Below are 72,089 nucleotides of genomic sequence, written 5' to 3'. Positions count from 1 at the left end.
ACCACTTTATATATGTTAAAGCAAGAAAAATCGTGTTTTTCACAATAGGTCCCCTTTAATCAGTTATATTGTATATTTAGCCCTTGTTTGGAATGTTGAATGTGATCATTATTTCAGCTATTCTCAAGCACTTTTATTACTGCTATTTCAAGGCAGGATATATTTTCAGGTTCTAAAATACTTTATTACAAAAACGTGCGGTTCCTGGTGGCTGTTATACCTCTTTCTTTAAGTTTTATTGAACTACTTTTTTTTTGTTCAGTTTTTGCATTGACGCACTTTCTGACTCAGAGGCAAATAAATGAGGCATATAAAAAAGTTTTTGCGTTGTAATTCAGCTATTCACAGTAACCACTAATTGTAAGATGTAAGACCTCATTGGACTTTAATGTTGCACCCAGCTGAAATAAATTTCCGTTGAGAAAAGTTGGAAGTGCTAAGAAATGTCATCAGCCAATGAAATGGCTAACAGCTCAGAAGAGATGTTAAACACACATGAGGAGAAGTTAATTCTAGAGTTGAAAAGCAAATGGTATAATCCCCGTAAATGACACTTTCAGAAACTGCAAATTGTGAAAAAAATTGTTTTAAAATGATCAGATTATGGAGAACCCACATATTCTCAAAACTTTTGCTGGAGTCTATCCCAGCCCCTGGACAGGTCTATCACAGGGCCACATATATAGACAGATAACATGCACGCTCACATTAACACCTACGACCATTTAGAATCATCAATCAACCTAGCATGCATGTTTTTGGACTGTGGAAAGAAGCCGGAGTACCCGGAGGGAACCCATGCAAGCACAGGGGGAACATGCAAACTCCACACAGAAAGACCCCCGCAGGGCCGGGGAGTCAAACTGGGGACCTTCTCGCTGTGAGGCAACAGTGCTAACCACCAAGCCACCAGCTGTTAAAACATGGTTGAAAAGGGCAATGTTGTACCATGGAGCTAGAACATTCTCAAAAGTGACAAATGCACACGCCAATCCACAAATGCACAGGACAAGATTCACAAATGCACGGACCGAAAGATATCACAGGTATTTCTTCAAGTCCTCTTCTTCATGGGATTGCCACTGCAGGAGTAGAAACATTAAACCAGCGGCAGTTATGGTTCTGTTAAAGCATGTTCAGCATGTTGTTACACTTTTGCTGTATAAAAACATGTTTTCTAGGTGAGAAAATGGTGTCAGTGGCTCATCATGCTCACAGTGATCATGAGCGTCATATTTGATCTTAAATAGAGAACACACAATGACTCATCGCTGCTTAATTACAAAGCACTCATTCGCTTCTATAAGTGGCAATGTTTAAGGACAATGAAGCATGTCGTTTATATTCATGTGTGAGGAACACAACAGCCCTACTGAGAAGGCTTTCATCATTATTAGCAGCCTACAAGCTGTTTGCATGAATGATGTAGTCACTAATGAACTCTTTCTATTACACACACATGCACATATGCACTCACACACTTTTTGATGACATGATACACATGGGTTTGCTTGCTCCTGAAGTGTGGTGCACCAATTAAGCTTGGTTGATAATAAACCTGACCAGTTCCACCTTAGGAGCATCCATTTGACTATTTTCTGAAGTTCATGAAACGAGTCATCTTTATTTCCGGACAACCCTTTCCCTTGGTTCGGCAGCCTGGTTTTGCAGTGGGTTCTATTTTTCAGCTGCACGTGGCTTAGTGGTTAGGACTGTTGCCTGACAGCAGGAAGGTTCCAGGTTTCAACGCCCGGGCCTGATAGGAGTCTAAAAGTGACTCTATTATGCCAGTGTCAAGCCATCACATTGTCATCTTTGGCAAGTCAAGAGTAGCCCTGCACCCAGTTTACCTCGAAATGTCTGTAATTATTTCAAAATGAGAAAGATTGACAATTACAAGAAGAGATACTTCTGGAGAACGAGTGAATTCTGCTTTATTTGGCACTAGCAGTGTCTTTTGACTTCCTGTAGACCTCCAAGTTAAGGATGTGTAATCATAAATGTACGCTCACAGCCAGATATAAGCGATATGCAAACTCTGTGTGGTAGCACTCCAGTGCCTGTAGCTGAGTGACACTAATTACACAAGGATGGGATTTTAAGATGAATAAAATTTCATTCATTTAAAGTTTTTCTGTGTGCTGCATCAGGACATGTCAAATGATAACAGAATGAGACACAGGCCACAGGCAAACAGATGCAGAAATAAATAATTGTACTTGATTCATAAACTTCTGAGAAATAATTACATTAAAAATGGGCATATTTTGCATTTCAATGTTTTCTGAGTCATCTTAAGAGTTGTGCCGATTTACCATTTTAGACGTGACAGAAGCTCAAAAATTAATGTGCAATGAAATACGTAATACTTAATAAATTACTCAGAACACATCTGGAGAGGGTTTTTTTCCAACACCGTCTCTCTATGATATCATCTTTAACTATGTTTCTTTGCCCAGACACAAAACAGCCTCTTCCGTGGATCTTTGTAGTTGAAGAAAAAGGTGGTTTGGTCTGGCCGGTCAGCGTTCCTTGGTGAACAGCTGGGTGGTTACGCTCCGCAGGTGATCCTGATAAAGAGCGTCTCTCTCTCTCTCCTGCTCTCCTCATCTCACTGTGGATGAGGGGAATGCATGGGCACAGCAGCTGGGCCTCCTTCAGCTCCAGGTCGGTCCAAAGGCGTTCACGTCGGGGCATGCAAGGGTCCCCCGTTCGGCTCATCTGGGTCTCAGAACGTTTGCAAGTCACTTGTTGCAGCGCTGTAGACTGTGGCTGCCATTTAAAGGCAACCAGACGCTTGTTCAGGTATGATAATGGAGAAGGCCGGCCCATAGTTAATTGCTTTTAGTGGTAAAATAGGAACTGTGGCTCTTTATAGCCGGGCCTGGGCTGCCATAAATCGACAGCGGCCCTTCCTGCGTTTTTGGGGTCCATGCCCAATGAGGGTGCTATTCCTTATCACCAAATGGCAGTAAATGCAAAGCCTGCTGGGGCTTTGATTCATTATGGAGGTTCCTTTGTCTCAAACCATGCAGTCAGCTGTAAGAAATCGAGGCTGGCCTCAGAGTTAGGCCTCAGAATTGAATGTGCGAGAAGACAATCGATTATTGAGTGAAGTGCGATGCTATATAGCGCCTCACGCACTTTTGAGCTCTTCCGGTAAGTTCTTTGTTCGTCTTCTTCTTCTCCTCCTGTGTTGATATTCTGGGTTTTACTGCCCTGGCGGAGTCCCGGGGCAGTCACTACCTCGGCTAAGCGTGGGTTACGTATACATGCCGAAATAACTTGAATTAGGACTGCATTATCTGGCACTAATGACTCGATCTCAAGAGCTTCAGTTCGGTTCGACTACAGCCCAGCTAAGTTGTACACATGGCTCTTAAAAATTCCATATCGGTCGGATTAAGGCAACAATTCGACTTTCTGTTGGTGCATGTAAACATACTCACTGAAATATCTCACGGCAGCACAGGATTCTCTACTATTGTCATTACTGTTACTGAATAGTATGTGTGTAGCAGGTGGTAAAAAGTATAGCTGTAATACATAGTCCTGCTCCACATGTCAGAGCTCAAAATGGACAGTTCCAAAACGGATTACTGTTGTGAAGCCAGATATTCAGTCTTTTTGTATATGCAAGTGTTTCCTCCATCATGTCAAACCAGAAATGTGCCTAGACCACAGTACAACAATAGTTTGGCAGAGATTCTTGTAGGTCATGCTTGTAGTAACAGCTGGAGCTTGTAGCCTGAAGCCTTTATGATAAAGTGAGCTCTCCAGACCTTCATAGCTCATCTGAGGGCATTTATCAAACTGGAGTCACCAAAAACGGTGTAAATGTAATTTATTAATTTCCATTCCACGTACCCAACAGAACTCCTCAAGACTTGAAAAGAAGCTCTGATGTTCAAAATTGGTTGAAGCTCAGCTTTAAGGCCGAATGGACTTGGCGAAAAAACAAAAACAGTAAAGCGTGGAGATGTGTGGAGATACGGCACAGAAGAGGAAAGAGGAGGAGATTCATCAGAGCTCCTATTGTGCTGCAGAACAAGCAGACAGACGGCCTGATTGTGTTGTTGTGAAGTGTCTCACCTGGGAATACTAATCCCCATGGCCTGATTAAAAGAGAAGAGCCACATAAATTAAAAAAATTACAGAGGAAGACTATAAAAGCATAATATAAACACGTTGTATGATTTAGAATAGTTTTTATTTCTATGAAAACTATAATAGTTTGTAAGTTTATAAAAACAGTGGGCTATGACTGACGGTTATGACTGTGATCACCGTTTAAACGCTCTGCAGAGTCTACCTATTTAGTGCCATAATGCTGATCAAATGAGGCATGAAAGGGTGTTCCACAACTGAGTGGAAACCGAAACTGAACAAATATTGCAACAACAAACAATGTGTGAGTTTAATGAGGCAGAGTCACCTGAGTGGGTGAGTAGTGTGTGAATGAGAGGCAAGACTCCCTCATGACTGAGCAACAGGCCTCGCAGGGATGGATGGATGGATGGATGGATGGATGGATGGATGGATGGATGGATGGATGGATGGATGGATGGATGGATGGATGGATGGATGGATGGATGGATGGATGGATGGATGGATGGATGGATGGATGGATGGATAGATGATGCTATCAATATTTGAACTATGTAACATTGTATAACATTGTTTTAACATATCATTTGTAAAGATGAAAACTGTTTAAATAAATCACATCAAATAGATATACAGGACTGTCTCAGAAAATTTGAATATTGTGATAAAGTTCTTTATTTTCTGTAATGCAATTTTAAAAAACTAAAATGTAATACATTCTGGATTCATTACAAATCAACTGAAATATTGCAATCCTTTTATTATTTTAATATTGCTGATTATGGTTTACAGTTTAAGATTAAGATTCCCAGAATATTCTAATTTTTTGAGATAGGATATTTGAGTTTTCTTAAACTGTAAGCCATGATCAGCAATATTAAAATAATAAAAGGCTTGCAATATTTCAGTTGATTTGTAATGAATCCAGAATGTATGACATTTTTGCATTACAGAAAATAAAGGACTTTATCACAATATTCTAATTTTCTGAGACAGTCCTGTATAGATATAAATCTAAAAATAGATTTGTACAGATGGTAAAAATGTAAATTTCACCCTGATCTACAGAAAACGTTCAACCTTTTTTCTTCCTTCTTCACCCAATACTCCTTCACGTGGAAATTCAGGCATCTGAATATCCCTGAGATTATAATCTATGAACTCCTTGCTCAACTCACCACAATCATGCTTTTGGTGCCTGTTTCTTGTGATAAGATGAGGAGGAAGGGGCCCCATATTGATACCAGAAAGCAATCATAACCTCGGTTTTGGAAAGAAACACAATTAGACCAAGAAATTGAAATCAGCAGTGAAACCAGCAGTTTTCACACTGTGTGGTATATACGTACACTCCCCACCACCCTCCTCTGTTTTACTTCCCTGTGTTGCTCCCTCATCTTCCAATATTTTGGGTTGGATTGTTGTATTTTTTGATAATGAAAGACTAAAAATCTGTAAAAGTTTGATATCCTTGTCTCCTGATCTTCTGCATGTGGGTTTTTAAAGCACACCACCTCGCTACATCTCTTTCAGCCTGGACTTCCTGGACGATGTTTCCTCTCCTGTTGAATGCACCCCCCCCACTGTGACTGACATGATGCTTATTAATGACTGCAGTGAAATGTGCTGAACTAATCCTTTATCTCGTCTTGTTTCATAACTCGTTTTATAACAGAATAATAAAAGACAGTTTGATGAAGAAATCTCATGATAATTGTTAAGTTAGGTGGGCTTGTTTTTTCTCTCTCACTTTTTAGCACCATTGTCATATTTTTTTTTCTTTGAATCAAAAAAGAATACGACTATCTGTGTTTGACAACAGCTATTTTGTGTTATTTTATAACTTTGTTGTAGTTTTGTTTTAGTTTTTAGTTTTGTTTTTTGTTTGTTTTGTGTTTATTCGAAAATGTTTTTTTTTTAATTGCGTAATTTGTCATTTGTTTTTGTTTTTTTTATTATTACATTCATTGAAATTGGATTTCTTAGGAAAAAGGGACAGATAATAGAAGTTTAGTCTTTTTCTGTTCTCTTTCATTCAAGGAAAGAGATTTGTTGTCTGTTTTGTTTTCTTTTAATGAATGAAATAAAGAATAAAAATGAAAAAAATAAATAAATAACAGATGCCCCATATAGAGGAATATGTTGGTTTCATGTGTTTTACATTTGCTTATTGGGTTTGGGAAATAATCAGGAATAATGAATAGTCTCAGAGATGTTACGCTGCATGTTTCCAGAACACAAACCTACCGGTGGGCTAAGTCAGCCAGTCAACCAACATGTCTGTGACAAAGAGTTCACGCACCAGCCCGCACAATTCCCTGAGTGGGCCGTCATGGGAACAGGGAGACTCGGTGCATCATAGCGTAATGTGACGACGCCAAAATAACAAGCTGACAAGAGCTGGGAAAGGTAAGAGTTTGTCTTTCAGTGAGCACCGAAACACCTGAGCAGTTTTGTTACACGTCGAGGGAACGTGTCAAGATCTGCATGCCAGCTGATGTAGTTGGTCTGCTCCCCTTTTAGCATTTCAGCACTTTTTAGTGTTTAGTCCAGGTATACAGATAAGGGGCCTCATTTATAAAAGAGTGCGCAGGATTCATACTAAAAGTGCATGTAAAGCCAAAAGCCGAAAATGGCGGGCGCCAAAAAAAATCCGGATTTATAAAACCCTGTGCATGCACACTTGCACGCAATGTTCGCTTTATAAATCACAGTCCAGCTGGAAGGTTGCGCAGCTGAATTCGGCTCATATCCCGCCCTCTACACGCCCACTTCATACCATAAATGGGCAATGCAAAGTAGTATTTGAGATGTGTCGAGCCACCGTGCCACTAAATTTCACGGAGACTGAGATGGAGATGTTGTGGATGAGGTGGAGGACAGGAAAATGACATTATTTGGTGGTCACAGTAAAAGTAGAAAAAGTATATAAAGAGTATAAAATAAAGCGAGTGAGTGGCAGCACGCCGTTGCTGCCCATGAGTGCCACGGCGCACTGGGAACAGGGGAGACATGTCCCCCCCACTTTTCAAAATCATGTATTTGTCCCCCCCGCTTTTTACAGTTTAAAAACTAACGGTAGGCTCAGCCTGTAATTGCAAATCCTCAAGACACTCTGTGCGAAGACGATGCAAAGACGGCCCGGCAGCCCCGCCAAATCGGATCCAAATCGGATTTGGCTCTGTTCAGACTGGGCCACATCATTGACTGATCTGACGTGTTGCCGTAGCAACGACGTCGTAGCGGAGGCGTCACCCAGCGCGTGTATTGTGTGACGTCATGTAATTGCGACAACAAAAACTCTTCTTTCTTCCTCTGTCCAAGGACTGCTGTTTTCGGCATCTTCCGACTGCTTCATACCTGTAACGTAGCTCCACAATTCGAAATGAGTGGGGGGTTTGGCGCATGGGTCTGGTCTGGCGTCGCGTAGAGTGACGTCATGGACAGTCAAAACCGATCTGAGTGTTTGGAGCTGTTCAGACTGAGACGCATCTGCCCAAATGCGATATGAAACTAGGTGGTTTTGATCTGGTTTGCAAAAATCGGATCTCATGCGATTTGGGACTGTTCAGACTTCAAAAGAGTCATCCAGTTTCTGGATGGGCTAAAAATCAGATATTGGCTGGCAGTCTGGCAGTCTAGGAGGTGCCCGACACAGCGTGTCCGTCGCGGCAGCAGCAGCAGAGTCCTGACTGACGCTGTGCTTCAAACACAGAGGGACACGATCAGCGCTATTATATTATAAGTCTGATATGTGATGACATTATTAAGAGTATGACATGAATCTGGCTTCATTTCACCACCTCACCGCCTGCGTCGCCAGTTCCCCATATATCTTAAGAATGTTCCTACGGGAGGGTCAGGGTTGCCATAGGGATACGCAGATTTTTCGGTTAGTTTTTTCTTTTTAAATCCCAACCTTTGAGTAGAAGGTGGCTTGCGCATCTTTCAAGCTCTGTTTTGTGCGCAAGCAAGCTTTATAAATGAGGCCCCAGAACTTGCTCCCAAGTATTGCTGCATATGTCCAAGCTTTCATTATTTGTCTAAACTACCTGTAGAAAATGTGATACTTATTATTAATGATACAGTGAAATATATCTTTAGATTAATTTCTTCAGTCACGTTCAAAAGCACTTCATAACATGCTGATCATATAATCCAAAGCCAATATCCGCCTTCAGCTTTTGTGTTGGGTCATCTAAATCGCTAATACAATCGCTAATGCTCAATCGCTAATGCTCAATCAATAAATAATTTCACAGCCAAAGATGGTTTTGTGCAGATGGTTCGAAGAGCTTTCAAGGATTTAGGAAACAACACAAGAAGGTTTTGGTGTTGGCCAGTAAAAGAATATTCTGGTCTGACCTGCAGTTAGATGTTAACAAAAATACATGATGAGGAATTACATTTTAGTAACAAATAATATTCACAATTTTTTATTGTTTCCTTTGTTTCATTGCTGTGAATAACCTGGTTCTTATACTGGGATGAATTAATGAAAATCACTGTTAATGTTGTCTAATGTTGCCACTGTATGCCAGATGTCAATCATCCCAAACAACTGGCTGATGTCTGTTCCAGTCAAAGCTGCTTTGATAAAGGTTGAGTTTCCATAAATTAATATTTTTCATCCCTCCCACAAATATTCAGTCCCAAATCATTTCCCTACATACTAATTTCTTTCTACTTTTTTATGCGATAAAACATAAAAAAAGTTGTTGGGTAATTGGATGGTAAAATCCAAGGGGACTCACAGTTTTCTTATGAAATCTTGACATACTACCATTTCAAAAAATGTAATTTTAATTGAATGTGCCAAGATGCAGTGAGAGAAAAAAACTCTGGAATTAACTGGTTGTCATTGATTTGTGATCAAACGTGATCTGATCTTCATAAAAGCCATTGATAGATAAACTCAGATAAACTGTTCCTAAGCCAATAACACACAAGCTGCTGTATATTTTTTCTGACCAAATAAAACCATTAAACGTTCACAGTACTGGAGCAAAAAATAAAGTGAACCCAAAGACAAATCACTTCCACGAAAGTTGATTGAAGTCAGTCGTTCATACACATGGAATCAAGTTTATGAAAGTGTTTAATTTTACTGTCCATGAGAAGCATCTGCTGATGTGAAGCATATCACACTAAAAGAAATGGATAATAAATGTCCATCAGTATGTTCCGGCAATCTGTCTATAAATGGAAACAGTTTATTTCTGTGTCTACTAGCCAAGTCCAGCCAAGAAGACACCAAACAAATGACGCTGAATCCTTGACAAAATAAAAAACCATCCTTAAGCTTCATCTGTGAATTTACCAAAGAGCACAATACCAGGGTGCACATGGACAATGAATAGTTTGGGAAGAATACTCAGCTTTATGTGTGCCACAGACAGCACAAGGCTTCGCAAAATTAAAGCGCCATGACAGCGCTGGCGTACGGTGGAGGGAGCATCATGATTTGGAGTCTCCCGGCCTCAGAGTCTGGCCCACGTACCATCATGGAGGGGGAAATGAATCCCCCAGTTTAACAAATTCCTCTCCAGGATACACACCTCAAACACGGGCACGAATGCACCACAGAACGCCTTGAAAAAGAAAATGCACCTCCTGGACTGGTCCAACCAGAGCTCAGAGCTGAACAGAGGTGTCAAAAGTATTCACATTCATTACTCAGGTAGAAGTATAGATACTAGAGTTTAAAAATACTCCTGTAGAAGTTGAAGTATCAACTCAAGTTTTTTTACTCAAGTAAAAATATAAAAGTACTGGTTTCAAAACTACTTAAAGTATAAAAGTAAAAGTAATGTAAGGGGGAAAAAGCCATTAAGGACAAAAGCCATTGAAAATGAATGCATCTTAGTATAATGCAAATATATTAAAGGGAAAGTTCGTTTTTTTACAACCTGGACCTTATTTCTGGCATTTTTTATGGTCGTATACTCACCCAGGCAAGTTTGTTGTCATTTGGAGTCCTTCGGAAGATATTAGGAGTTTTGTGCGAGCCGATTCTCCATATAACGGTAGTGAACGGGGCACAGCGGGACACAGACGATGCAGCGTCTAAATAACACATGATTGCCGCGAAACTCGTTCATTTATTTTATGAATCACTAGATCTGCTTCCAGGACCTGTTGTCTACATGCGGGGCTGTGTGTGTAACAAATAAATCAGTTTGTAAACAAGACCTCTGAACTCATGACGTCATCTCTGTGCGCGCGTCCCAGACCCAGCTCTGTGTACAGCTGGAGTTCGCTACTGTTAGTTTACTGATAGTTATTTGAAACATGTCTGAATATTTGTCAAATTCTGAGGTTGTGGACGACGACTTTGAATATGATGGACGTCCTTACCGTTTTGAGCCAGAGTTTACGGCTGAAGAGCTCACTGAACGGGGGACAGAGTGCGCGCACAGAGATGACGTCATGCAGGTCAGAGGTCTTGTTTACAAACTGATTTATTTGTTACACACACAGCCCCGGATGTAGACAACAGGTCCTGGAAGCAGATCTAGTGATTCATAAAAGAAATGAACGAGTTTCGCGGCAATCATGTGTTATTTAGACGCTGCATCGTCTGTGTCCCGCTGTGCCCCGTTCACTACCGTTATATGGAGAAGCGGCTCGCAAAAAAACCCCTAATATCTTCCGAAGGACTCCAAATGACACCAAACTTGCCTTGCCAAGTATTGTAATGGTGCAAAAAGTCAAACTTCAGAGGCATGTTATCATTTATCCTAACCTTTATTGGAATGTACATCCAAGTTTAGTTGCAGGAATCTGAGGGAACGGATGTAAGAACAAAACTGGACAAGAACATCTGAAACAACCACAACCAAATTCACTCTATCCAGATGGAGCAATTTAACTGGATAGTTTTTTTTAAAGGTCGAAATGAAATAGAGTAACAAGGCTGTTTTTAAAATGTAAGGAGTAAAAAGTACAGATAATTGCGTGAAAATGTAAGGAGTAAAAGTAAAAAGTCGTCTGAAAAATAATTACTCCAGTGAAGTATAGATAACCAAAATTTCTACTTAAGTAAGGTAACAAAGTATTTGTACTTCGTTACTTGACACCTCTGGAGCTGAACCCCACAGATACTGAGGAATTACCTCAACAGACATCCCACAAAATGTTCTGGAACAAGGAATGGTCCAGAACAAGTCAATCCTGCTAAAGTTCAACCAGCTATTAACTCCAATAAGTTCACCTGCTTTTTTCCGTAAGTTCAATAAGTGTGTTCACTATAGACGCAGTAAATCACAGTTGTCTGTGTTTAACCTGCTGAATCATGGGGTGTTTGTTAGTTGTTGTGGTTAAGATGATGATCTGATCACATCGAACAGCAACCTGATGCAAAATATAACAGCACTTCTGAAAGGATTCACATACTTTTTTTTCTTTTTGCTGTATACAGGATGTAAACATTCACTTGTCTTTCCATTTTTCCCATTGTGAATAATTACAATGACATATTGTTTACAAAGGTGTAAGAGGCTTGCATAAGAATGGTTTCTTTCCTTCCTTTTAAAGGATATTACTGTTATTAGATCTCAGGCATGACTCATATCCCGTGTTTGAGTCCATGTTTTATCTGCTTGGGACCAGGCTACATCCTGCTCTGTTTAACATTATTTGTGAAATCCAAGTGGATTTCAGACAGTCTGGCTGTGATCACCCAGCACTGATCGGCTAAAAATGGACGTCTGATTTTGTTGAGTCACTCAGCACAGACAGCACAGGCAAAGCCAAAGGTGGTGTCACGTGACCTGAGATACCACAAGTGTTCCAGCTTGGGAGGTGAAGAGACTCACAGCAGACGGTACACTAGTGTCATAATACCTTCTGCACTGTTACTACTATAACAATAACTTATCTTTGTTGTTCTGGGTCCAACAACACAGCTGCTTGTAAAGAAGTCATAACTGTCTTCTGTGGTAACAATAAAGGCTTTAAGCTGAATACATTTTTTTTTGTGGGGGGGGGGGGGGGTCATGAAAATTAATTTCATCATCAGTGATTAAAAGAGGGTCTACTCATTTATGGCTTTATTATAAATATATCACACAAAGCCAGACACCAGGTGAGCAGTCAGGTCACAAAGTTTCATTTGACAACCAGTGAGTGAAGGTTTTGTTGGTTTGAGAACGCCACCTGGTCGGTGTCAGGTTTGAACGCAGGTTGGGTTCTGGTCTGGCATTTCCTGGCTCTGCCCGCCACAGCTCCCAAATTTCAAATAAAACACAGGTCCATTTGAGTTCTGGATAGTAAAACTCACTGGGTGCTTTCAGACCTGTGGCCCGTTTGATTTGTTCCGATTCAGGGGCTAAATCGATACAGTTGTTTCATTTTTCGTTTGTGGCGTTTGTGTTCACAAAGCAACCGTCTGTAGCGGTTCAAAGCTGTTAACAAATGCCATGCGCCAACTGTTCTCTCATTGGTCAGAAATGAACGCGGAAGGAGTTTCCTCTTCTGTACCCCGGGAAAAACAACAATAGTTATAAAGCCCTTTCGCAAAGAGGGCGCAAATCGCAGACCGCCGCCGATCCCATTCATTGTGTATGTACAACCGGCGCAAGAGCGGACCGCCCTGCCCCCGAGCTCGGCGGCGCGAGAGGGCGCCTGCCGCGGCATTTGCATTTTGCGCCTGCCTGCCCGAAATGAACATTTTTTTAATTTCACCATGCCACGCTGTGACGATATCTCGGCGCGTCCAATAGGAGAGAAGGGAGAAGAGAGAAAGTTGCGTCCAATAGGAAAGAAGGTGGTGGAGGCTGCGCCGACTCCTTGCGCCGCGGTCGCACATACACAATGAATGGAGTTGTGTCGGTTGCTGTGTGGATTATGTTCTCACTGCAAACGAACCGCTCCAGGTCTGGAATGGAATCGGGCCAAGACCCTAACCCTAACCTCTCCTAGGAGATCTCGGCTCGCTTGTTTTGTGCCGCATCCGAGCGCGATTGCTGTGTTCACATATACCAAACCAACCGATCTTTAGGGGGAAACGCTCCCTGTTTCGGAACAACTGCTCCAAACGGGACAGGTGAAACCACCCTGTGTCTTCTTGGGTAATAGTTTTGGGGCCTGTGAGGACTTGCATACTTTTTATAGAAACGAGTCAGCAGCTTCATCCGGAAAGACCAACAGACGCATGAAAGAGACTTTCGCTTCCAAACCTGAGAACATAAAACACCTGAAGTACATGATGCTGAGTTGGTCTTATTCCTTCCTCCTGTGCAAAACTGTTTTTACTCGTTGCCCACCAAATAAAGTAATATCACTTTGTGACAGACCTTCAAAGCTTAATGACTCTTAAAAACAAATATTATCCATAATAATTTAATGAACGCATCACAGGACAGGAAACAATAATTCATTAAGCTTCAAGTGTTTTTAGAGTTTTGTGCGATGGTGATTTTACAATTTTACAGTCTGAAAACTGACTTCATTGGGAGAGTACCTTGATTTCTATCACGGTGTGACTTTTTTTCATTAACGGAGGGGCCGTGGATAGTGATTTAACAACTGATTTACTGTTTCCAGTCGATGGAGATTTGTTTGGGGTCCCTCAAACTGAGGACTTAATTATTGTAGGCAGAATGACTCAATGGTGCAAACAACCATTTGCCATTTATTCCAGTAAGTGGCTGCCATAGTAATGCCACCCTTTCCTGGATCTGTGTAATGGGATTGTGTGCTGGTACAAATGTTATATGTGCCCATGGCTGAACAATGAAGGAGAGAAATTCATCTAATCTGGTTACCCAGGACCTTTTCAGTGAATCATTGTACTACTGCTGCTGCTCTCAGTGGCAATAGCTGCAGTGGAAATAAAATTAATTGTAATTTCTGGATTTCCTGCATTAATTTCCTATAAAATTTCATCTTCGTAAAATAGTATAGACAAACACACGAAACACCTACTGTGCATATGCAAACGTGCAGAAAGCACATTTTTGAAGTCACTGCTGCCAAAGGAGGTTCAACCAATAATGAAATCCAAGGGTTGCTTACTTTATACTCCAGCAATGTGATTGTTTAATGGGTATGTTCAGTAAAGAGACAAGAAATTATAATTATTTGTGTGTTATCAACTTAAGCACATGTGCTTGTCTGTTGTGGTGACTCAGACGAAGATCAGATCACTGTATATAACAGTGTTTGTATGTATGGCGGAGCCATTTGAGACAACCATTCTCCAGCTGTTATGACCAAGTACATATGAGTATCAGTGAATATTAGATTTACAACCCAAGTGAATCATCAGATTTCTGTTGGGTGTATTATCTCAGATCTACTCCTCTGCTGAGTGCTGTGATGATTAGTAAACCACAGCTCTGGGGAGAAGAAAACCACCAAAGAAGGATGACTGCTTAGCATGTGAAGGGTAAAGAGAAGACAGACCAATAAATCCTCATCTATGGAGTGTCAGAGTCTTGCAGTACCAGCTCAGGACACCGGGGGTATGCCATCTCCAAATCCCATGGCAACACAGCTCAGTCAGAGATAAAGTCCCCCTCCTTTAGAAATGCCACCTCAAAGCTCACATGCTTTATGAAAGAAAAACCTCTCTCAGGGGTTGTCGATTAGGGTTGTTGGAAAGTAGTGGTTTGTTGTGATGAAGAACAACAGGAAGCAGAGAGAGTGATGTTCCGAGGACCAGAGACAATTCCTCCTGTCTCTACTACAATGGGTGGGAACGTCAGAGCACATGCTGTCTCACCCTCCCTCACCCTCCTTTTCCGTCATGTTTGTGTTTCTGTTTTTTTTTTCATGCTGGGAGGAAAAAAACTGTTTAAAATAAATAATAGATTAATTGGACATTGGGTCTTGACGAGTTGCTTTTTGCAGCATGTTACTTCCGTTGTCAGAGCAGTTATTAAAATAAGGAAGGGAGCTTTTATCCTAAATATGGTTAAGGAACACAACTGTGTTTGATTTTTTTTCATAATTTGACCTAAAGGCAGCACAGTGCAGCGCTACTGTGGAAGCAACAGTTGGTTTCATGTGAGATGCATTCATAACACAAGTGAAGCGTGGATGTAAATTGCATGCTTTTGGGTTGTTTTTTGGGAGGATGATCTTACCTTTTGCTGCCTCCTGGCCATGTCAGTGGGCTGTTTGGCGTTGAATGGATAAGCGATGCAGCGCATCACGAACACATACAGTTGGAGCCTCTTCTTTTTCTCGTCCTCTTCTCTCTGCATCTTCTCCAGATCCTCCTTCTCCTTGTCGCTGCCCACGGAGGGGCTGGGGCTGCAGGGCCGGCCCCCGGAGCCGCGGCCCCGCGGCTGCAGCCCCGCTCCGCCGCCATGGCAGTCGGCGGCTCGGCCCGGGGACAGCCGCGCTCCCGCCGGGCTCTTCTGGGCCGCCACCTCCTTCCGCTCGAGCATCTCATCCCCTTCCTCCTCGCTGGAAGACGGATCCAACATGCTGCTGTGTAAATGGACCACTGGAACTGACTGGAAAAAACTGCAAAAGTAGAAGGGATCAGCCTGGTAATCACGGGTGAAGCCGCTGGAGACGCAAAAACCACTGAACACACTGTTGCTTCTCCAGAGAGAAAAAGAACAAAAGAAAAAGAAATCTCCACAAAATGAATAATTCAATCAAATAAACTGCTGTAGAGTCTGGCTGCTTGCGTGGTTTCCACCGCTCACAACTGTGACAGTCGGTGACAGATAGGAGGGATTTATGGGAGAGCGGCCGTGGAGACGGGGAGCGACGTGTTGCTGCGCCGCCGCTTCAGCAGGAGGAGGAGCTGTCCGCGGTGCTGAAACCCGACACCTCGCTGATCCCGGATCAGCGCGACCACCTGATGATCCAGCTCAGATCCAGCTGAGTTCAGAGAGAGAGGTTCAGACAGCAGCACCACACCGGAAGCGCTGGTATTTTTAACAATAAAAGCTTTCGCACTGGGTTTAAAACAAAGGAAAAACTAAATGTAAAAAAAATCATGCGCAGAAGTTGGTATCCTCTCATTTGATCATATGTGTGTGTGCATGTATAAAAATCATCCAATCATAGTATTTTATTTTATTTATCCTTTTTTTATCCAGGAAAGTCCCATTGAGATACAATATCTCTTCTGCCAGAGAGTCCTGGTCAAGATGGCAGCAGAAAAATAAATTAAGTTTCATATAAAAAAAACATAGATACAAGGACAAGTAACTTTACAAAAAAAAAAAAAAAACATATCAAAACAAGAAACAAACAAACATAAAACATACACGGATCAAAAAGCTAAAAAGAATTCATGACAAAGAATGACACTTGGTTAAAAACAATGACATTGTTCTGTGAAAAATGATTTTAACATATGTTTGAACATGTTAAGAGAGGGTAAATATTTCAAGTTGAGTATGGGTTGTAGCTCATGCCAAGCTTGCGGTGCATAAAAGGAAAAGGCCAATTTACCAACTCTGTTCGAGTGCTTGAGACCATGAAAAAAAAGAGATTCAACAGTAAGGATTTAAAAAGTGTCTGGAATGGCATGTCAACCATGACAGGCACTAAAAAGTTGAAGAACAGTATGGTCAAAGTGGAGGGTTTTAACTCAGACAAGGAGTTAGCTGATAATTTTAATCATTTTTATCTTAGGTTTGACATGGATGTCTCTGGAGGAAGTGTTGATCAGGCAAGGTCTGGAACCCCCCCACCCCCCCTACTTCCATATTGCCTGTTTTTAATCTTGATTTCACTGTTGAAGATGTTAGGATGTTATTTAGAAAAACCAAAATTAACAAAAGCCCAGGCCCTGATAATATCTCAGGTCACCTCCTTCGACACTGTTCAGATCAGTTGTCTTTTATCTTTCATCACATATTCAAGTGCTCCTTAGAGCAGCAGACTGTCCCTGAACTGTGGAAAAGGTCGATAGTCGTACCTGTGGCCAAAATTAAATCCCCAAAATCCGTCAACGACTACAGACCCATAGCCTTAACTTCTTTGGTTATGAAAGTCTTTGAAAAAATAATCAAAAAAGAGCTGGTAGAGGCTGTGGAGGACTTCCTAGACCCCCTACAATTCGCCTATAGGAGGAAAAAAGGGGTGGATGATGCAGTTCTTACCCTTTTAAATTTTGTTTTTAAACACCTTGAAGGCCCCGCCACCCATGCACATTTATTGTTCTTAGACTTCACCTCTGCTTTTAACACAATCCAGCCCCACATTTTAGCCTCCAAATTGCTATCAAATTTTAATCTGTGCCCCAGTATTGTTGGCTGGATTTTAGATTTTTTAACAAACAGACAACAGTGTGTCAGAGTGAATGGTGCTCTGTCCGACGTCCTCCTCTCCTCTACTGGTTCTCCACAAGGCTGTGTCCTCTCACCTATTCTATACATCCTGTACACCAATGACTGCAGAAGCTCCCACCTGAACAGACATGTCCTTAAATTTGCTGATGACACAGTCATAGTGAGTCTGCTGCAGGGGGAGGGCACAGTTCCTGGACCAGTGGTGGACGATTTTATCCACTGGTGTGAGGATTCCTTTTTAAATTTAAATGTGACAAAGACCAAGGACATGTGCATTGATTTTAGGAGGAACCCAAACCCTCAACCTTTAATTGTAATTAACGGGGAGAGTGTGGAGCGAGTCAAAACTTTTAAGTACTTGGGTGTGGTCATCGACAACAAATTGTCTTTTAATGAGAACACAGATGCTGTGTACAAGAAATCACAACAGCGCTTGCACTTTCTCCGGATGCTTAACCGGTTCGGAGTGTGCAATAAATTAATGACTATATTTTACCACTCTGTGATTGAGTCTGTCCTGACGTTTGCCATTATCTCCTGGTTTGGAAGCCTCTCACTAGGAGATAAAAAGAGGCTGGAACACATTGTCAAAGTTGCCAGCAAAATCATTGGTGTTGCCCTCCCTGATTTGCCTACTGTCTTTGGCAGGAGGGTAACATCCAAGGCTCAGGACATCCTACAGTGTCCTGACCATCCTCTCCATGCCCAATTTGAACTTTTACCCTCTGGCAGGAGATTCAGATTGCCCAGGACCAAATCAAACAGACTTAAAAATTCTTTTTTAACTCACGCCATCACCCAACTTACTTTACAACTCAAAAAATGAACAGCTGTTCCACTCTCCACACTACATCCTCAGTCCCCCCCAGGGTATTTGTGTGTACTTTGTGTGCTGTGTCATAGCTGTGTTTTTGTGCTCTGTGTTTTTGTGCCTTTCATGTTTCATGTTTCTTGGTTTTATTCCCCCCCCTGTGAAGCAAATTTCCCCTCCGCGGGATAATAAAATGAAATTGAATTGAATTGAATTGAAGGATGAGGAGAATTTTCTCTGATGATCTAGTGTTATAGCTACTAGAGTAATATTTTAATAAATTGGATATGTACAGAGGTAGTTTACCGAGTAAAGCTTTTGCAAAAAATATTAACATATGTGATTTTCAACTTAGACTCAGTGAAGTGAATGATGTGTACGTGCACTTGAACCAGTTACAAACCGCAAGGCAGCGACTACATCCAGTTTTTTCAAAAGAAATGAAGATGAATGCATGTAAATTACATCACCATAGTCTAATACTGACAAAAAGGTACTTTGTACCAATCTTTTTCTAGCAGCAAAAGGAAACATTTTTTTTGCACGAAAATAAAAACCTAACTTTGGTCTGAGCTTTTTTAGGAGGCTATCAATATGAACATCAAAGGTCAGCTTATCATCCAGCCAGATGCCAAGGTATTTATACAAGGTAACCACCTCAAGGTAGTAAATCTTAGTCTTAACCAACTCAACCTTTTTTTTTTTTGCATTTAAGAAAATATATAAAGAATCCCTCTTTATGAGGTATAAGGATGATGAATTGCATTAACAATCTACTGTATATGGTCGGTATAGTATGTAGCAGTATGTACTGTATGTGTGTACCGTTACGTAGGTATGCAGGTATGTGAGAATGTAAGTATGTTGTATATGTACAGTATATGTGTATGAGTAGGTGTATGTATGCATGTGTATATGTGTGCATATTATGTACATGTGTATGTATGTGTGTACTTGGGTTTGTATATATATATATATATATATGTGTGTGTATGTTATTGTGTATACAATACATATATGCACAAATGGATGAGTGATATTATAATGATAATGTAGAATATATTTATTTACATAAGAATTAATACTGGAAGTACAGCAATAGTATAATATTTACATTAGAGTTAAAGTACAATATTTTCTATTTTCGTTAAAGTTATTTCACATTGGGGCCGCTCGGTGGCGCAGTGGGTTAAGCAGCGGCTCATATACTGAGGCTACAGTCCTCCTGCAGCGGTCGCAGGTTCGAATACCGGCCTGCGCACCTTTGCTGCATGTCATCCCCGATCTCTCTCTCTACCCCTTTCATATCTGCAGCTTGAATAAAGTTATTTCACATTGGGATAAGATTTTAGAAGATAAAAGTCATGTGCTGATGATGATAATCTAAATAAGGGTTAGGATTACATAAATCTATGATTTCCTCCTAATCCTGAAATTCACCTCTCTGCCTGCACCTCTGACAAACAGAATACATCCAAAAAAGGCAGGTCGACTATGGAACACTATGGCTGGTACTATGGAATAGATAATCTCATGCCGTGATGAAAGTGTTGGCCAGAAGCGTCAGACACGCCCTCCATTGCGTGTTGCCCAACACTGCTGTGTGAAACCAGAATTACAGCCGTTCAAGCTGGAAGGACTTCAGACACAAGAATGGCATAGAGAATGTGTCGTACTTTCAAATTAAAGAATGATCAGCAGACTCCAACTTGTACATCATTGTTGTATCATATCAAGTGTTGGAAGGTACAGTTAAAAAAAAAGTAAGAGGGTTGCCCAAGAGATTTGATGTGTGGTTAAGGAGATGGTCCTTTTACCTAATTAAAACAGCTGCACATTTTATGCTTGATTGGTTGTTAGATTTAAAGGCTTTAGTTATAGAATGGCCTCATGATTCTTTTGCAATTTCAGAACTTCTGGGTGAACTCATAATTTCATGAATCTAACTGAAGAGGCAGCGCAGTGAAAATCTCCGCTAAAAAAAAAATCGGAATTTGAGGCTGTGCCTAGAAATGGACAAAACCGCAGCACAACTGGATTTAAGTGCTTCCACTCAAAGTGGGACCGAGGAGACGACAGCTGGACGGTCTCTAGCTCACTGCATGCTGGCTTTGGCAGCAGCAGGAGCAGCCGGCTCCTACAGCAGAACCACCTTTAACAACGGAGCCTTCCAAGTTGACTTACTGAACATCTAGTCAATGGCATGAGCCAAGCTAACTTAATGTAAATAGCTTTTGGTCGCTTAGGTTAGGTGGACTTGTTCCAACCAGTTACTGTGCTTGTTCATTTCTCTTATTTGCCCATGTTTGGATTAACTAGGCTTGGGCAGTCAGTTCCAGCCAATATGGCATTTCTCAGAGTAACACCATAACAAATGTCTAAAGAAAATGGCTGCAAAACCAAATTCTAGGAAACCTGATTGACATCACAGCAGGTTCATCTAGTTATTTGTTACAGTTGACAGGCTAACGAACCCTCCTGTGTCAGTGGCAACTGAACTTCATTCCACCATGGCCTGCAATGACTTTGCCAGATTCTTCACAGAGCAGATTCAGCACGTGTACCGTGTCCACCAAGGGATGGTTTAAACACCATGACACAATTTCATCCCATTAACAGCAAACACCCGGAAGACATCCTACTCCTCTTCTTGCTCTTCACACATCCTGACAACCCTTTTTTTTCTTTTTTTTAAAAGGTCTCAAAGGTTTTGGAGTCTGTTTCAGATCATGAACTTGTCTTCAATGTCAGCTGTATTTCCAGACCTACTGAAAACAGCTGTGATTAAACTTCTGCTGAAAAAGGACAATCTTGACAGGACACAAATGAACAACTAAAGGCCCATTTCAAACCTCCCATCTTTGAGTGAGATAATTGAAAATGCGTCATATGAACAGTTGCTTTTTAGAGGTGCACAACAAATCAAAACCAGGAACAATCAAGCTTTTAAGGTTCTGCACCTAAATTGTAGAACAGGCTTCCACTGAACATAAGATCTGCTCCCACATTAGGGCTTTTGAAATCTTTAGAGGACGCATCTATTCTCCTCTATTTCATTTGGTTTTATAAGTTTTTTAATTTTATTGGTTCATTTTAAAGGGTGCTGTTACATTATATTTAATCACCATTTAATATTATTATGTATAATATATAATGTTTTATCTTTGTTTTGTGAAGCAATTTGGTGTTAAATGTCCTATTAATAACGTTAACATGACTTGACTTACCAAGCAATGATGTAATGGTGACATGTCTGTAATTTAAATTCCAGGATGTTTACACACTATGGCAGGACAAGAAGAAAGATGTAGCTATCCCAGCTGATTTCACTTTTAACTTAACTTTTTACATGAAACCTCACCTACACATACAATATCAAAAATCATCAAGTCCTCCAGCAAAAAAGGCAAACAGTACTGTGTCGTGTGTTTGTCTGGGAATGCTGTTTTGCATTTTGGTCAGGTCTGTGTTGTGTAGGACATGACAAATACTTCAGTATTACTGTGATGCTCGTAGAATTATGTGACATCAAGAAGAAAATATACTTTGAATTTGCATTTGTTATGAGTGGCCATGACAACAGAGAATTGCTTACATAAGAGAAAGGGCACATTCAATTCCCCAAAACCCGCTAATGATTGGATAAAAGACCCCAAATGCAGATGAGTAGAAGGGGAGAGTTCAAGGATGTAGAGCAGTGATCATCAACTGGCCCGCGGGCTGAATCCGGCCCGTCGAACCGTCCAATCCGGCCCGCGACTGGATTCTTCTCTGACAGGCCTCTGACAGCTCAGGATATGAATCCTTGAAATTTGTATGTTTAGTGTGTTGGTGACGACGCAGATTATATTCTTTTGCAACAGCAACAGTTTCGTTCCAAATGAGGCAAACAGGTGACGCATTTCGGAAGGTTGGCATGATAAATGTGTACTTTTCAGTCCAGTCATCGTTAAAGGATCTGTTTTCCACATCAACTTTTCATTTCATGGCCTTTGAGAGCCATTTTACCTGTTTTTCAAGTGCTTTATAAATAAAGTTGACTTAATTGAGTTGAGGCAAAATATGTATCACTCCTGGTGGATTACTTTGGTATAGGTGATAGGAGACTGACTCACTCACTCACTCACTCACTCATCTTCTCCCGCTTCATCCGTTACCGGGTCGCGGGGGCAGCAGCCTCAGCAGAGATGCCCAGACTTCCCTCACCCCAGACACTTCCTCCAGCTCTTCCGGGGGGAGTCCGAGGCGTTCCCAGGCCAGCCGAGAGACATAGTCTCTCCAGCGTGTCCTGGGTCTTCCCCGGGGTCTCCTCCCGGTGGGACATGCCTGGAACACCTCCCTAGGGAGGCGTCCAGGAGGCATCCGGTACAGATGCCCAAGCCACCTCAGCTGAGTCCTCTCAATGTGGAGGAGTAGCGGCTCGACTCCGAGCTCCTCCCGGGTGACCGAACTCCTCACCCTATCTCTAAGGGAGCGTCCAGCCACCCTGCGGAGGAAACTCATCTCGGCCGCTTGTATCCGCGATCTTGTCCTTTCGGTCACTACCCAAAGTTCATGACCATAGGTGAGGGTAGGGGCGTAGATTGACCGGTAAATCGAGAGCTTCGCCTTTCGACTCAGCTCCCTCTTCACCACGACGGTCCAGTACATCGACCGCATTACTGCGGACGCTGCACCGATCCGTCTGTCAATCTCACGCTCCATTGTTCCCTCACTCGTGAACAAGATCCCGAGATACTTGAACTCCTCCACCTGAGGCAGGACTTCTCCACCCACCCGGAGAAGGCATGCCACCCTTTTCCGGTCGAGAACCATGGCCTCGGTCTTGGAGGTGCTGATTCTCATCCCTGCCGCGTCGCACTCGGCCGCAAACCGCCCCAGCACATGCTGGAGGTCCCGGTCTGATGAAGCCAACAGGACAACATCATCTGCAAAAAGCAGAGATGAAATCCTGAGGTTCCCAAACCGGATCCCCTCCGGCCCCTGGCTGCGCCTAGAAATCCTGTCCATAAAAATTATGAACAGGACCGGTGACAAAGGGCAGCCCTGCCGGAGTCCAACATGCACCGGGAACAAGTCTGACTTACTGCCGGCAATGCGAACCAAACTCCTGCTTCGATCATACAGAGACCGGACAGCCCTTAGTAGAGGGCCCCGGACTCCATACTCACTCAGCACCCCCCACAGAATGGCACGAGGGACACGGTCAAATGCCTTCTCCAGATCCACAAAGCACATGTAGACTGGTTGGGCAAATTCCCATGAACCCTCGAGCACCCTGCGGAGGGTATAGAGCTGGTCCAGTGTTCCACGACCGGGACGAAAACCGCATTGTTCCTCCTGAATCCGAGGTTCGACTATCGGCCGTAATCTCCTCTCCAGTACCCTGGCGTAGACTTTCCCCGGGAGGCTGAGAAGTGTGATCCCCCTGTAGTTGGAACACACTCTCCGGTCCCCCTTTTTAAACAGAGGGACCACCACCCCGGTTTGCCACCCCAGCGGTACTGTCCCCTTCCTCCATGCAATGTCGCAGAGGCGTGTCAGCCAAGACAGCCCTACGACATCCAGAGACTTGAGGTACTCAGGGCGAATCTCATCCACCCCCGGTGCCCGGCCACCGAGGAGCTTACGAACCACCTCGGTGACCTCGGCTTGGGTGATGGATGAGCACGCCTCCGAGCCCCAACCCTCTGCTTCCTCAGTGGAAGGCATGTCAGTCGGGTTAAGGAGATCCTCAAAGTATTCCTTCCACCGTCCGACAATGTCCCCAGTCGAGGTCAACAGCTCCCCACCAGCACCATAAATGGTGCCGGCAGAGTACTGCTTCCCCCTTCTGAGGCGCCGGACGGTCCTCCAGAATTTCCTCGAGGCCGACCGAAAGTCCTCCTCCATGGCCTCCCCGAACTCCTCCCAGACCCGAGTTTTTGCCTCCAAGACTGCCCGAGCCGCGGCCCGCTTGGCCTGCCGGTACCTGTCTACTGCGTCAGGAGTCCCACCGGCCAACATAGCCCGGTAGGACTCCTTCTTCAGTCTGACGGCATCCTGTACTTCCGGTGTCCACCACCGGGTTCTAGGATTGCCGCCACGACAGGCACCGGAGACCTTGCGTCCACAGCTTCGAGCCGCCGCGTTGACAATGGAGGCAGAGAACATGGTCCACTCGGACTCGATGTCCCCCGCCTCCCCCGGGATCCGAGAGAAGCTCTCCCGGAGGTGGGAGTTGAAGATGTCCCTGACAGAGGGCTCAGCCAGACGTTCCCAACAGACCCTCACAATCCGTTTGGGTCTGCCCGGTCTGTCCAACCTCCTCCTCCGCCAGCGCATCCAACTCACCACCAGGTGGTGATCAGTTGACAGCTCAGCCCCTCTCTTCACCCGAGTGTCCAAGACATGCGGCCGAAGGTCAGATGAAACGACAACAAAGTCGATCATTGACCTCCGGCCTAGGGTGTCCTGGTGCCACGTGCACTGATGGACACCCTTATGCTTGAACATGGTGTTCGTGATGGACAAACTGCGACTCGCACAGAAGTCCAACAACAAAACACCACTCGGGTTCAGATCGGGGAGGCCGTTCCTCCCAATCACGCCTCTCCAGGTATCACTGTCATTGCCCACGTGAGCGTTGAAGTCCCCCAGTAGAACAATGGAGTCCCCAGTTGGAGCACTATCAAGTACTCCTCCCAGGGACTCCAAGAAGGCCGGGTACTCCCCACTGCTGTTCGGCCCGTAGGCACAAACAACAGTGAGAGACCTATCCCCGACCCGAAGGCGCAGGGAAGCGACCCTCTCGTTCACCGGGGTGAACTCCAACACATGGCGGCTGAGCTGGGGGGCTATAACCAAGCCCACACCAGCCCGCCGCCTCTCACCCTGGGCAACTCCAGAGTAGTGGAGGGTCCAGCCCCCTTCAAGGAGCTGGGTTCCAGAGCCCAAGCTATGTGTGGAGGTGAGCCCGACTATCTCTAGCCGGTATCTCTCAACCTCACGCACCAGCTCCGGCTCCTTCCCCCCCAGCGAGGTGACATTCCATGTCCCCACTGTGAGGGTTGATGTCCAGGGATTGGGTCGTCGAGGCACCCCGCCACGACTGCTACCCAGCCCACAATGCACCGGCCTGCCATGGTCCTTCCTGCGGGTGGTGGGCCTACTGGAAGGCGGACCCGCGTCGCCGTTTCGGGCTGAGCCCGGCCGGGTCCCACGGGCAAAGACCCGGCCACCAGGCGCTCGCCTACGAGCCCCAACCCCAGGCCTGGCTCCAGGGCGGGGCCCCGGTGACGCCGATCCGGGCGACGTAACGGTCCTTGCTCTTGTTTTATCCATGTTTGGCTTGCGAACCGCTCTTAGTCTGGCCCGTCACCCAGGACCTGTTTGCCATGGGAGTCCCTACCAGGGGCGAAAGTGCCCCCGACAACATAGCTCCTAGGATCACTCGGGCACACAAACCCCTCCACCACAGTAAGGTGGCGGTTCAAGGCGGGGGGAGACTGACTCATAAAGGCAAAAAATGCCTTCAGTTTTGTAATGAAATGGAAAAAAAAATATAAACAATAAACATCAAATAATAATGTTATGCCAAAATTTGATTTTTATTTAATTTTTATTTGAGGGTCCGGCCACCAAGGTGACTGTCCGGTAAAATTCTGGCTCTCTGACAAATATAGTTGGTGACCCCTGATGTAGAGAATAAAAAAAAAACATAACTGGAGTCATATGGAGGAGGTTTTGACCCCCTTGAATGTTATATGGTGTGTGAGATCCCTCGGAGGGGAGCTGGATGAGCTTGTAGCGCCTACAGGAGACAGTAGGAGTATTGAGTTTTTCAAGATGTGGCTGCAGAAGCAGGTTTGGACATCTCTTCACGTGGATTTTGGACAAAAGACTTCAGACAGACCAACAAAAGTGGGATAAGAGTGCTTGTTGTGCTCTTTACCAAGAAATTATGTGATTCTGAAGATGTGACTGTGGAGGAGCACCTCCGGACTCCAGAAGTTTAACTGTTGGTTTTCATGGTGTCGACTCAGGGTTCACTTGTGCTAACTGCAGATGCTGCATGTGTTGAATTTAGTTGCTGCCAGGTGACAACCACAACGCTCCACTGCATTCATGATGATCTCTATGGATTTCAATCATGGCGGCTGCTTGGCTGCATCTTGCTCTCTTGAATCCTATGGACATGGGAACAAGATACTTATTACTGTGCACTTTTTCTCTCACAGAGAAAACAACGTCATGTCTTTGTTCATCAAGTCCATATTCAGGTTATTTTTATTATGCTTTCAGAAAACAGCACACAGAAGAAAGAAGGGGTTAAAAGGGGGCATGTAGATGCTTGCATGTGAGAACAAAACACATCTACTATGCTGTCCTTAGCCAAGATAATGTTCATGTTAAAGGACAGAAAGACCCAGTGACATTTTTTCAAGACAGCTTTGCCATGGAAAATAAAACTGAAACATGTAAAGACTCTGCAAGTGTGAAGCAATATTCATTTGCATCAACTTCAACCTCCTCAGCTCAAACTGTCTTCTTTAATCAAAGAAAACACACGACTGAATGACTGCAGCTGACAGCACCGTGATGATCAGATGGAAATGGGACTACGAAAAGTTCTGCTCAGAAATAATTAATGCACAACAAACCATACAGCTGATGCAAGATCCAATTGCATATAAAATCCAGTTTATTTTTTCGGTCTTGTCACTAACCAACCGTATACACCACAGTGGAGACACACCCCCAGGCTTTTGATTGGTAGTGTAAATGTAGACAGTTGTAAAAAGGAGAACAAATCAAGAAATGATGGATGCAAACTCATCAAATACAGCTAAATCAGACTGCAAAACACTTCTGGGGATAAATACAGAATATTCTATAGCAACCCAAGGAAAGTTTAAGCCTAATCTTAAAGATAGAAAAATTGACCTTCAGTCTGAGAGCGATGGGCATTGCTTGAAAAATATGGAGCTCTTGACGATATGATGGAGCTCGGTCATCAAGAGCTTTCTATGTGAGAAGGAGCATTTTAAATTCTCTTCTGGATTTTATAGGTAGCCAGTGAGGAGAAGCTACAACTGGGGAAATATGATCCCTCCTGCTAGAGCCCATCAGAAACCTGGCTGCAGCATTTTGAATGAGCTGGAGATTTTTCTAGAGAATTTTTTGGGACAACCGAATAACAAAAAACAATTACATGTGGAGTTCTCCCAGGTTCTTTCCTGGGGCCCATTCTATTTAACATCTACATGCTTGCACTAGATTAAATTGTTAAAAAAACAAAACAAGTTAAGTTACCATAACTACGCAGATGACTCAAAGCTTTTCATTACAACGTTACTAGGTGAATATGAACCTATACACGGCAGGGCAAGGCAAGTTTATTTGTATAGCACAATTCAACAACAAGTAAGAAAGTGGACCACATCACTCCGGTTCAGAGGTCCTTACACTGGCTCTCCTATATCTCGGAGAATAAACTTTAAAATACTTCTGTTAGTTCATAAATCACTGACTGGTTTAGGACCAATACATCAGAGTGTTCATGTTTTTCCAGTGTCAACCATCAGACCTCTCAGATCTTCAGGTTCAGGTCTGCTCCATGTCCCCAGAATCAGAACAAAACATTGGCCGTTTCTCAATTCCCAAGAACACAAATACGGACTCCTGGCGCTTAGTAGTGCTTGGACTCTCGTTGTTTCGACATTCTTACCGGCTCCTGTATTTTTATCCCGTCAGGATTCCTGTTTGTCGTCTATTGCACCTACTTCCTTGTCTCCGTTCCCGGGTCTTTGGATTACCTGGTTCCGGTGCCGCCTCCTTCATACAAGAGTGCATGCCAACTACATTCCCTGAGACCTCTGTTCGTATATGTGCCACAATAAAATATATCTCACCTTTTTCTCGGTTACCCCAATCGGATCCTTCCTCCACACCCACCGTCACAGGAAAAGCAGCATTCAGCTTTTATGTTCCACATATCTGAAACAAACTTCTAGGAAACTCAAGGAAGCTGAAACCCCTCACTTCATTTAAAACAAGGTTAAACACTTTTGTTTACTGCTGCTTTTGACTGAATTATTTAAATTATTCTGAATTTAAATGAAAACAATGTTAATTTTAGTACTAAACTGTAACACTAGCTCAAGTCTAGCTTTTCTTTACGATGCCACTGCACTGTAACTCAATCTTTTTACGTTTTTTAATTTTAAAGCACTATTTTTGCATGTGTGGCTTAGCTTATGTCAAATATTCTAGTACATTAATTCTGATCAAGCCTGTCCAAACATCTTCACTTCAACAACATCTGAAACGATTGCTCAAAGATCTGAAAAGAGGACTAGCAGAGCTCCAACGGGACCCACGGTTGCCACACTTGCTGCTCGCAATTTTAAGATTAGACCATACCGGCGTAACGGGCTGACTGACTGCAGGTCCCAACAGACTTCTGCATGGAAACAATTGAAATGAGTAGCCGTTGCTTCCGGGTCCTGCGGCCGATCCGTGCTAGTGGAGCTGTCAGTGAACTTTTACTGTGGTACCAAATGTTGCTTTAACCTGATGTATAATGCCCCAGATATACTTGCTGTTGGTGCCTGCGTTCGCGTCCGTTCACATCCGTTCGCGTGCACCACAGTACACGAGGAGAGCATGTCGTATCGGCGGTCACCAATTGGGGGCAGTAAGCAGAACAACAGTTGGAAAAGTGATTAAATATCTAGTAGTAGAGGTAGCAGCAGTGGTAGTAGCAGTAGCAGATTAGAACAACAAACACGTTTACATGAGACCATTGGATGATGTAGGAGATTATAACATTGCTTTGGTTGCAATCTCGGCAAAGGAAACGGCGCCAGCGACCTCCGTGTCGTCACTTGTGGCCAGCTGGTATCTGACCGGGACCAGCATCACTTGCGGCCACAGCGTCTTTTTGAGAACGTGCACGTCGACGCGTCAAATGAATGCAGGATACGTGTGGCGGCCATGATGCGTACGCGTACGCGATCTGAACTGCAAGTATATCTGAGGCTTAAGTGGGCTGCTGCTTAGTTGGGGTTCATCCTCTGAACGTCCCAGGCAGGTTTACAGCCAGTCAGTCTTTTAAAACAGTTCCATTACAGTTTTTTGCAACAGAAATAAATCATCTCTGAATTTGCATGAAAGCGGCGCTGCAGGCGGTCGGTGTTTCCATTGAAAGGAGTTTATTGAATAAGCGTAGTTCTCATGACTCTCTGTATCTCGTCCTATGAGGATTCTCTTCAAAAGGACAAAAAATATCTCAACATTGAATAAAATGGACAAACACATCTTTTGTGTTTGACAAATTATTGTGATTGCTGCTGCTGCTGTTGAAAAAATAATCAGATGATGATTAAACTCTGTTATAGCACAACTTTATTGTATTAATGAGGCCAAAAAGAGCTGGAAACTAGATTTGATTACTTTAGATTGACCGACGACGTCATATCCAGCGCTGCCGATGTGGAAATGCATGAAAAGCATTCCCACATCCACACAAGCATTTCCACGGACAATGCGCTGCAGGTTTGCGCAGGGGGATGTTTCCCAGAGTCCACAGTCATCTCCACTGTCTTGAGCATATTCAGCTCCAGGTTGTACAACCACCTTGGTGAACTGGAGAGACAACACTGATGTCTACAAGAGGAGACACAGCAGACTGGACTTCTTGAGAACGATTTGACCCTTCAAGAACCTAACTAAGGATTAAACTGAGTTTCCGAAAAATCCAAGTATACATACACAAGAAGACAACTGATTATTGAGTTAGGTGCGTTCGACTCCAGGATGCTAGGTGGCGCCACACACACTTTTGCGTTCTTCTTTTTGCATGGGTTGTGTATACAGGCCAGAATAACTCGGATTAGGACGCATTATCTGACACTAAAAACTCAATCTCAAGAGTTTCACTTCACAACAGTCGGGCTAAGGTGTATACATGGCTTTTAAACCTTTGATATCTTTTTTTTTTGTTTACACTAGAAAACAAACAAGACAAACAGTCAAACGAAACAGTACAAAACAACAAAGTCAATGTTTTTGCACAGATTTTGATAAGGTGTATGTATGTATGCATGTGTGTAGTGTGTATGGGTATGATGGTGTTCTATAATTATGTTTTTTTAAGGAGAGGAATGCAGCCAAAAATAAATAAATAAAGCTAAATAAATAAATAGGTTGTACAAGGGGGAGTCATTAATGCAGGAAGAAATGAGAGTGAAAGGGATGGGGGAGGTGCGCCAGGACGGGACCGGTCTGGACGGCAGAGCCAGTTTTTTTTTTTGTTTCTTTTTCCCATTCAATTTGCTTTTTAATTTGGTATGTTTCATATTCTCACATTTTCTTCTTTTCCTTTTATTATAGGTTCTCAATTTACCCCTCCCCTTCCTTCTAGCTGTCCCTTACTTTGGGCCGCCATCAGACCCATCAGGAGGTGGTCGGCCCGATGGAAGTCAAACTTCGATATCGGACGGATTAATGCAACAATTCGACTTTCTGTGCATGTAAACTTACTATGTAAAAGAGTGAAATAGTCGTCGGCTCGCTTGGATCGCGGCTGTAACGACCAAACACCTTCCACACAGTAAAGCCTGAATTATGGTTCTGCGTTAAATCGACGCAGACCTACGGCGTAACGTGGCGACGCGCAACGTACGGTGCGTGTCGCTTTGCGTGTCGATTTAACGCAGAACCATAAATCAGCCTTAAACCACAAACACTCACACAGACCGGGTCGGATCAAAACACGGGTTTTATTCCCCACTTCGCCAGCTAAACGCAGTTGCTGGCCAGCTCTCTGCGGTGCAATTAACCCCAATCTTCAGATAAAACTAGTTTGTTGAGGAAAAAATATTAACTCTTATTTGTAGCTGCAGAGGAAAAAAATAATCTCACGAGGAAAACAAAAATATTACACGCCTCGGAGCCTCTTCAACATAATATAGCAGTCAAAAAAAAAGAAAAGAGAAGTAAGAGGGATACAAAACATGTACTGTATGTTGTACTATTATACAAATTTATTGAAACACATGGCTCTTCAGTAGGGATTTCATATGGATCCAGACCGTTAATAATCATTATTTTCTCCATATACTGCTCCCTGGCTTCCTTGTTTAAGGTATCCCGGTAAATTCCAGTTCCTTTCCAGCAGTTTAACATCTTTTTTTTTGCGTTCCGTCTTCACTTGGTGAAACAGAAAAGCGTCTGAAAAGCGTCAATTAAACGTAACTAACATATTTCATTATATTTCCTTAACATACTGCCTTTAATTGTTCTTTTGAATGTAATGTTTGATTTGGATTCTTTGTTTTCTTTGTTCAGATTGTTCCATAAACTGATTCCTTTCACAGAAACACAACGTTCCATCAATTTAGTCCTAAATCTTGTTTTTTTAAAGATCTCTGTTCCTTTTAAGTTATACTTGCTTTCTCTTTTTTCAAATCTTTTCTGAATGTTGATTGGTAAAGTTTTCTTATGAGTTTTAAACATAATTTGCAGAATACTATAATCTACTAACTAAGAAATGTGCAATAATGTGTAGGTTTCTCTTGTGTAGGTCATTTGTGCAATAATGTGGACATTTGTGCAATAGGTTAAGTCGGGCTCTGTGCAATAATTTTTTCTTCTACTCAGGGGTATTGTGTAATAGCTTTTCTGGGAACTGGGAGTGGGAATTGATGTGTGTTGATGACATTTTTGTGTAAAGCTGATTTATGGTTCTGTGTTAAATCCACGCACAACGTACGTGAAGGAAGGAAGGAAGGAAGGAAGGAAGGAAGGAAGGAAGGAAGGAAGGAAGGAAGGAAGGAAGGAAGGAAGGAAGGAAGCAGGAAAGAAGGAAGGAAGGAAGGAAGGAAGGAAGGAAGGAAGGAAGGAAGGAAGGTGGAGGAAGGAAGGAAGCAGGGAGGAAGGAAGGAAGGAAGGAAGGAAGGAAGGAAGGAAGGAAGGAAGGAAGGAAGGAAGGAAGGAAGGAAGGAAGGAAGGAAGGAAGGAAGGAAGATGGAGGAAGTAAGGAAGCAGGAAGGAAGGTAGGAAGGAAGATGGAGGAAGGAAGGAAGGAAGGAAGGAAGGAAGGAAGGAAGGAAGGAAGGAAGGAAGGAAGGAAGGAAGGAAGGAAGGAAGGAAGATGGAGGAAGGAAGCAGGAAGGAAGGTAGGAAGGAAGAAAGAAAGAAAGAAAGAAAGAAAGAAAGAAAGAAAGAAAGAAAGAAAGAAAGAAAGAAAGAAAGAAAGAAAGAAAGAAAGAAAGAAAGAAAGAAAGAAAGAAAGAAAGAAAGAAAGAAAGAAAGATATGAGCCATAAATTAACAATAAAGATTCATCTTATCTTATCTTTAATTCATGAAATTTCAACAATTGTAACTGAAGGAATAATGGATTTGTTGGATCTCTATATCGTTAAAGTATGATTGAACTAATAAAAATATAAAACATGCCCAGCGTTGGCTTCTCTCGCTCTCTGCGGTACAAGGATCCGGGGGTCCGTGAAGGCGTCATGACGCAGCGGGTTAAAAGGCGGCGGAGTAGGTGGGCGTGACCAGGGGGCGTGGCCTCCCCCCGCCCCCCAGCCGAGCCCTGCGGTCCAGACCTGGGCACTGACTCGGACCCGGACACGCTGCCGGACTCAGACCACCAGCACTGCACTCGACGAGAGGCTCTGGTCCGCCTGAACACGTCCTGCCCCGGCCCGGTCCACAGTTGGCTGAAAGAGACTCGAGTGACATTTAATTCATCTGAAACAATGGCAGCGCAGGACTTTAATTTCTTGCTCGCGACGGATTCGTATAAGGTAGATGCAATTCATTGCTTTCTTTCTTTCTTTCTTTCTTCCATTCATGTATTCGTTTCATTAATCGTTTCATTTTCGTCCTCCGTTTTCTACAGACTGTAGTTTATTCTGTTAATGGTCGTCGATCACGACGCTCACGCGTTGTGATGTTTGACCGTGACGCGTTCACGGCTCTGGAAAAACCAGGTTGAAAATGAAAGGGAAAGAAAGAAAGTCCGTGGTGAATAGACCAGCAGTTCAACGCCTGGCCAGACACAATCTATTAACCTTTTCCCCTTATAAAACATATTAACATCCCTTTCATAGGCTGATCTACCGGTACATTCAGAAGAAAGTTAGTGGCCTGCTTGACCTAACTCATCCTGGTACTTTTGCCTTTGCTCAGTAATTCTGTTATTATCAAATTACAATCTAAATATTGCCCTTAGATTAAGATGTGAGAGAAAGGAAGGAATATATACTTCTTAGTTTGATCAGTTTCGTTCTGAGTTGTGTTTGTGTAACAGGGAGCTCAGCCCTTCAGTCACTATGAAGCTTTCCCTTTCATTTCAGATTAATAGAAACTTAAATCCAGTTGAGTCAGTGAGCGTGTGGGCGGGAGGTGGAGGCGTCTACGGCAGTGCAGCACAGTTAAATGTCAGATGTCATGGAAAGGTTTGCACTGCGGGTCTGGGCCTTTTTATTAGCTCCAACGACACACGAAAACAAGTCCAAAGCAGCAGCTGGGCCAAAGGGATTCTTCCTCTGTCTGTCGTCACAATCACATACTGTAGTAGAGACCTGCTTGATACGCTGTGACGAGCTGATCTGTAACTCTCTGGGTCGTCAGGGTTACAACACAGCGCTTTAAAGGACAGGATATAACCTCAGCAACCACTCTTCTGAAAACATCTTTAAAGAAGTTACCTGATAGCGTGCAGATGTCCTCCACATAGGTTTTTGCTTCATGATCATCTGGGGCTGGATTCACCAATATGTTCTTAAGAATGATCTTAAGAAATGTCTTAAGATCTAAAATGAAGAAGTTCATAAGAAAGTTCTTAAGTGCAATTCCTCAATATTTTCTTAAGAACCGTCTTAAGAACTGTCATTTCTTACGAATTTCTGATTTTTCCTACTTAAAAACTTCTTAAAATATGTCATTGCATTGCAGGCGCCAACAAGCAACATATATATATTATATATAGAAAGGTAGTTTGCGTCTTAACCGTCAGTCACTCACTAAACGTGGAGAAGGAGAAAAAGAGATGCAGGAACTTTTCAAGGTTATGGTGGATGAGATTAATGTGCGAAAAAAAACACTATTGGGGAAAATTACTAATAATTAACTAACATGCTAACAAACAGTTAACAGGCTCTTTGTGTAATTAATTACAAAGTATATTCTTAAACTATGACCTACTAGTCTAAACAAAAAAAGATGATATTAGAGTCTTACCTTTTCACAGAAGAAATTTTAAGACAGGTCAAGGTTGTCTTAAAGTTAAGAAAAAAGTCAAGAACAAATTTGAGAACTTTTATTTCAAGAATACCATTTATTCTTAAGTTTTTTCTTAAGAAGAAACTTAAGAAAAAAGCTGAGAAAATACTTAACTTTTTTGGAGAATATGATTTCTTCTCTTTTTTCTTCTTAAGACTGAACTTAAGAAAAAAATGACAATTAAGAAGATTTTTTTTTCTTAAGAATGTTTTGTGAATCCGGCCCCTGGTTCTCCAACAACAAATGGTGACATTTCTCCATGTTTTTCACTTTCTCTGACAGCTCACAGGCCCCCCTCCCCCCCTATTCACCATCTCTCAGAGGCGGTAACGGTACCTGTTGTGACGCCATTAACATCAGTGCAGAATCCATCTGCACTTCTGTAATACATAACCAATCTTGTTTTCTTGCCAATAGTATCACAAATACTGTCATCATGTAACAATGGGGCCGGGTCCCCCGCCACTCCCTGTCATGCTGCTCTCAAACGGAAACCAACGAGGTTCTGTGCTCCAGAGAAGATAAATACTGCAGATTACGTTAAAACTTTACATTCAACAAACAAAAGTTGTGGAAGGTTTTAGCACAAGAGTGGAAGTTGACGTCACCAACACGCCTGCCTTACTTTAACGATTCAAGTATCAAAATAATAACGATGACTAGAACCTCTTAAACATGTTACCCTGCTGACCCGTCTTTAACAGAAGTGCTAATAATGATAAACAGAACATTAAAACCATGAAGTTGAGTTGTTTGTGTGATACTTCCCCGTGTCTGCAGTCCAGCCGGCTGGTACCGATCTCTCTGTGATGGGTTGTTGGTTTTCCATTGTTCTGTTTTTTTTTCTTTCTGCTTAGTTTTATTTTGAAAGTGTGCTCTCTGACATGTCACTTCCTTCATCGCCCCGTCTTGTGCACACCTGTGTCTAATTATCTCCTGAGAGAGTGTCTCTCCATCCTCGTGTTTTTTCTGCCTTTCTTACGGGCTCGTCAAATGTTCCGTGGGGGGTTTCAGTCTGGATCTGGTGAATGCTTTACACAAAAATATAAAGTCTAAAGCCCCGTTTATACTTAGCAAAAACGGTGGTGTTTTCATGCGTTTTGGCCGTTCGTTTACACGAAAACAAAGCTCAAAGTCACCAAAAACGATAATTTCTGAAAACTATTTGCAAAACCTCCGTCTTCACGTTTGCTTGTAAACGGAGGAAAACGGAGATTTAGGCTTCAGAACGTCACATTATGAGACAGAAACGTCACCAGTGTCATGTGTGCCACCTGTGTTTACAATTAGTTTGGCCACCGTCAATATTTTCTTGTGTTTTACCTGTTTTATATTCTAAAGTCACACTTAAAAGTAACTCCACTTCTCTGTCACTCCAAACCAAAGACTCTCGTTCATCTTGGAAGTAACTGGAAGTTACTCGTGTCATTTGTTAATTTTTTTTTTCCAGGATTCTGATTGGCTAGCATGACTTTATCTTCTCGTTACACTGCCCCCTGTAGGTTTGGCTGCTCATAGCACCTTAACAGCGTATTTATGCGGGTTCATGTAAGTGATGGTATTTTTCAAAACGTAGAGGGGGAAATATCCGTGTTTGTAAATACCAGGCTATGTGGAAACGTGGCCTACAACGGCCCTGCGGAGCTTGGGCACCGAGGACCAGGAACGACAGACTAGCCCAGGGGTAGGCAACCCTGGTCCTAGAGAAACCGCAGTTCTGCATATTTTAGATGTTTCTCTGCTTCATCAAACCCTGAAACAAAGGAATGTCATTAACAGACTTGTACAGATCTGGATGACAAGCCGTTGATGACTGTTAATAAGAATCAGGTGTGGTCGATGATGACTGTTAATAAGAATCAGGTGTGGTGATGCAGGGAAACGTCTAAAACATGCGGGAGTGCGGCTCTTTAGGAAACAAGGGTTGCCTAACCCTGGACTAGCCTGAACCTCTTGACATGCAGGAGCTCCCTCTCTTAGCTGGCTGGCTTGTATTGTTAGTTGCACGATTAACAATCAGTGATTGGCTGAAACAAGGACGATATCTGATTGGTTGCAGATCTTTCCCTGGTTAAAACAAAAAAGAAGACACTTGTGGGTGGAGGCAAGTCAGGGGAGTCTCAAAAATCCACACACAAATGCAGTGAAGTCCACAGACCCCAAACCGTTTGTAGATCAGGTTATATTTGTGTGTAAATCAGAAATACACGTGTGACTCTTGTTCTGTGCATTTGTGAATGTTGAGATTGTCTTGACTCCATCGTTTTATGGGATTCCTAAAGATCCAGAGAAGCGAGATAATTGGATTTATGCCATAAAACGTGACCAAGACAGCTGACATATGAGAGCGGCTCCAAGCACGACACCATCCTCTCTCACCGCCTTCACCTGAGGGGCCTAGTTTTTGTGAATGACCCTGCCTGATAACTATTTATTATAGATGTATGAAATGAATGCATGAGGTGGTGCCTTAAAATGTTCATTCACACAGTGAATGCAGTGTAATGTATCTTCTGAAAATCCACGTAACATTTGATTCTGATGAACGTGCTGACGACATCAGCTGAAAGCGACTGTGTTGGTGCGCCTTTATGCAGCGCCTTTGTTAATGAAATGAACAAAATGCCATTTACCCCTCCAGTAATAATAAAATAATCCTGTGCTGACGACACAAAGCTGATTGTTGATCACAGATCCAGGGCGTGACGTCCATGTCCCCCCTCCGGACTGCTGTAAGAGAACGCCGGAGTAGGTCGAGGGAAAGGTGATCGGGTAGTGGGAGGTGTCGGGATTAAGGAGGTCTGGCAGCTCCGCTGAGGTTACGATGCTTTTAAGAACTCCCCCCGGAGCTTTGCCAGGGTCGGTAATGCTGAGGCTTTTTTAGATATCTTTATCTTTTGGGTTTAAATGCACAGAAAACTCTGAGGCTCTGAAGTGTGATTTCTGAGTAGTTTATTAACTAGTTGGTGATTTCAGTAAAAATAACGATCATGATTTTTCTTTTTTTTTTAAAATTATTTATTAACATACAGTGCAAACAACGACAAAAGACGACATCAGTATGTGTGTGTGTGTGTGTGTGTGTGTAAATAAGATGATGAAAGTAGATACATAAATTGAGAATATTAATTTGAGAGTAAACAAATAAATAATTATCATATAGAGTGGTGTAGCACGATATCATATAAATATAGCATAATAATATAGTAATATCCTAATATAACATAATTTTTATAAAATATTATAACATAAAACCAAATGATATCACCATACTATAATATATAACAATATAATAATACTATAGTTTAACATCCCATGAGATTTTGTAACTGATAATAATAATATAATAATACACTATGAAACAATACATCATGATCCGATCATGATTTTTAATAGTAAGCAATAGTTTGTTTTTATGAATGGATTTTTTTTTATTTTCTATTTTAATAATCTGTTCATTGAACTTTAGCTTGGATCAGAATCCAGATCTCCAGATAACCCTCCCTGGCACATGGGGGGAGTGAAAGGGCACGTCAGCTCTCGTGTCAGGCCTTCCCTCTTGATTACACCTCACTTGTTGGTGGTATTTCCTGCAGTCGTCTGCTGCGTAACCCGTTTATGTGAAATAAGATTCTTACAGCCGCACTGATCTAAGTGAATAAATGCTTTTTTAAACTTAGTCTCCATGTGACTGGGGGTACTTAAATCCTACTGAAAGTCTTAGTTGCATAACCTGTGAAACAATTGCCGGCTGTGTCCACTAAGAGCCGCGGCAGCAGCCCCGTCAGTCTGGGCTTTAGCTGTCACCCTGGCCTTTCTGGGGAGGTCACGGCCGCCCGGTCAGGGCTCGTGCCGCGTGCAGCGCTGCTCTCGCTGTTTCCTGGCAACACACGGCAACACACAGAGACTGTAGCGGTGCTGGCGTGTGACGGACCTGCTGTTGGACCGGCGTCACCAGCAGCACGCCTGCTCCAAACACCAGGAGAGATAAGATAATAAGATGAGATAAGATAATTCTTTATTTTCTCCCTCAGTGGGGAAACTTATTTTGTTGGCATCAGTACACTTAGCACACACATGCAGGGGAGGGGTAAAAAGACTAAAAAGTAAAAAATACAAAAAATATATATAAAATATGTATAATTACAGAAATATGAGCAGTATATACAGTATATTGAAAGAAACAGTGCAAAAAAGCAGGTAGAGTGTGTGTGAGGTAGACTGGCAGATATTGCACATCTTGTTATTGTCCGTTAGCTACTGAGAGCAGGCCTGAATACCTCTCTAGTTTACAGTTGTAGTTGTTTGTGGCTGGACTTTAAGTTCTAACCCCTGGATTCCTTCATAGTATTAGGTGAGATGTACTTTATTGATCCCAGGATTGCGTAACATACGAGGAACAGACAAGCGCAAAATGAAATCTGAAAACATAAAACAGCTATAAAAGTACTGTCTAAAAAGGTCTATACATACTTACATCATATACATTGAAGTGAGTAGAGATTAAGAGCAATGTGCAAAGATGAATAAATTAAAGTGAATTATTGTACACAGTTCTGGCAGGCGGGAAAGACTTCCTGCATCTGTCCGCTCGACAGCTGATTCCGTAGCAAACTATTTCATAGTTACTCTTCTTTTTACATGTATTTGAACTTTTATTTGCTTTTGTTTCTCCTCAGGTGTTTGAAAGTGGATTGACTTGTATTTTTCCTTGACTTTCAGATCACACACTACAAGCAGTATCCTCCAAACGTCAGCAAGATCTACTCCTACTTTGAATGCAGACGCAAAAAAGGCTCCCAGTTCAGTGAAGTGGTTTTCTTCGGGCTCCAGTATCTGCTCAAGAAGTACCTGACAGGTATGCTGGGAGGTTCTCCCTGGAGTTTAACAACAGACGCAAACCAGGCCCATGTCGTAACAAATTACAGGTGGTGACCCTGATCCCTCCCCAAACCCCCTCTGATTGGTCGTGGTTCACATATTCCTGTACGTTTGAAAATACATGTGCTGCAGTCAGAGAGGAGAGCAGCCTGGCCGAGACGGATACGGCTGCTGCCGATGATGAGAGAGAACTTTTTGTTATGAGTATTTTGTTAAAAATACTTACCGTATTTTCCACACTATAACGCACATCGTATTATAAGGCACACCTTCAGTAAATGGCCCATTTTAAAACTCTCTTCATATATAAGGCACACGGAATAAACGGTAAGATAGCGTACTATAGAGGCTGGTGGTGAGTTACGCATCTACCTGATGGAGCTGCGCTACAGGAAATGCTACAAAATGCTACAGCAAATGCAAATGCAAAAAAAAAAAAACAAACAAGAAGTACTGTAAATCAAACTTTATTAACTAAATAAAAAACAGCTTTCTGAATTCCCAAAACAAACGCGGAGTGGAACTTTTCCAGTTCATCCCCGAATCCCTCGAAACCTTCCTCCGTGTTGGAACAGAACAGCCGGGCGAGTTTGGCATCCAATGGCCCCGGCTCCGTCTCTCACAGTCACCGTAATGCGAGTCAGCGTTGCTGCTGTTGTCTTGAACGTCTGTGACGATTCCTGCCGGTTTTAGCACCGTTACTTCAGCTACACCAACTACATTACCCACAATCCCCCTGACTACAGTAACAGAAATTACCGTAATGATCATATATAAGGCGCATCGCATTGTAAGGCACTGCACTGCCGGTTTTTGAGAAAATTAAAGGCTTTTAGGTGCGCCTTATAGTGCGGAAAATACGGTACTGATCCATCCATAAATGAGACGACATCGGATAATGAGCCACATACAGTGCAGTCGCCAGAGCCCGCTGACGTTAAAAGGGGGAGGTGTAAACACGTCCAGGAGAGTGGCCTCACCACTTTCCCTGAGAGCTAAGAGACAGTCAAGCCCAGATATGATGTGTGCGTTTACTGTGGAGATCGTGAGAGAACGGCAACTGTGCCTTCATGACTGGTTCTGAAACATGTCGAGTTGAAACGCTGAAAAAGCACAATGCAGCTATGACATAGTTAGCACCGCGATTAATGCCGAGCTGCTTCCTGCTGCCTTTCAGGAGCGGGAAGCAGCTCGCAGGTCATCAGACCTTTCAGAGTTTTACTCTAAGCGTGATTTTACATGACAGGCGAGGCAACAGCAGGCCAGAGGTGGTGTTTACCTGATACTAAGACCTGCCAACAGCCACGTTTTTGTGTCTGAAAAGAAAAATACAAGATGAAAACAGGGTAAACTAACTTTTCTGCATGACTGGTAACAAGATGGGAGAGATGGTAGAAAAGGAAATGATTTTATTACTGCACGATGGATGAGGCACATTAAAGGCTCGGAGTCGATGTCAGATATTGAGTTGGCATTTGGCGAAGGCGAAGCACATCATTAAGCTAAAAAATAACCCCATAAATCTGGACGAGAGAAAGCAGGAAGCCAAATCAACACTATTACTTTCTCAAAAAGAAAGCAAGCGCTGGTGGGCTCAGTTCCAGCAGGGGAGGGGGATCTGCACCTAAACCTATCCAGACAAATGTCCCAAAACTGCTTCACAGCTTCACAGCGCAGGTGAATACTGAACGTAAACAGACTGTGAAAGCCTCTTAAGACCTTTTTGAAGGTGAAGAAACTGAATATTCTTCAGCATCTCAACATAACAGAGCAGCTTTGGGGGTACTGAAGATAAAACTGAAGGCAGAAAGCCGACAAACGGCCCCTGAGGGTGAAGCTCTGGCAGAAATAAGGTTTTAGCTAAATAAAGAACTAGTACATGTGTAGAACTAGTACAATCTAAATCGGATTTATTAATCAAAATCGATGTTAAAAAAGGAAAATCAGAAAATCGATTTTCCTTTTTTGCAGCTGGCTGCATTACAGACAGAGCTCGTCTAGTCATCTTTGTTTGGTCAAGAAAATTGTAAATGTTGTCACTTTACTAAACTCAAGGAGGATTTACTGTATCTTTCAATTGCACTTCATTCCCAATAGGGAAATTTGTTTGCTATTTTTCTTTAAAAATAAAGATAAAATATTTTAAACAATTTATTCCATTGTCTTTTGTAGTTTTACCAAAAAAATAGAAATCGAAATCGAAAATCGGGTTTTCAGAGAAAAAAATCGGGATTTTATTTTTGTCCAAAATCGCCCAGCCCTAATGTGTCCCTGTACTGTTATTACTTTTCCTGAAACCTTTGAAAGCTGCCGTCTTCTTTCCTCCCGTCTGAAACTCTGAACAAGCTCCTTAAATGGTTAATAAGGCTCCTCGTGTCATCGTCAGCGACATTTGTGCCTTTTTTTTAACGATTAGCTGCAACGGAAACTTTTCAAAGTGGAAAAAGGATTGATCCTCTTTTTTTAACGTGTCACAGGTCAGAAATGCAAAAGATTATGTCAATGAAAAACTGAAATGACATTGACAAGAAAAACAACTGAATGTTTGCAAAGTAAAAATAAAAATGAAATACCAAATACCGGTAAATAAAAAGAAAACAAAGTAAATGAAAGAGTGATTTGCCTCCACGTCTGATCGGCGGTTGCATCGCAGGATGGAGATCTCAGCTGCTTCACTCGTGAAATGTTAAAAACAAACGAACCTCGCTCCTGAGTCGAGGGGTTGGAGACGAGAGAAATAAAAGGACTATGGGAGAACGGCTCAGAACGCAGGAGGAGGGGAGGTGAGAGTGTGAGGAAAAGGAGGAGACGGAAGAGAGCTTAATAATGGAGGAAAGAGATGGAGAAATGATGGGGAGAAGAGGAATATCAGGGAAGGAGATGGGTGGACTGTTGTATAACTGCATCTGTCTCTTTTTGCTTTTACTTTTTTGATATTTGGCATTTTAAAGTTTAAACACATCCCAACAACCCTCCTGAGGTGTCATCATGACGTTAATGTAGCAAGAAAACCCAGTTTCAGGAATGCATTTATTTAGTTATTCCACTTTTATCCACATCGACTCGCAGTAGAAACTCAAAACAGCAATGAAACGGATCATTTAGCGGAAAGGTGCTCTTCTGTCTTGAGGAGCGTTGCCCAGGTAACCGGTGGCACTCGATGAGCAACGGAGTGACCTGCTCTGGTTGGTTGAAAAGCAGACGTTTCCAACCTCCCAGGAGCCAGGGATGAGCTGTCCAGGAGGAATGAGGCCCAACTGGCTCATGCTGTTATAACAAACTATCATTTTTTTTATTTTATTGGTTTATTTGACAGGGACAATGCACATTAATAAACATGGCTGTAAATGTGCCAGAGTTAGCCAAGAGGCTATTTTTCATCTGTAGTCCCTGGACAGATGTTACAGAATCAAAACAGAAATGTAAGATTGAAATTACAATTCATTTATAGGCATGCAGAACAATAATAAAAAGAAAAGAAGAAAAACTAAAATAATGTTAGCGAAAAAATAAAATAAATAATGTTAGCGAGAACATCATTCAGGTCACCTTTGTATTACATTGTCAGGTACTGTTTAAACATGCAACACGGATGCTCATAATGCAAGACATGCAAAACAATAAAAATGAGGGGTATTAAATATGCAAAGCAGAAGCTCAGGCATAGTAAGCATGCACAGTATATACAATTGTAGCAAGCTAGTGCTACGGGGGTCACCCGACAGGACAGAGGACACAGGGTTTCGTGCAGGAAACGGTTTATTTACTCCTCTTTCACCCAGACACGCGTGTCCTAGGGCTGGGCGATATGGACCAAAAGTCATATCTCCATATTTTCTAGCTGAATGGCGATACTCGATATATATCTCGATATTTTTTCTGTGCCATAATTGGGTTTTCCCCCAAAGCATTATAGCATAGCATCTCTGTTAGCTTCATTTTTTCTGAGGCAAACCCTTAAAAAAACAGTCAGTTTTAATACAAAGCCTCATGCCAAATGTCACAGTTTCCTTTATTAACAGAGGTCTGCACAATATCAAAATGTATAAAACAAATGAAATAAAAATAAACTGCCTGCATATATAGAATAAAAATGCTTCTTGAATAAAATAACCCTGCATAACAATTAAATTCAAATACACTGTGCAATTAATACAATGTAGACAGTAACATGCAGACTTTTCCACTGAGGTTGACAGTTGTGCAAATAACAAAACATTTTGTGCAAATCTCAAATAAAACATTCAAGTCAATTTGTCACAAAATAAGCTATATCAAAATCATACCTTTTTTTTTTTTTTGTTTTTGTTTTTGTTAAATCGATATAAACGATATTGTCTCGTACCATATCGTGTTTGAAAATATATCGATATATATTAAAATCTCGATATATCGCCCAGCCCTAACGTGTCAGCAGCTTCCTCCCAGCAGACCTCTTGCTGGTGTGCAGCTGCTCTTTATGAAGGCAGGCAGGGTGGAGAGGCTGATTGGGCACAGGTGTGCCCAACCAGCTGAGTGGCTGCTCCTCCACCCTGCCACAACAATACATAAAACAGTCTGATTACAAAAACCACAAGACATGCATACAGGTACATGAGGGCAGACCAGTGGTAGCAAGACAGCAAGCAGCAAGGGAAGTTCAGTAAGGTGTAAAGTACAGAAAGGCGCAATTAAGTTTTAGTGCTGACAGAGCTGAGTATTAATCAACCATTTCTTTAAATGAGCTCTAAATAAACTGTATGTGTCCAGCATCATGAGCATCATTCTCCTTTTTTAAACATTGACAATGTGACAGGCTGATGTAAGTGAACCCCTGCAGTCAACAGCTGGTTCAGCTGCAGTGACATCATTTTAACACACCCAGTAGCTTTGGATCAGACCTGGACCTGGACCTGGACCTGTCCCTGAAACAGACCTGAGCTCAACACTCGGGGAGAGTTTCTGGATCTTCATTTGGAAAAACTCCAAGTGACAGACGTGTCATCCAGCAGATGATGGATTTACAAATGAGTTTTAAAGAGAAATGGCGTGAGATTACTCTGTGAAAGGCCTACAGTTGTGTTAACACTCAAAAGATGTGAGTTTTGAGGCCGTCAGGGTGAAAGTGATGTCAGTAACTGAACCTGTTCTCCGCAGGGCCCGTGGTCACGGAGGAGAAGATCCAGGAGGCCAAGCTTTTCTACCAGATGCACTTCAAGCAGGCCGTGTTCGATGAAGACGGCTGGAGGCAGATCCTGGAGGTTTGCACAGATGTTTGGAAGAGTCACGGTGAGAGAAGCATTTGTCTAAAATAAAGGTATAATAAATGATCTTTTTTTTTTTCCTGTCAGAAACATGACGGTCGCCTGCCGATCCGGATCAAAGCTGTGCCCGAGGGGAGGATCATTCCTCGAGGAAACGTCCTCTTCACTGTGGAAAACACAGACCCCAGCTTCTACTGGCTCACCAACTACATCGAGGTAAACGCCCCAATGTAGCTTCACTGGGCCATTTATTAAAAGAGAAAAAGCTGGCAGATTAGCAGATCTGGCAGATCATTCACAACTTAACATCAGAAAAAGGTGCCACAGTATGAAAAACTAAATTAAAAAAAATGTGACTGTAAGAAGCAAACGCTCAAGATGTTTTACTTTTTTCTTTTTTATAATCAACTCCGTTTCATTAAATTTACTTCAGCTTTTGCGTGTCAGGCCTCCAATAGAGGGTATGCATTGACGTCACTCACGCCCCCTTAGTCAGTTGGACTTGACAGTGACCTGTACAGTTACCAAGAACCAGTGGTCCATGGACATTAATATTTGGTACAGTTACCAAGAACCAGTGGTCCATGGACATTAATATTTGGTACAGTTACCAAGAACCAGTGGTCCATGGACATTAATATTTGGTACAGTTACCAAGAACCAGTGGTCCATGGACATTAATATTTGGTACAGTTACCAAGAACCAGTGGTCCATGGACATTAATATTTGGTACAGTTACCAAGAACCAGTGGTCCATGGACATTAATATTTGGCCACGAATGGAGTTTCGTGATATTTATATGTACTTAATTTCGCTTGGGAAATACACGAAGCAAAGCTTGAAGGCTTACAAAAGTCTTGATGCTTGGTTCTACTACAAGGCAGGATTTGTTGTAGAAATTAAAGTGACGATGACACCGAACTTTATGATTTGACCGTTTAACGTTAGCTACCCAAAAATCCAACATCACCTGATACAAAATGGGAACCACAAATCCACGTTTTGGTGCCTGGAATCCAGTTGTTTCTGAGAATTGCAGCGATCCATTTGTCTCTTAAGCTTATTTTTCGTCAGTCTGTAAAACGATAACTCTGATTTCTTGCTAAATCTATGAGTACAGTCGATCACACAACAGCTCTTTCCCATTTTAGATGTTTCCCAGTTGCTCAAACTGAAAGTTTACGCTGACACTCAGTCTTTCTGCCACTCAGTCTTTCTGACACTCAGTGGGAGTAACCCGCTGTTTAGTCACATCTGTGACGTCATGCACATTCCCTCTATACCTTAATTAAAGAAATGGTACGGGGACAATTCAGAGGAGAGAAATGAAAACATGTTATTCTCAGCAGGCGTTGTCAACAGATTTCACCGTCAATGTTATTTATTGAGCTTCTGGAAAATGACCAAAAGACGACTTGTATTGTAACAGAGACCCAGAACATGAACCCTGATCAAAGCCTGGATCATAAGCTGGACACCTGCCAGGTAGAGCAGGAAAAGGTTGATAGGAAAGAGAGGATGAAGGACAGAGGAGAGGCACAGATATATTGGCAATGGTAGATAAGACAAAACATATTAGTAGTCATTATCCGAGAACTAAGAGTTCCATGTCCATATGACTGATACACGGTTAGTTTTGCTGCTACAGGGACGACTATACAAACTCCTGTAACAGCTGACATCACAGCCAGGTGGAAGTGCTGCCTATCAGCCTGGCTGCTAACTCGCTTTTATGATTTAGACCAGAATTCAGTGATGGACAGAGTTTTTGTAACAATGTTTAGTATCTCAGACGGGGAAATAAAGATGCATCATTTGCACAGGGAACATTTAATTAACAATGATTCTCAACCCTGCAGGTCCTTTTTACTAAACTGGTTGAAGTGCTACTAAGAATCCAGTGCTCAACTTGGATAGTTTTTGTTTTGTTTTTCTGCTTTGAAGCGGTCAGGCGTGAAAGAAGCAGTTCACTGCCAGGAAATCTGATAGTATGTTGGCACCAAAACTGCTGGGCCAGATGGAAAAAGCAGTTAGGTCACGAATGAGTGGCTGGAGTATGTCACAAACCAAAATACCCCACGTCCCAAATTCAGATGGATGGATGGATGGATGGATGGATGGATGGATGGATGGATGGATGTTAAGTCTGTGTAATGTCTGTGTCGAGCAGATAGAATATAAACTTACAAAAGGGAATGAACAAATGAAGCAGCAGTGTCTGCTCTTGAACTGAGCTCATTGAGTAACTACCAACCTTATCAAAACCAAAAATGAAACAGGTACGAGATACAAAAGAGGAAAACAATGCGCTTCGAGCAAATTTGAAGCAGTAATAGAAGAACAACTGTGAATGTTTCCCGATATTTCCCGATATTTCATTACATTAACAATAACATTTCTAAACTTTTTTTTTTTTTTTTAGTAAATACAAACCTGAAATTCAGACTTAATTTCAATCAGCGTATTATTACTATTAGGTTATTTTTATTATGTTTTTTACATCAAATAAAAGAAAAAAACGTTGGATTAATGACCTTTGTTGATGATTGTATTTATCAAAGCATCATTTCTGAAATTCTTAGTATTCTTCACTAAATTAGAGTTGTACATGTTCAAGAGCGGTAGATCAGGACTGGACAGTTCCTCCTTCAGGGCTTCTGTCCGGCTGTTCAGACGTTTCCTGCTTCAACACGGCCCCATACAAACGACTGCATCACTAACAGACTTGTGCAGCCATTAATTCAATTCAATTTTATTTATATAGCGCCTATTACAACGGAAGTGTCTTTAGGATCTTTCCAGAGACCCAAAACATGATCCCCGAGCAATTATTACATAAACATAACATAAACAATGGCAAGTAAAAAACTGACACCAAGATGATGATGATCATGATCCATTAATTGGAATCAGTCGTGTTGAAGCGGAGAAACATCTAAAACATGCAAGACAGCTTGAGGATTAGAGTTGCCAAGCCATGTTGTCAACGTCACATGCCGCCTTTACGTTATGCAAAGATGTCCAAATCATTTACTTTGGTAAAAGCAGTCAAAAATCCATAAGGCAGCAACGTTCTAATTTGTTTCTGTTTATTCTGACCCCTCCCTGACCCGTGTTCCTGGCTGTAGACGATGCTGGTCCAGATGTGGTACCCCATCACCGTAGCAACCATATCCAGGGAGTTTAAGAAGATCTTGGCCAAACACCTGAAGGCCACGTCGGGGAGTCTGGAGGGCCTGGACCTGAAACTGCACGACTTCGGCTACAGAGGAGTCTCGTCCCAGGAGGTCTGGAAAATTAATGCCCTTCGTTTTTACTGCATGCTACTACTCACACTTTATTATGGTTGTATTTGATGGTGATAGAACCTGCGTGTTGAACGAGATGCTCAACATCTTCACTCTTGCCAGACATCCATCCAGTTCTTGTGCATCCTGTGCATCTTGCAGTTAGACCTCCATTTAGATCACCGGTGCTGTTCTTTAGTTGCATTTGTAACAGTGTCTTTCGTGACATGAACAGGTTTGATCATTTGTATGACGCGAAAAAGAACCTGCAACCTCCACGAATCCAACTCTGAAGCTGATCTTGCACTGGCCCAACACCACTGAATGAAAACTGATCATTAATCATACATGATTCTAACTGATGTTCAGTGTCACTGCACTAACTATGTTTTATACTTCCTTGTTATCTCTTCCACCACTTTATTCCTCAAGTTCACAAATCAAATGGCTCTGACTCGAGGCAGCAGAAAAGTGTGATTGGGACGTCCCTACAAACGTGGGATTAGAATGAATGAATAGTTTATTTCGGTTACATTACATTATATGCAACTTAACTTGTGTGGATGTAACTGACAAAACATTATCATACATATTTACACTAATCAGTTTCACAATAAACACACAAACTCTGTGTAACCAAAAAAGGAGTCGGCTGAAGCCAAAGCTTATTTTTGCCCAATCCTGTACCTTCCAAAAGATAACCCAGTTTATCAGTAATACAAAAGAAAATAAATTTACTCTAAATCGCTCTGCATAATTAAATTATATTCAAATCATTTTGCATTGTAATCCTTAAGTATTTTGTCTTTCAATATTTTTTTAAAGCGCAACGGAGACCTACATAATTTCAGTTCATCACAAAGTCCATTCCATAATTTGACTCCCAAAAATGAAACACATCTGTATTTAACATAACATGTTTCAAAGACCCATAGGCTTCTTAAATTATAATTAGGAGGGACAGAAAATTTCCGAGATGACCTCAGAGCCGTTTTCTGTCCTCATACTTGTGGGCGGTTTGTTGATCCCTCTTGTTGGAGATCTGTTGAAGGGAGTGGATTGCAGCTGTTGCTTGTTACTAAATTATTTTAAATGATATTCTTTTGTTTTTCTGAGCTTAACTTAAAGAAATTGCTTCAATCTCCATCTAATATCAGTTTTATTTATTTATTTATTTATTTTTTCTCTCCAGTCTGCAGCGTTGGGCGGAGCAGCTCACCTAGTTAATTTCTGCAGCACGGACACCGTAGCGGGGCTGCTGATGGCTCAGAGATATTATGGCTGTCCCATGGCGGGTTTCTCCATCCCAGCAGCCGAGCACAGGTACTAAAAACACACACAGACTTCCTGTAACCCGTGGCAACATCATCTATAGAGGGAATGCGCATGACATCACAGATGTGACTTCACAGCGGGTTTCGCCCACTGAGTGTCAGAAAGACTGAGTGTCAGAAAGACTGAGTGGCAGCGTAAACTTTCAGTTTGAGCAACTGTAAAACATCTAAAATGGGAAAGAGCTGTTGTGCGATCGACTGTACTCATAGATTTAGCAAGAAATTGGAGTTATCGTTTTACAGACTGACGAAAAATAAGCTTAAAAGAGACAAACGGATTGCTGCAATTCACAGAAACAACTGGATTCCAGGCACCGAAACGTGGATTTGCGGTTCCCATTTTGTATCAGGTTATTTTGGATTTTTCGGGTAGCTAATGTTAAAGAGCATATTGCAGGTTGGAGACCCCTGTGAATCAATGTGTAGGAAAATAATGTAGGAACTGAATTTTCATAAATAAATATATACTACAGTGACCTCCAGAGTTGTTTTTGTGAGAGTATTTTACTTCCGCATCTGAAAAAGTTGAACCGGAAGTGACGCAGCGGGAGGGAGCGCGGTGAATTCAACAATAGGAAAAATAATGGATCTTAATGTTAGTTGTGACACTGAAGAGGTTGTGAATGTGTATTCACACCAATATGACAGGCCACAGCCTTATAATTACGAACCCGTTAGGCCCCCCACGTTCTTTTGATTGACAGCTGAAACTCGCTTTTTAAAAGGCTGATTTATGGGTCCGCGTTACACCAACGCAGACCCTACGGCAGGGCTATTCAATTGGCGGCCCGCGGGCCACATGCGGCCCGCCAGGAGCTTTTATGTGGCCCCTGGTCATATTTCAAAAAAGGGGGTGTTTTTTTTTTATAATATTTTTATAACTGGCTACTATGGACTAAAATGGTTGCTAAAATGGTGCTCAATGCTTAATATAATATTCAAATAAGTAAATCTTGGTGGAAAGTGGTGCTTTGTCATTATTGTTTTATTAAAAGTAGGTCAATATCAACTTCATTAAGTTTGCACAATGCATGGTTTCAAAATGAACTTGCATTCAAAATAATATTTCTTTATCTGAATATCATATTTAACATTCACAATTACTAAATCTGGAGACAATTAATACATAATTCATATGTAAACTAGATATATTCAAATGTATAATACAAATGTATTATATTTACATAAGTCTTCGTCTTTGAGTGCAAAATACATTTTGAAAACCCCCACATTTTCAAATTGTGCGGCCCTCTCCATACAGTCCTTTTGCAGATGTGGCCCCCGGCCGAATCTAGTTGAATACCCTTGCCCTACGGCGCAGGTTACGCGGCGACGCACAGAACACTGCGTGCGCCGCGTACCCTACACCGTAGGCTACGCCGTCGATTTTACGTGGAACCATAAATCCGCCTTTATTCACTGCAGCCCCCGCCCGTGCTCCTGAAAGAAACTCAGAAACTCCTTAAAAATGGGTGAGTACTTGTAATCTGTCTACGCTTGTACTTTCTAAACAGAAAACAGGCTTATTATCTTCTCTTTTTTCTGATTAAATGTATCCGAAATAGCCGGATATTTTTAAAACCGAATATTTCCCCGTATTTCCCCCCCTTCGTTTATAAAAAATGAGTATCCACATTACATCGTTGTTAAAAAAAAAAAAACCTTCCACACATAACCGAAGATCTGCGTTTTCGACCACATTTATAAGCATTCCAAACCTGTAGATCATCTGGTCTTCCGGCCTCCTGCCTTTCCCGGGATCCGCTTCTCCTTCTCGGGTAACGAGCTCGAGTCCCCCCGTGTCCCACCACGGAGCTGCCGCGTTAAATCAACGCAGCCCTACGCCGTAGGGTACGGCGTAGGGCTGCGCGTCGACGCGTACCCTACGGCGTAGGGCTGCGCGTCGGTGTAACGGTGTCCAGAGCAGAGACCATTTATTTAATAAATAGCTTGGAGGACAGATGGTGGATCATCTGTAGTTCTGGGTCGCACGTTAGACGTCAGACTCAGAGCAGATTTGTTGTTGTTTTGGAGCATAATGTGACGTTCGAAAACGCAAAACTGCTCTCTGTCTCTGTCTACACGCATCTACATAAACGGAGTTTTCAAAAATCTTCACTTTGCCTGGAGTTTTTTTAAACATTCGTTTATATGCGTTTTCATGTGGATGACAGGTCCAAACGTAGGAAAATATCTTCGGTTTAGCAGATACCCGGCTAGGCCTACGTGTGTACAGGGTCTGGGCAGTCAGATGGGGCAGCTGTGGAGACTGCTCCCTTGTGCTGCGTCATATGACGCAGTGTTTGGAAAAAAACTACTTTTTCCTCTGAATACATGCCCTTATGTCTTGTAAAACATATTAAATCCTACATTAACTTCTCACATAGTCATTTTTACATAAGGTCAGGTATAATTTTTGAAAAAATTCTAACCTGCAATATGCTCTTTAAACGGTCAAATCATAAAGTTCGGGGTCCTCATCACTTTAATTTCTACAACAAATCCTGCCTTGAAGTTGGACCAAGCGTCAAGACTTTTGTAATCCTTTAAGCTTTGCTTCGTGTATTTCCCCGGCGAAATTAAGTACATATAAATATCAGGAAACTGGATTTGTGGCCAAATATTAATGTCCATGGACCACTGGTTCTTGGTAACTGTACCAAATATTAATGTCCATGGACCACTGGTTCTTCTTGTAACTGTACGGGTCACTGTCAAGTCCAACTGACTTTAATTTAAGCCGATAATCAGCTGTTATCCCGTCTTCTCCACTAGTTGCAGCTGTTTTTGCTGATGTTTTGCCACTCAGTGTGAGTAAGGGGGCTGGTCCAGTGGGGAAGTGACGTCAATGCAGACCCTCTATTAGACAGAGATCCTGCTCACAAGTGTCTGATATTTAGCTAAATCTGGAATAAACATTGATTGGAGAACAGGTTGAAACTGTAGCCCTGCCAGAGTTAGGAGCAGTGTGTTCTCCGTCATCCAGAGACCGCTAACTCCTACCTCCTCTTCTCCAGCACCATCATCTCCTGGGGCCGGAACAGGGAGAAGGACGCCTTTGAGCGAATCCTGGACCAGTTCTCGTCCGGCCCGGTGTCCGTGGTCAGCGACAGCTACGACATCTTTAACGCCTGTAAGCACATCTGGGGAGACAAGCTGAAGGAGCAGGTGATGGAGCGGAGCCAGGACTCGTGTCTGGTGATCCGGCCGGACTCCGGAGACCCGGCCGAGACGCTGATCGAGGTAAATAACGGGGGGATGTCGTACACTTGTTCTATGATGACAGAGCTGAGAGATGGTGTCAAATAAAGAAAGGATTCAGAGTTGAAACTTAGAAAGTGAAATATATTGTTTTTTGTTTAATTTTTGTATTTGTTGCCAACGTGACGTAAACAGAGAAGCAGTGTGTGAAGACTAGCTGCCCCCGCCCTTCAGGAGCTTATCAGACTATCTTTCACAGCAGCAGCTGGAAGTCTTTCTCTCTCACATGACCGTTCTTCTGGAACTGCATCGCTTCAGCTCATTTATTCACAGCTCTCCAGAACCAAGCGTGACATGGTTTTCCTGCGTTTGCTGTCAGTCATTCTCAGTCACCATGTGATCGGCGGCAGGGGCCCCTGAGATTATTATTATTTTTTTTTTTTTTTTTGTGGCACCACTTGGTTCATATTAGGTATAAATCATTGTATTATATGTTGTGCTGAGATTTTCACAGTTAACATTAAAACAAAAATTGCAAGTGAATCTCCAAATGTATTTTGGGTAAAATGGCTCGTCATCAACAGCCGTCTATCAACGTCATACGTCATCATTGATAACTTGTCAACAGAGCAGTAATCCTACAGCCTAAACATGAGCGGGAGTTAGAAACACAAAAGTGGAGCGATAAAACGCAAAGAAAAAGAAAAAAGGGAGCAAGAAAAAAACAAATTGCCCAAGCTAGAGGCATATTTTGTTGGCCCTAATCCTCCTGCTGTGGGAGATGAAGCGGACGTTGTTAGCAGAGATTCATCCCTGCATCCTGGTCAGGGAGCAGGTTTACTGGGAGGCTGCTCATATTCCCCGCCCTCCGGCCCGGCTCTGATATGTTCCGCTCCTGATCGGAGGTTTAAATGGCTGTTAACCCCCTGGGCAGGACAGTCTCAGGCCCCGTACACACCGCCACATCGCTCAGCCTCTTTCACGCTTTCATCCTGCCTTGAAGGGCTGATTGAAGCCCTCAGAGGCAGGAAACGCCACGCTGCCGACCCGGCCCTGTTCTGCCTCGGCAGATCCGTGACGGAGGGGGAGCTTAATGAGAGCTGGGGGGGGTAGAGGACGGTTCAGTCCTCGCTGCTGCCGGCCCTCTCCACGCACCTGAAGGTGTTGGGTTCTCTAAAAAGAGAAGGGAGCGCTTCCAGAAAAGGTGCTGAACTCTTCTCTCCAGCTGGGTGTTGAGACAGAGACGGCCGCTGGATGATCAGAGCTTGATCGAGTGTTGGGATGGAAACTGAAATCCAAACTGTCTTTTCCAGTCTTTTAGCACGTTTCAAGTAGAATTGAAAATAATTTTAGGGTTAGTGACGCTAACGTTTTCTAAAGGACTTGTAGGAAATCCAGCAACACCCCATAGTTGGAGCTTTGTGATGCAGGAGAACGTTTTAATCAGTGGTTACGTACCGTACTCTGAAGTCTGTCACACACTGGGCTCCTCGCTCGATATATATATATATATATATATATATATATGTATATATATGTATATGTATATATATATGTATATGTGTGTGTGTGTGTCAACGGAACATTATTATGTAGCAGAACAATTTTCTATTAGCGTGCCCCCACATCATATGCCTGATTTTATTTATTTATGTAATAATTGCTCGGGGTCATCTTCTTCTCTCTGAAAATCCCAGAGAGACAACTCATAGTAAAATAGACACCATATAAATACAATAAAATGGAATAATCCAACATCAACTTGTGTTTCAGGTCATCAAGATCTTGGAGGAGCGGTTCGGCTGTTCTCTGAACTCCATGGGGTACAAGGTTCTGCCGTCGTACCTGCGGATCATCCAGGGGGACGGCATCGACCTCGTCTCTGTGGACCAGGTACCGGCCTTGACCTTTACATCTTATATTATCTTATTTCTTGTGTGGTCTGAGCCCTTACAGTCCTTAGAAAGGCCTTCACCATATCTGTAACCCGTATCACATCCTCACCATCAGGGACGTCGTCATCTTCAGCATTAACACTGTAGATTTACACAAGTCAGGAATCCGAGGGCAGTGATCGTCATCTCAGACTAAAGGATGTAATTAAGCACTGAACACAGTACATGCTTATCTTACTTTAGTAAACTAAACTCCCCTCGTCTTGTGAATCTCTTTCATTCAAGCCACCGGGAGAACAAACGTATCTCTGCTTTTCACAAGCACGATGAACTTTTTTTTGTGATCAACTGTTTTTTATTATTTTATTGATGCATACAATTAAATCGAACAATTATGCACGAAATTGTATAGCAAAAACCTTTAAATCACCCGTCCCCCACAAGACAACAATAACACAACAACAGGATAAAACAAACAAGACAAGAAAGCCAAAAAATAATTTGATAAATCAGTCAATATTAAGTTCTTTCAGTTTTTCAATGGCACGTGTCCATATTTTTAATGTCCTGGTCCTGCAACATGAATTCTTGCCACTGAAAGTTCCATATGTAGAACGTCCATAAACAGATGAAACCAGTGACATGTTGGTAGATCGTGTGGTGTTTCCATCAGAGAGCAAGCATTTTTTTAGCGGGTGTTAATCCTGCCAGGTATACAACTTTTTCTTTGTATTATAAATTTAACTGAGAGTCATCATTAATCAGGAGCACCCTGGGAGAACATGGGAAACACGATGAACTGCCTGATTTTGTCTGTCCCGTTGCGTCTCACGTCCTGCTGCCTCGTTCCCTCCAGATCCTGCAGAAGCTGAGTGACGAGGGCTGGAGCGCCGAGAACGTGCTGTTCGGCTGCGGCAGCGCTCTGCTGCAGAAGCTCAACCGAGACACGCTGAGCTGCGCCTTCAAGTGCAGCTACGTGGAGAACAACGGCAAGGGGGTAAGAGAAATTTGTCTGACTGTTTGTAACAAAAGTAACAAACTGCTTGATCGTACGTTTACTTTAATTGTTTAATATAGACGTCAGGACTCCTTTATCCGAGCTGATGTCCGTCATCTTTTTGTTATTGATTATGAGGAACTCCCTATACAGTAATCCCTCGTTTTTCGTGGGGGTTACGTTCCAAAAAGTAGCAACCTTTTTTATTTTTACAATTATTCTACAAGGCTTCAAATTGCAGAGATCAGCACCGCCCCACCACGACCCGAGTAATTGGATTTGAACGGGAGAAAATGAAAAATAATTATGAAAAAATACAATAAGTACAGTTGGACAAATTATGACTCGCTGCTCTTCTGATGCCGCTGCATCCTGACTCGCTCTGTAGCGTCTTTTTCTTCTAAAGCCGCGGTGCAGGTGTGTTTTTTCCAGAGAAGAACATAGTTATGGGTCGTTGTTGTCGCTCTTTTTTTCTTCAGGGCAAAAAGATTCTTATAAACCGACATGCCACCATGGATTATATCTGAGACTGTAATGAACGACTCATCAAAGGTCCCGTTCTTGAGCTGCTGCTGAAGCTCATTGGCCGTTCTCATCATTGTTGCTAAGCAACCAACGTTATTGACACAGGAAGTGAAGAAGCGGGGAGACTGTTTAGCCAATCAGAATGCAGAACACGATGCACAATGAAAATCTGTGAAGCAGCAAGACGTAAAAGGTGAACCGCGTTATATCCAGGGATTACTGTAGTTGTTATTGTTTTAGCTGTCTTTAAGCGTCCCGCCCGCCCGTCCTTTCTGTTTAGAGTGTTTTATTTATCTGTTTTTAAACAGTTTACCTTGTGAGGAAGTGTTAACGACTGACTGCACAACATCTGTCCCCTAAGGACATGACGATCGATCGATCGATTGCGCAGCCTTAGTTTGGGCCTGTTAACAAAGGGGCTTCAACAACCAGAGAGCAGCGTGAGTCACCTCCGGATGAATAGGAGGAAATTATTTGCCTGATCTGTTTTCTTTCAGTCTTGCAAATGTCTTGTTTGATTTTTGCAGTCATGAAAAGAGGATCATGTCAAATCTATTGCAATAAATGTGCATTTAATCTAGAAATGTGGCGCAAAAAGTTGCCAGGAAGAAGTTAAGAGTGAGCAGAAGTCGATCCTTCTTTAAAACCTGGCAGTGTTTAAAAAAAAAAAAAGGCAAACCGCGTGGCTTCAGGAAAAGCCGACTCTTCCATCGAGCCGTGTACGTCGACCGGCGCCTTCATGGAGGTGGAACAGCTGTGCTCGTGCATCAGTTCACCTGCAGGGGGAAATGACTGCATCTAATCCTGTTCCAGATGGATGTGTACAAGCAGCCGGTCACCGATCTGTCCAAGAGGTCAAAGAGGGGGCGCTTATCCCTGAGGAGGAACTCGGACGGGTTCCTGGAGACTGTGGAGAGAGGAGCTGGCAAGCCCGAGGAGGTTCGTCCCCGTCCGTCCCACATGTCACACATCCTTCTGTACCGCTCAAACTCTCTGGTATCAACAGGTTTTAACAAAGTTTCCTGTTTCAAAGGCGGCTTTTATCAGATGTAACGTCAGATGCTGCTGGGCTCCGGTCCAGCACACGCTGACGGCGAAACACGTTTGACCATTTCTTGAAGAATATCAGCTTGTTTTGGATTTTATGGCAGCAACATGTCTTTAGAGCTGGGACTAGAGCAGGGGTCGGCAACCCAAAATGTTGAAAGAGCCGTATTGGACCAAAAACACAAAAAACAAATATGTCTGGAGCCGCAAAAAATGAAAAGTCTTATATAAGCCTTAGAATGAAGACAACACATGCTGCATGTTTCTATATTAGTTATAACTGGGGGAAGATTTTTTTTTTCATTATGCATTTCAAGACAAAAGTCAAAATGTCGAGATTGAAGTACAATCTCGAGAAAAAAGTCGAAATGTTGAGAAAAAAGTCGAAATGTTGAGAAAAAAGTTTTTCATTATGCATTTCAAGACAAAAGTCAAAATGTCGAGATTGAAGTACAATCTCGAGAAAAAAGTCGAAATGTTGAGAAAAAAGTCGAAATGTTGAGAAAAAAGTCGAAATGTTGAGAAAAAAGTAAAAATGTCGAGAAAAAAGTTGAAATGTTGAGAAAAAAGTCGAAATGTCGAGAAAAAAGTCAAAATTTCGAGAAAAAGTCAAAAAAGAAAATGTTGAGAAAAAAGTTGAAATGTCGAGGAAAAAAGTCAAAATTTCGAGAAAAAAGTCAAAATGACGAGATTAATGTCGAAGTACAATCTCGAGAAAAAAGTCGAAATGTTGAGAAAAAAGTAAAAATGACGAGAAAAAAGTCGAAAATGTCGAGAAAAAAGTAAAAATGTCGAGAAAAAAGTCGAAAATGTCGAGAAAAAAGTCAAAATGACGAGATTAATGTTGAAGTACAATCTCGAGAAAAAAGTCGAAATGTTGAGAAAAAAGTCGAAAATGTAGAGAAAAAAGTCGAAAATGTCGAGAAAAAAGTCGAAATGTTGAGAAAAAAGTCGAAATGTTGAGAAAAAAGTCGAAATGTTGAGAAAAAAGTAAAAATGTCGAGACGTTAACCAAACCGAGTGGAGGTGAGCTGAGCCGGGCCGAGTAGGTACTAAAAGAACCAAACCATCAAATCCAAAAGGACCTTATTGTGTTCTGAGATCGGTGCACTTCCTGGGTGTCTTGTTCTCTCGTATATAAAACATGGCTTTGTGGGATTTTCATATCATTGTAACTGGTGTTTGTGTTGTTAAACGAACGCGTGTCCCACTAACGTTGTCCCTCCGTCCCCAGGACCTGCTGGTGACCGTGTTTGAGAACGGCAGCCTGCTGCAGGACTACTCCCTGGAGGAGATCAGGAAGAACGCGCGGCTGAGTGACGAGGATCTGGGCCAGCAGCAGCAGGAGCTGCAGCACAACCACATCATCAACGGGGTTCACTAGAGACAAACGTCCCGGCCCGGGTTCCACACGGGGCGTTCCAGGAACGCTCCCGTCACCACCAGCCCAGGAGACTCTTCCCTCACTCCCACCTCTCACACGGAGGAGTGTACGCTGTCGCACGTGCCGTCACGTGACCGCGGCCCAAGCTCAGGGTCAGACACTAAGCTAAGTTACTCGGGTCGTTTCTGGAAGGTCTTCCCGGCGAGTCCGACGCTGCTGATCAACACTGGAATGCTGTTTTCATATTGTTCAGCAGATATTTGAATCTTTATCAGCTTTTGTTTCACGTAGAGTCAAGAAAAATGAAATAAATGAATAAATGCAGCGCCGCCGCACCACCACCAGGGAGGGACAGATGCAACAGACGCCTCAACCGCCAGGCGTGGAAACGGGTCACACCCATGTGCACGTGCTGGTATTTAATGATGCCACCACCGTATTTATTGACGAGCACTGCCGGCCACATGAAGCACACGTGACTGCACTGCCACAGAAGTAGTAGAAGTAGTTGGATCTATTTCACACAGTTTGACTATAACTATGCATTTTTTCTGTCTAACGGCACTTGAGATTTTAAGTGTCAGCTTCTGGGACTGATGATAGTAGCACATGTAGGAATATTTAGTGTTTTAAAGCAAATACGCCTCTCCAGTAATCTGTCATCTGTAATCTGTCAGTAATCTAAGTGTAACTCTGCAGAGCCATTCTCACTGTCGGGCTCAAAGGTTTCATATCATTCACAAAGAAACACGTGGACTTCCTGCTTCAGATCATTTAGGATTGCAAATGTCAGAATACAGAGAATTTTTACAGATCTTTTTATTTATATGATTTTCTTAAAGGGGACCTATTATGAAAAACACGTTTTATCCGCCATTTTTCGTAGAGGTGTATCGTGATGGCGTCTGTTCGACCTAGACATGCAAATTGCTCTGTTGTTGGTTGTAAAAACCAACACAAATGTCTGTATTCTGTCTTTGTGCACTCCCCCCTGCTACGCATCATTCAGGCAGCCAATCAGCACAGAGCCTCATTATCATAGCCCCGCCCACTCAGAATCCTGCATAGATAATGAGGTTAGAGAATGGGAAGATAAAGACATGGCTCAGAGGCTGAATTTCTAATTTATTTAGCAAAAACAATCAAAAGCTTGTTTTTAAGACATTCAAGGCCTGTTTAAAATAAGTATTAGATGCCATAATAGGTCCCCTTTAAGTTACATTTAATCAATATTTGGTTGGATTGTTTTTTAAATCTCCTTGACGACCTTCTCACACGACCTGACCTGGTGACCAGATCCAGCTCTGCAGCCGACGGTCTCATCAGCATCGCTGATTATTCAGAAAGGTTTTCTGCAGCACGAGCCAGGTTCCTTCCACTCCACCTTCCCCTCATCTACTTTTCCAGAATTAGTTATTTCTCTGCATCGCACATCAGCTTCTATTATTTAGCTTTTTATTTGTTCAAGTTACCACACGGTCACGCAGAATCCCATGAGGAGGGCTGGCGGGTTGCACGGCCCGCTTCCATCGGCCTTCGGGCTGCCGTGTTCTGCTCTCTGTCTAAGTGGGGAGTTCTACGTGGAGGGAGAACTAAACACCTTTAAGCACAACTGTATGTTCAGTTCAGACATCACAAGGAGTCAGGAAAAGTTAGATAACATATCAGATGTTACAAATCCAGCTGGGGTTCAGGGTCAGGCTGCAGCTCAGCTGTAACATGGATGGGTGGAGAATCTCCACCACAACAGGTCAGTCCAGATTCATGAAGATGCTGTATTGATCCAGCATCCATCTCCTGCTCAGTTCTTCCTCCAGATGTGAACTAAACCCCCAAGATACTTCAACACCTCCACCTGAGGAATCTCCTCACCTGAATTTCTGTTTTACTTAATGAAAACAGGGTACAGTAAATTGGAAAGTTTGAACATGATGACATTGAGAAGTGGAGAACGGTTGGCTGAGTGCTCATTTCAGAGTAAATGTCATTTAAAAAAATGTAATCTTTAGAATGACTGCAATTATTTTTTGTTTAGGTCTTGATTGGAATTTTTTTTAACATCCATCATCTGTAGTTCCTTCTTCTTCTTCAGGGTCTAGGGCTACGTTCACACTGCAGTCCTTAATGCTCAATTCCGATTTTTTCCCAATTCCGATTTTTTTGTGTGGCTGTTCACACTATCTTTTAAAATGTGTCCTATATCCGACTCGAGTGTGAACGCATCGCGGCCCTGAACTGACCCGCATGCGCAGAGGCGTGTGATGATGAGAATGATGGGTTTGCATCCAACAGGTGCCTGTGAACTGCCAATTATCCATCAAGCTCCACAATTATCATGTTAACATTAAATCAGATAGATTTGTCAAGGACGTTTCTCTTGCATCTTTATCATTGTGCGGGCATGAATTCTCAGAGTTTTGCGGGAGCGGGCGGGAGTGGATGTAAACACTGCGGGCGCAAATGCAGCGGGAGCGGGATGAAGAAAACAGTCCCGCTATAGCAGGGCTCCAGCTCCGCTCCCCGGAGTGTCAGCTCTGCTCTCCGGCGTTCAGCTGGGTTATCACCTAACACACGGTCCAGCTCGTTGTAAAACGGGCAGGCTATGCAACCACGACCGCTTCCTGATTTGAATCCTTAGCTTCTTTATTTAGTAATGCTTAAATTCAGCGGGTTGTCTCGTCTGATCTGAGGAAGTAGGTGAAAAAGGTGAGCGCGGAGGAGGGGAGGAGGAGAGGAGGAGAGGCGGAGGAGAGGCGGAGGAGAGGAGGAGGAGAGGAGGAGAGGCGGAGGCGGCCCGGAGGAACCCCCGCCGTCTCCCGTGTCTCCCCCGCGGCTCGGGGCTCTGCGTGTGACGTCAAAGTCGCATTAATTCCGACCTGGCTGTTCACACTGAGGTCGCATTGCAAAACATCAGACCTGTATCCGATTTAGAACCACATATGGAAGTGACCTGAATCTGATTTGAAAAGATCAGATTCCATGTGACTTGTGCTGTTCACACTGTCATAAACAAATCGGATCTGAGTCACATATGAGCAAAAAATCGGATTTGGGTCACTTGGGAACTGCAGTGTGAACGTAGCCTTGGGAACTGCAGTGTGAACGTAGCCTTGGAGACGCCCAAACACACAGATAGAAAGCTTGCATTTGGTGAATTGTACTATAATTTATCATAATTTTTAATTTAGTCAGCAGTGTTTTAGGCTTTTCTTTCTTGATGTACGATTGATTTTTGATAACCGACTCCTGGGTTTGTTCAGATAAAGCTGCTCCTCAGAAAAATAATATTGATTGTGTGCAGCCCATCAGTAGGTAAGTGCTTCCTCTTCTCTGTACGTCCAGTAACCCGGTCTGACCCGGTCTGAACCGGTCTGACCCATCATTGGTCGTTGGTTGCTCGGAGGGGGTTGCACCACCTAGCAGGAATGACAAAATAAACTTCCCATTCCAAGATGTAGAATTTTTACATGTTGTGACTCGTACATTTATTTTATATAGAAATTACGGAAGAATATTAGAGCCAAGCAGGAGAAAACTCGACTATGACAAACCGCGCATGTGACTGTCTTTACAAAATGCCTCGTAGGCCTATAGATGAACTGGTGAAACTGTACTTCAGAATCTACGGTAGAGTAGATTCTCGTAGAAGATACTTTTTTCTCGAAATTTTACTTCAACATTAATCTCGACATTTTGACTTTTTTCCCAAAGGGCATAATGAAAAAAAAATCTTCCTCCTCTAAAGTATTTGTATTTTTCTCCTGCCTGGACCTAATACTCTTCCGTAAGAAATAAATACATAAAATGAGATGCCACAATGCTGAAGGTACGGTACCGGTAACGCTGGTACCGTTGAACATCTGGCAGCTGATGGAGCTGAAGACGAGCTGATTTTCAGCGCGGGGGTTTCAACCGGGACTGGAGAGATTTCTCGGTCGGGGTGAGGGGTCAGAGGTCACGGGTGTCCAGCTTCAGTAATGTTCTTCCCCCGTAGAAGGACAAACATGCAAATCCTTTCCAACCTTAACTTCTCAACACTTCACTGATTTGTCCAGCGCGTTAGCTGATGTGGTGGTGATCTTTCTTCCTCTTCCTTACCGGCATAAGTTGGCTCGAAATAAAGAATCAATGTTAACAAATGAAATAGAACTGGTGGCGAGGAAACATGGGCTCATACTGTCCTCGAAAAGTCAAGCTAAGAACTTCATGTGAGAATATTTGATTTTGTTTCCTTCTTTCAGACATTTGTTTTTTGTTTTTTCATTTATTTATTAGCATTATCTATCTCTTTCTGATTGGCGGTCAAACTCATTTAAGTCTTTACAAAGTGGAAACCTTCTGTTTGTGTTTTACCATCTTTGATTTTAAGTAATTTATTGTACTCTATTTCACACCTTTTTTTTTTTTTTTTTACTTTTATTTTAAATAAAACTAATGATCTGCATATTTCTCAGTGATTTCTGTCTGCAGATCCCAGCTATGCAGATATTTTTGGTGATATTGTGCAGCTGTGCCAACACTTAAAAACATAATCGTGTCCTGAAATGCACTGGACAAGGGGATGTGATGTTAACTGGTCTGTTTCTTTTTCATCCTCTGTATCGTCTGATTTTATTTGTGTAATAAAAACTGACCTTTTGTAAGATCAGACGTACCTCGAGTCATTCGTTCCTGTTATTTAGCTCCACAGAGACCAAGTTTTACTGTGTTTCAGGTTAAAAGTTAAACATGGAAGTCATCGTTTCTAATTAAATTCTAATATTTTTTGATCATAATTAAATATCTGACATTTTGTAGAAAAGCTGAATGGACTGAAAAGCGCACAGAAGTCCAGGAAGTTACGGTGGTTTGAACTGTAAACTCTTATCATCTCCTTGGTGTGGTCCGGGGGTTTCCTCCCGCCCTCTTCTGGTCCTCTGTAGGGTTGCTGGTGGCCTGGGTTCGGGTTTCTTCCTTGTCGGCTTCTGGTCTCTCGGTTATTCCCTCCCTCCTCCACTATAGTTACAGTTCAGGTAAAGCCTTGTTTTCACTTTGCACACACACAGTTACAAAAACATACACACCTACATACTCACCCCACAGTTTTGGGGACAGATAATCGCAGTAGCCTAGTCTGGATTCAGTCTCAGAGACCTGAAATAGATGCTGTTTGTGTCTCTGCCTGTTCTCGTGTCTGTTTGTTTTTTCTCTTACAGATCTTCAAGGCTTGTGTGCTTGTTGTGCATTTCCCCTGTGTTTTTCGCATTTTAGACTAGCAGCGGATGTCACCCCTCACCCCCACCCCTTCATTCATTATATATATATATATATATATATATATATATATATATATATATATATATATATATATATATACACACACACACCTTAGGTTTTTACCAACATGGTATTAACCATTAATATATATGCAGACAAAAAAAAAACAGGACATGAGGACACAGCCTGCAGTGCAGAAAACTGCAGTTCCTCTAATGACCACTGGGTGCTCAAAAGTGAGTCAGAATCCACCGACTTCCATGTTAAAATGTCCAGCTTAGCTATAGAAATACACATGTTTATAGCCTAGAACAGGGATAGGGAACCCTGGTCCCAGAGAGCCGCAGTCCTGCATGTTTTAGATGTTTCCCTGCTTCTTTACACCCTGTTACAAAGGACTGTGTCACTAACACACTTGTGCAGACCTGAATGAGAAGCTGGGGACGATCATTAATTAGAATCAGGTGTGTTGATGGACTAGAACTAAAAAAAGTAATTGTGGAAGTCGTGAAAATAGATGAGCCGACAACTTCTCACGGTGCAGACACAGAAGTGTGTGTCCCTTTATTAAATCCACCAATTAACTCAAACTAAACGTTAAGAAGCTTGCGCATCACAGAACTAACTGACTCCAAAAACGTCACCGTACTTAGAGGGACCGTAACACATTAAACACATAGACCAAAACACTAGTAACAAACATACAAACAATAGTATGTTAGTATGTTGATTTGTGGCGTTTATTGGTGGGGGAAGTCACAGGTCCCCGTGCTGGTGGTCATTGTTGTGTTAAAGAGCATTTACTGAACTGCTGTCACTCACCTCAAGTCTGGCAGACATTCAATAAAGATGCAGCAGTGAGATGTCAGAGTTCAAAAGAGTTTGGGTGGAGTCGCTGCACTGCTATGCGTGTTTGAGAGTATTCTGTCCATCCAGACTTAAAACAAATGTCAAAGATGTCAGGAGTGTTACGGTCTTAGTAAATTTGTTTTCATTACTATGGTTTTTACAAGAAGAAGGTGCAACAAGTACATGCACCTTTACCTGAAAAAGGATTGTATGTTCAGATGTTGGACAAATACTTGTCCCCTTCTTCAAGAAATGTCCCTTCATGGTCCCAAAGACTGGTTTTTGGGAATTCCACCTTTAATCCACAAGAGTGCAGCAGAATCAAAGGAAGCCTTCTGGATTTCTTGCATAACTTTAACATTAACGCTCATTCAAGTGCTGTCTAAATTCTTTGGTCATTACTGGAGGTCTTAATGGCATGTTCCAAATCCTCCTTGTTGTGGCGAAGGCTCTCAGAAACACTGGTGAGTTTGGGGTCGGTTCAGTCTGCTCGGTATTTCATGCAGATGACTGTGATCAGTTATGCTGAGTCAGGCTTGTGAAGGCTCCAAGGGTCAGGCTGGTTGGCCTTGTCACCCTTTTCTCAAACAGGACACACTAACATTTGGCGTTTTCCACTCTAGTTCAAACATTTTAAAGGTTTGTCTTCTGAAATATGATAAATGATCAATATCAGTTTCACAGAGGAGACGTTCGTTACCATCTAAGTTGGTGCAAAAACGACGCTCCTGCACAATTCTGCTGATTTAACCACATATAACATTACCTCCAAAATCTGACAGCGTGTTTGATTCATTTAATCAGATAAAAGAAGAAACAGTTTATTTCCAACCCCAGATGATTGTGTTGGTTTTGGCCCCCACCCCAAATGTTCTGAGGGTAGAAAGGGACACCGTGAAACACCAATCACACTCCGACACCGACAAGTCCCTTGAAAAAGGTATTTGTACTATACTCATGAAAACTGGTGGGTTAACGCAGCCCACTTATAGTTAGCCGACATCACACACCCACAAGGCTCCAGCGTCCACTTCTGTCAGTCTCACAGCATGAAAGCGATTTGATCGTGTAAAATCACTGACTAAAGCCTCTGTGACGTCACACATACGTTCTCTGACGAGTGGTTTTGAAACTTCTTTTAGCTTCTTTGACCTATGTTGCTAATTGATATTCCTTTACATTTATTTTGATCACATCTGTCCACATGTCATTATTTAAAGGGGACCTATTGTGGCATCTAATACCTATTTTAAACAGGCCTTGAATGTCTTAAAAACAAGCTTTTGATATTTTTTTGCTAAATAAATTAGAAATTCAGCCTCTGAGCCATGTCTTTATCAACCCAGTCTCTAACCTCATTATCTATGAGGGATTCTGAGTGGGCGGGGCTATGATCATGAGGCTCTGTGCTGATTGGCTGCCTGAATGACGCGTAGCAGGGGAGGGCACAAAGACAGAATACAGACATTTGTGTTGGTTTTTACAACCAAAAACAGAGCAATTTGCATGTCTAGCTCGAACAGACGCCATCACGATACACCGCTACGAAAAAATGGCAGAAGCTCCGGCCGGTGAAGTTGTTGTTGTTGTTCCGGCCAGAGTTAGTTGTGGGCGTGGTTTCACGCATTGGAGGCCAACCTATGTAAATCGCTCCCGTCGTTACGTAACGAAAAGGAGCAGAATCTGAATGGCTCGTAGATCCACATGACACTGGACGGCTCATCCGGGCGGCTGTACAGACACTGCAGAATTTGGTTGCTTTCCTCCTTCTCTGAGTTGTCAGGCTGAGGGGAGACCACTTTATAAATGTTAAAGCAAGAAAAGGAACTTTAAAGTCATTATTTAAAGTCATAATACTGAAACAAGGTCCTAAACCAGCTCAGCCAGAGCTAGCCAGAGCTAGCTGACAGCTCAGAGTCCTGCTGCTGCCACGCCGTCGCCTGATATATTGCAGCTGTACCCAGATCTGTAGCCAGGAAGGAAATGACCAGTGGAGTACAAGTGTACCAAGACCATTTGAGTGGGGAGCAAAAGTTTACCAGGCAGTAAACTCCAAGAAGAAAGAGGATACAGGATATCTGGACTCAATAAGGTCGTAAATCTAAGGCCCCTTTTAAATTACAACAAAGATGGCGGACGGGCCTTCGGAAAGGAAAAGCTCAAAAGCTCATTTGACAGCACACTCTAAAGCATTCAGTGGAGTCAGCTGGGATGGAGGGGGGTTGTACGGTGGCCGAGACCCGCCATTGCGGAAAATTAAAGAAACGCTGCAAATAAAAAGATACACAGCTGCAAATAAAATAAACGCTTTGCAAATAAAATAAACGCTGAAAATAAAAACAAACGCTGCTGCAAATAAAAGAAACGCTGCAGATATAAAGAAACGCCGCTGCAAATTTAAAAAAAAACGACGCAAATAAAAAAGCCACAACGGAAGTGAATTACCGGGGACTATTTTTGCTGATGCACCGGTGTTTTTTACGTGAGAGGAGAAGAAGAAGACGACGAAGACGTAAGTGAAAAGGAAGAAATAAGAAGAGCGAGAAATAAGAAGAACAACGAACGAGAAAATAAGTGAAAAGGTTAGTGTTCAACGTCGCTACGTGTAACTTTTAATGTGCAACACCGGTGCATCAGCAAAAATAGTCCCCGGTAATCCACTTCCGTTGTGGCTTTTTTATTTGTGTCGTTTTTTTATTTTATTTGCAGCGTTTCTTTTATTTGCAGCGGCGTTTCTTTTTGTTTGCAGCGTTTATTTTATTTGTAAAGTGTTTATTCTATTTGCAGCAGCGTTTGTTTCTGTTTGCAGCGTTACTTTTATTTTCAGCAATGGCGGGTCTCGGCCACCGTAGGGTTGGCACGGCAACATGGATTGGCTGGCATTTGGTATCATTAGTAATGCTAACATAAACCAGTTCCAGATGTTGATGATGTTGCATGCATGACATTCTACTATAAACAGAAGGAGGGGAGTACTTGTGTCCCCACGAAGGTCAAAACCACATCCACCTCCATGTCACCGTTATCCAGGCCGTCCTGCAAACTAAAGGATGGTGTCAGGAAGTGTTTCACTGCGCCGGCGCCCAGCGACTCCAGTCCTGCTTCAGTCGCTGAATAGTTGGATGTTGATTCAGGACGGTGATTTCACAACTGACTGAGTTCGTACAAAACCTGCTGTTTTGGCTGTTTTGAGACTTTCTTACAAAAAAAACCCCAACTCTTTGAGAAAAAACGTAGCAAGTGCATAGAAGACTAACACAGTAGCTGACTAACGGAGTCTGTATATCGGTACGTACTACAGCAGCAGGCTGCTATAAGACTTCAGGGGAGGGTAAAACTGTCGGGGTATTCAGCCTGCAGGGCATCGTAGAAGTATTATATATCATCACAGACATATGTTCTTTAACACAGGGTTGGCATCTTTGTAGAGGCTGCCAGCTGCCTGTGAAATCCAGAGGTCTTAAAACCCATCCCGTCACATCCTTTAAGCACCTTCTGGGTGAATGATTGCAGCGGTGACAGGAAGAGCACGGCCCAGCCTTCAGAGGAAACTGTGGATCTCTGAAGATGAAGAGAGTGCTGCACGAATGAGTGTGTAGACGGATGAAAGTCACTTATAGAGAAAAGGTGCTTGGAGTGGTCAGCAAAGACTGAAAATGAGACATATGAATGTTCTAGTTCTTATCTTACTGACCTGAAGCAAAGCAAGGCACGTTCATTTATACACATAGTTGAAAGGGTTTCACAAAGGCTTTGAAATGAATGAATTATAGCATTGAAAACACCATAAAATGCAGATTAAAATATAAAAGAGCTGGCATGCCCACTATATTCAAAGGTTTCTGGGACGTTGTGCTGTTTGATACGACACCGAGGTCTGTTTCTCTGCTTGAGAGCACATTCACCTACATTAGTCTGCGATATGGGGTCACTTCCTGCTCCACGAGGACAGAAACCTGCGTGGAACATCAAGTCCGGCACCTGGACCCCCCAACCCATCCTCGTCTGGACTTCCTCCAGTCAGTGCTTCGACCAGACCGGGGGCCGAGGGACAGACTTTGCCTACCTGCTGAAGTCACATGACCAAACGTGACCATAAAGTGAGTACAGAGGTGTTTTAATGATTCCAGTAGTTCTCCAGGTGCCCTGTTCTTACACTGCAGGTGTATTCGTGGTTCCTGGAGTCTCCTGCCATCAGCTGGGAGGCTGAGCCGCCGGCCGTCCTCTCTGCTGCAACGGTCTACCGTAAAGATTGGGCTTTAAACTTTCCTTGTTTTGATAGAGCTTTCAGTCAGGGCTGGCTCAGGTGATCCTGAAGCATCCCTTGTTCCCTCCCATGATGCATTGCACATCATGGTTACTCTCCGCTCTTAGATCACATGTGGGGTTCCTCAAGGGTCCATTCTCGGACCGCTTCTATTCAACATCTATATGCTACCACAAGCTCAGATTATGGAACACCACAACATTTCCTACCATACTTATGCGGATGACACACAGCTTTATATTTCAGTGTCACCACATGACTACAGCCCCCTGATCTCATTGAGTAACTGTATTCATCAAATCAATGAGTGGATGTGCCAGAATTTTCTCCAGCTAAATGCAGAAAAGACAGAGGTGATCATTTTAGGCCCTAAAAATGAAAGGGAAAAGATCAGCGCTCACCTTGGCTCCATGTCATTGACGGCTACAAATCAAGCCAGAAATCTTGGTGTAATTATTGACTCAGACCTGAACTTCAACAGCCATCTAAAGTTTATCACTAAATCTGCCTATTACCACCTAAAAAACATTGCTAGAATTAAGGGGTTTCTGTCTAAACAAGACATGGAAAAACTTATTCATGCATTCATTTTCAGTAGGTTGGATTATTGCAATGGCATCTTTACAAGCCTTAACAAGAAATCTATCAGGCAGCTGCAGCTGATCCAGAACGCCGCCAGAGTCTTTACAAACACCAGGAAACTGGACCACATTACACCGGTCATGAAATCACTAGACTGGCTTCCAGTGAGTCAAAGGATGGAGTTTAAAATCTTACTGCTGGTCTACAAAGACCTGAATGGTCTTGGACCAAAATACATGCTGGATCTGTTAGTCCCTATGAAGCTCCCAGACCCCTGAGGTTCATCTGGATCTGGTTTGTTGTGGTTCCAGAACCAGAACCAAGCAAGGTTCTGCAGCGTTCAGTTATTCTGCTCCTCACCGGTGGAACAAACTTCCTGTAGACCTGAGGTCTGCTCCAACTGTCAGCTCCTTTAAATCAGGGTTAAAAGCATTACTGTTTACTGAAGAGTACTCTTAAATTAAATACTTACCTGCTGTATTCTACTGCCCTTATTTTTAACAGCTTGTGCTTTTTATTATTTTACTTCTTTTCTTATCTTTTTATTTATTATTTTACCTCCTTTTCTCATAATTTTATTTACTGTACAATTATGTCTTGCTGCTTTTAATGTTGATGTAAAGCACCTTGAATCACCTTGTGTTGAATTGTGCTATATAAATAAACTTGCCTTGCCTTTATTGCACGTGTGGGTTTATGTTATTATGTAGATAGCCTGCACTGACTTTAATTATAATTGGTTTGGAAAGCAAAGCAGTTTATCCAATCCGTTTGAACAGAACGGGATTATATTTGGACAGAATCTGACTGAAACGCAGTCAGACTTGAGATGAGCAGTGAAGCGCCTGGAGACGGCTTTGCTTGCATAGTGATTGTACTTGGCTTGGTCAGATTAAAAGCCCCACTCTAACATTGTTTGACAACGTTTATCTTACATCTGCTGTGGTACACTCCCACTAAGGATATACAGTTTCACAACATTCCCACACTTGCAGCCATTTTTCTCCTAAATTTCTGGCAGAGATGGCTGTACCACGGATTAAAGTCTTCTCTGGAGTTCCTCAGGGAGCCGGGTCTGGGCTCAGCGATTGCCGGTGCATGTAAAAATGACGCCTCGTGCTCCCTGGACCACTCTCTTACCGCTGAAACTAATGAACCCCAACCCCAGATCATGATCCTGCCACCACGGGTTTGCAGCGTAGGCATGATGGGGGCATCCCTTCATGCTCTGCTCTATAACCCCGATACTCCCATCCCTCTGGAACAGGCTCATCTGGTCTCATCAGACCACGCGACCCATTTCCACCGATCCAGTGAACCCACTCTATTGGAATGTTTATTTGTATAAAACTGCTTCTGGACATAGCTGTGCATTGTAAAAGTAAATATGTTGTAACTTGTCAGCAGCTGATGTTTCGGTACCTCAACAAAGGCTTATTAGGTTTGCTTTTTTTTTTTAACAATATTTTTATTAATTTTTCACTTTTACAAGTAAAGAATGGATACATAATATGATCTATAGAAATAACAAGCAAAACAGGCAAACAAAACAAAACACCCCCTCAGATCCATATAAATAATACCCTGGTTACAGCAAAAATGTACAGTGTGACCAGTCAAGAAAATCCCTGCAACATGATATTAGAGACATCAGGCTCTACATAGTTCAGGTACGGCTCCCAAACTTTATAGAATTGGTCTGTTTTTGAATGCAATATACATGTAAGGTACTCTAATGGCACCAGATCAAACACCACTCTTTGCCAGCCTTTAACAGTTGGAACTTTTTCATTGATCCACTGCAATAAAATATTCTTCCTTGCTGCATAAGTGAAAATACAATACAGCCTCCTATTATGTTTTTGATGTTAAGTGTTGTCTTGGGACGCCCAATACAAGAGATACGGGGTACATCTCCAGTTTTAAGTCTATTTCAGACACATTAGACCAATACACTTGCAGTTTACAACATGACCAAAAAAATTAGTTAGGGCTGTGGTCCTCAACCTTTTTTCAGTGATGTACCCCCTGTGAAATATTTTTTCAGTACCCCCTAACCAGCGCTAAGCACTAAAAAAAAAGACCTAAAACAGAGCACTGTGCCATCAGTAAGTGATTTATTAAACATAAAAATATTGCTGCTATGCTTCAACCACGACTCCATCGTTGGTCCAAGTGATTGACAGGTGAAGCCAGGTGATTGACAGGTTAGGTGGAACCACCCTGGTGTGGGGGAGACTAAGGGATAATATAGTTATAGATAATAAGTTGAATAGCCTACTCCTGAAGATAAAATTCATTTTATGAATTTAGACTTATATTTTCCTCAATTATTTACAAAATATTTATTTTTAAAGGATTTTCGCATGGATGCTACTTTTTATATGTATATTTTAAAATCTCACGTACCCCCTGTAGTGCCTTCACGTACCCCCAGGGGTACGCGTACCCCCATTTGAGAACCACTGGGTTAGGGTACCAATTTCTATCTTGCATTTAAGGCACATGGGTGAGAGAGCAGGATTGAAGTGATGATTTGCTGCTAATAAAGTTCAGTGGACTGACTGTCATTTGTAGATACTCTTTAAAATGATTCTAACAGCCAAATATTTAAGGTTAAGAGGTCATTCACACCGCTGAGACACTGAGACACTGACCTAACTCAGTAAAGCCATTACAAAGATTTTTTTTAAACAAACTGAAAAGACAGACAGTGGAGATGAAACAAGTTATCTAGTAAGATATCAGTCTCAGAACACATCTCGCGTGTCAGTGGAAAACACAGCGGTTCATGGAAGCTGAATAAAGTTCACGTCAGTGTGGAGACGTTTGTTGGAGACAAACTCCTCTCTCGCTTCTTGGCAGGCGCTTGGTGGTCGTTG

General features: G+C 42.5%; 2 protein-coding genes across 2 annotated transcripts in view; one reads left to right on the top strand and one right to left on the bottom strand.

Moving 5' to 3' along the window:
- Nucleotides 1-15,624, bottom strand: part of cadpsa (Ca2+-dependent activator protein for secretion a) — a 223,723-nt gene extending 208,099 nt beyond the window's left edge. Inside the window, exon 1 of the mRNA XM_061727983.1 lies at nt 15,198-15,624. Within this exon, the coding sequence (XP_061583967.1) occupies nt 15,198-15,542 (345 nt within the window). The 5' untranslated portion in view covers nt 15,543-15,624. The remainder of the gene's footprint in view (nt 1-15,197) is intronic.
- A 17,116-nt stretch (nt 15,625-32,740) lies between these two features.
- Nucleotides 32,741-59,504, top strand: nampt2 (nicotinamide phosphoribosyltransferase 2). Its single transcript, XM_061728709.1, has 11 exons — nt 32,741-32,977; nt 39,180-39,315; nt 44,475-44,578; nt 44,669-44,797; nt 47,712-47,870; nt 49,063-49,193; nt 52,222-52,447; nt 54,179-54,298; nt 55,157-55,297; nt 56,636-56,761; nt 58,104-59,504. The coding sequence occupies exons 1-11, from the start codon at nt 32,930-32,932 to the stop codon at nt 58,251-58,253; spliced, it is 1,470 nt and encodes a 489-aa protein (XP_061584693.1). The 5' UTR covers nt 32,741-32,929; the 3' UTR covers nt 58,254-59,504.
- Nucleotides 59,505-72,089: the final 12,585 nt, after the last annotated feature.

This window comes from Cololabis saira, chromosome 8 (assembly GCF_033807715.1).
Source record: "Cololabis saira isolate AMF1-May2022 chromosome 8, fColSai1.1, whole genome shotgun sequence".
NCBI lineage: Eukaryota > Metazoa > Chordata > Actinopteri > Beloniformes > Belonidae > Cololabis > Cololabis saira.
The sequence above is the reverse complement of the archived record's forward strand: the minus strand, read 5'-3'. Positions and strand labels throughout refer to the sequence as shown.

Bases quoted from the DNA above. Each gene is read 5' to 3' on its own strand.
- nampt2 (XM_061728709.1), top strand. From the start codon at position 32,930: ATGGCAGCGCAGGACTTTAATTTCTTGCTCGCGACGGATTCGTATAAG. The intron at 39,316-44,474 runs GTATGCTGGGAG...TGTTCTCCGCAG, and splicing joins GCTCAAGAAGTACCTGACAG to GGCCCGTGGTCACGGAGGAG. The intron at 52,448-54,178 runs GTAAATAACGGG...CTTGTGTTTCAG, and splicing joins CGGCCGAGACGCTGATCGAG to GTCATCAAGATCTTGGAGGA.